Source organism: Pristiophorus japonicus, chromosome 9, assembly GCF_044704955.1.
Source record: "Pristiophorus japonicus isolate sPriJap1 chromosome 9, sPriJap1.hap1, whole genome shotgun sequence".
Classification (NCBI taxonomy): Eukaryota; Metazoa; Chordata; class Chondrichthyes; family Pristiophoridae; genus Pristiophorus; species Pristiophorus japonicus.
Window position 1 is genome coordinate 90153982 of NC_091985.1, and position 60948 is coordinate 90214929.

Consider the following 60948-nt stretch of genomic DNA (forward strand, 5'->3'; position numbering starts at 1 on the left):
ATCCATGACCTCATCTCTCTTATCTAGAAGGAGGAGAGCATGCCTGCGGATCCCAGAGACGCCGTAATCATGATCATCTTCAAAAAAGGTGACAAGTCCGACTGCGGTAATTACAGAGGAGTTTCCCTGCTCTCTACCGCAGGGAAAATTATCACAAGAATCAACCTCAATCGTCTCCTCCCAGTGGCTGAAGAGTTCCTCCCAGAGTCACAATGCGGATTCCGCCCATTAAGGGGCACAACGGACATGATCTTCACCGCACAACAAATCCAAGACAAATGTAGGGAGCAGCACCAACCTCTGTACATGGCTTTCTTTGACCTCACAAAGGCCTTCGACTCTGTAAACCGCGAAGGGTTATGGAGTGTCCTTCTTAAATTCAGCTGTCCTCAAAAATTCGTCACCATCCTTGCATGATGACATGCAAGTCGTGATTCTAACCAACAGATCCACCACAGACCCAATACAAGTGCAGACTGTGGTCAAACAAGGCTGTGTCATCGCACCAATGCTCTTCTCAATCTCACTCTTAACAACCTCCCCGCTGGAGTGGAGTTAATCTACAAGACAAGCGGGAAATTGTTCAACCTCTGATGCCTCCAGTCTAGATCCAAGGTTGCTCCAACCTCTGTCATTGAATTACAATATGCAGATATCGCTTGCGTTTGTGCACACTCGGAGTCCGAACTCCAAACCATCATTGACACCTTCACTGAAGTGTACGAGAGAATGGGCCTCACATTAAACATCAGTAAGACAAAGGTCCTCTATGAACCAGCCCCCACCACACAGTGCTGCTCCCCGGTTATCAACATCCACGATGAGAACTTGGACAATGTGGATCACTTCCTATGCCTTGGGAACCTACTATCGATGACGAAGTCCAATACCGCCTTCAGTGTGCCAGTGCAGCCTTCGGCCAACTGAGGAAAAGAGTGTTCAAAGACCAGGATCTCAAACCCGGCACCAAGCTCATGGTCTACAAAGCAGTAACATAGAAACATAGAAAATAGGTGCAGGAGTAGGCCATTCGGCCCTTCGAGCCTGCACCGCCATTCAATGAGTTCATGGCTGAACATGCAACTTCAGTACCCCATTCCTGCTTTCTCGCCATACCCCTTGATCCCCCTAGTAGTAAGGACTACATCTAGTGATACCCGCCCTCCTATATGCTTCAGAGACATGGACTATGGTACAGTAGGCACCTCAAAGCATTTGGAGAAGTACCACCAACGTTGCCTCCGCAAAATCCTGCAAATTCATTGGTAGGATAGGAGCACCAACATCAGCGTTCTCTCTCAGGCCAACATCCCCAGCATCGAGACATTGACCATGCTCGACCAGCTCCGTTGGGTGGGCTACATTGTCTGCATGCCCGATGGTAGACTCCCAAAATAAGCACTCTACTCCGAGCTACATCACGGTAGGCGAGACCCAGGAGGACAGAGAAAAAGCTTCAAGGTCACCCTCAAAGCCTCCTTGAAAAAATCCCCACCAACTCTTGGAAATCCCCAAGACCGCTCAAAGTGGTAGAGGAGCATACAGAAGGCACCAAACACTTAGAGTCTCTTTGTTGGGAGCACGCGGAAACCAAGTACAAACAGCGGAAGGAGCATACGACAAATCAAGCATCCCATCCAGCCCTCCCTCCAACCACCATCTGCATCACCTGTGACAGAGACTGTAGATCCTGCATTGGTCCCATCAGTCACCTCAGAATTCATTTTAGTGTGGAAGCAAGTCATTGTCGACTCCTGGGGACTGCCTAAGAAGAAGAAGAAGTACAGTTGTAGCAGGACTTCCCTACTTTTATACTCCATCCCCTTGCAATAAAGGCCAACATTCCATTTGCCTTCCTAATCACTTGCTGTACCTGCTTGCTAACTTTTTGTGTTTCATGTACAAGGACCTGCAGATCCCTCTGTACTGCAACATTTTGTAATCTCTCACCATTTAAATAATAATTAGCTTTTTTATTTTTCCTACCAAAGTTGATAACCTCACATTTTCCATCTGCCAAATCTTTGCCTACTCACTTAGCCTGTCTGTATCCCTTTGCAGATTCTTTGCATCCTCCGCACAACTTGCTTTCCCACCTGTCTTTGTATTATCAGCAAATTTGGCTACATTACACTCAGTTCCTTCATCCAAGTCATTAATATAGATTGTAAATGGTTGAAGCCCCAGTACTGATCCCTGTGGCATCCCACTAGTTACAGTTTGCCAATGTGAACACGACCGATTTATCCCGACTCTCTGATTTATGAGGCACCTTATTGAATGCCTTCTGGAAATCCAAATACACGACATCTACTGGTTCCTCTTTATCCACCCTACTCGTTACATCCTCAAAGAACTCCAGCAAATTTGTCAAACATGATTTCCCTTTCATAAACCACACTGACTCTGCTTGACTGTATTATGATTTTTTAAATGTCCTGCGACTACTTCCTTAATAATGGACTCCAGCATTTTCCAAATCACAGATGTTAGGCTAACTGGTCTATAGTTTCCTGCTATCTGTCTCCCTACTTTGTTAAATAGAGGCGTTACATTTGTGGTTTTCCAATCTGCTGGGACCTCCCCAGAATCCAGCGAATTTTGGTAGATTACAAGCTATGCATCCACTATCTTTGCAGTCACTTCTTTTAAGACACTAGGATGCAGGCCATCAAGCTAAGTGTGCAAGATATCTGAGGCTTACTGACTTTCAAATCAGCAGATAGCCTTAAAGTCAATCACACACTCCTTTTTACTTGAACTGTTGATAATTACCAGCTTTATTAACTGAGCAAGGTGGTTATTAAGATTCAGCTAATGGCCGAGTGTACAAAAGCTTGAATCTGTATTTGGTGATTTAATTGGGCCCAAACTTGGTGGCCTTCCCGCCCAGTGCTGCTGGCTGCCACCGAGTTTTTTGGGTGGTCTTCCCTCGGTGCCATTTTCCAGTAGGCCTTGTTATGTTCAGAATAAATCCACAGGACTGTATTGCAGGCTCAAACTGTTGTGACCTTGGTCTCTTTATTCAGACTTCAGAGTGGAGAAGCAGCATGGTGAATCACCTTTTATACCTGCTTGCCCCAGGGTGCACAGGTGACCCTTAGGTCTCTCACAGGTGTGTCCCCTAGTGGCAAGTCTTACAGTTTGGTGAGGTTTACATACATACATAACATCACTCCCCCCGCAAAGACTTATGTGCAAGTTATTTGCAAGTTGAGGCGATCTGGCGCCCCACGTACCCGGGTCGATCGCCTGGGTTGAAGTCCTGACATGGTGAAATCATCTTCATGGTTGACGGCGAGGTCGATCGTGTTGGTGGGCCGCTGGGGACCAGGTCCTTTCACAGTGATTCCTGGTTATCTGTAGTTCGCAGTTTAGTCTAGTCCAAATGCTTTACGCGTCAGCCCAGTACATGGTTTCACAATCAAACGCTCCATTTTCATCACATACACTCCATTCCCCCCCTTGGCTAATGCAGTGCTAGCGGGCCAATTGGGGCCCCGAACATGGTCTACATCACTTATTCTGATGTCACGTGGAGGGACCGTGCGATCATGGTGCATTCTCTGCTGATGGCATACGGAAGGCTCGGTGCTGAGTGATTCTGTCTGGTGACTGCGTAGCATCCAGGATAGCCGGGTCTGTAAGGAGTCTACCGTGACATGAGTGGTGCCAAGTTTAGTGATTTAGGCTGCCTGCTCCGGACTATTGTCACTGATCCTGAGGTCTAGCAAGCCCAGAATGGCTGCGATGGCCTTGAGACTTTTGGTAGTGGCGGGAGGCCTAGTGGTCCCCGTGGATCCTGGGCCGTAGTATGGGGACCCGGACCACGGACTGTGTGTAGCCGCCCTGCCTTACTTTGCAACGTTGGGATGTGCCTTTTGTCTTTGCGACAGATGCCACATCCCATCTAGCAGTTCGCCTTTGGCAACCGGAAACGTGGGATCCTGGCTGGTTCAGGTCCTAAGCTGGGGGGCCGTTACGGTTGACCCCTCCCTTTCTAGCACTTCCATGACCACGAGTGGGTCTGCAGGCTGCGCCGTTTCCACCCCGGTGGTGGGCAACGGTAGTCAATTGAGGGCATTGGTACCGTTCTCAGTACCTTGCGCGTGGCGGATCATGTTACAGTGCACAGACCATGTTAGACATTCTCAAAACAATACATCGATAATGGTATCTCTGCTCTCCCAAACTTGTGGGATGAGCAGCTTGTCTGACTCGAGCACATATTGGGACACTCTTTGGTATGTCTCTTTAGTTAACAGGCTGCTGCCTGGTTAACTTATTGGATACATGTTCAATCATTTGGGGCTCACCCGCTACTTTTGCTTGCAGCACAAAACTCCTGACCCCGTGTGGTAGTACATCACTTGCTACGAATACTTTGTTAGATACATATACAACTGGTTGGGATTCGCCCGCTACTTTGGCTTGCTGTACAACACACCCGACTCCGTGTGATAACACATCACTTGTTACAAGTACTTTGTCAGATACATATACGACCGGTTGGTGTTCGCCCGCTAATTTGGCTTGTTGTAAGGTCCCCTCGACCCCATATAATGGCTGCGAAAGACCACTCACATGGTTTACATAGTGCAAACAATTTATTAGAACGTGGTGGGTTTCTGGCCTTCTCAGCAGCCGCCCCTTTACCTTTGCCCAAACCCAGTCATCTTCCTTGCTGGGCAAAACATTCCTCTGTTCCGTTGCAGCGACCTCCCATGGTCTGGACGCTCTCTCGTCCCGTGGTCTGGATGCACCTTCATCCTGTGATCTAGACGCACCTTCGTCCCGTGGTCTGGATGCGCTCTCATCCCGTGGTCTGGACGCCCTCTCGTCCGTGTCCGTGTCCGTGATGCCGACTGCCGCGATCTTCCGAGGGATTTTGCCTCTGGCGTCGGGGAGACGCACTTGGATCATTTTGGCTGGAGTCCCACTCTGCATGGTCGACCTGGAGCCTCTTCCATCGTCGCAAAGAGGTCGTTGACTTTGGGTGGTGGGTACCGTACCTGTACCGCTGCTCGGTTGATCTTCACCTCCTCGTGGTCGTGATGAGCGGCCTGTGCCTCGGGAATCTGCAAATGGATCTGCGCTTCAATGCCTGGTTCAGCTGAAGGTGGGGGTTTGCTTAGCCTTTGAGAAGGGGAGACGTCGTTCGCCGAAGAAGTTACACAGAGGTCTTCCCAGTTCCATCGAATCTTCCCCATCCACCTGATGCCAAGCAGCGTTGGCCCATCACCTGAAACAATCCACAGTGGTAAATCATGCACTGCTCCCTCATGGGATACTCTTATGTCTGCACTACCAATAACTGGTATCAGTTCCTTGGTGCAGGTGCGCAGCTTTGCCTGAATCGGGATCAGCTTGGATCGCTGTGCTTCATCGCCCGACAGCCTCTCGAATGCCTTCTGGCTCATAACTGATTGACTCGCCCCTGTGTCCAGTTCCATGGAGACTGGAGTGCCGTTAAGTTCAACTTTTAACATTATTGGAGGGCTTTTGGTGGTGAAGGTGTGTATCCCATATACTTCCTCTTCATCCTCAGGTTGAGTTGCCTCTTCGGCTCGTTCATCATGCTCCTCCTGAGTCTGCCACATGGTGAGTCAGAGATTGTTTGCACATTCGCTGGAAGTACCCATTGTTCCACAGCCCTTGCACACATAGGGCTTGAATCGACATTGATGAACTCTATGGCTGCCCCCGCAGCGCCAACATGGTGCTAATGGGTACGCATTCCCGCCCCACAGCGGACTCTGAGTCACTCTAGGCCTAGGTCTGGCCTCAGCAGTCGTCTGGACCCTGCCCTGTACCGTTCTGCCTGCTGAAAACATTATTTTATGCACAGTACTTCCCGGTGAGCTTGTGAAAGTATTTGTTTCGTGTTGTCGCTCGTGGATATGAAGGCTTGGGCTATCGTGATGGCCTTGCTCAGATCTAGGGATTCGGCAAACAGCAGTTTACGAAGAATGACCTCGTGGCCAATTCCAAGCACGAAAAAGTCCCGCAACATTTCCCCCAAGGATCCTGCAAATTCACACTGTCCTGCAAGGCGTCTTAGGTCGGCGACAAAGCTCGCCACGTTCTGGCCCTCGAAGTGGTGGTGCGTGTAAAAGCAATACCTGGTCACCAAGATGCTCTCCTTTGGCTTGAGGTGTTCCCTAACCAGCGTACACAGCTTTGTGTAAGACTTGTCCATTGGTTTGACTGGTGCCAGCAAATTTTTGATGAGGCCATATATCGAAGACCCACATACAGTGAGGAGAATCGCCCTGCACTTGATTGCCGCCTTAGCCTTGTCCAATTCGTTGGCCATGAAGTACTGGTCAAGGCGCTCAACGTAGGTTTCCCAATCATCACCCTCAACAAATCTCTCAAGAATACCAACGGCAGCCATTACCACGTGGAAGTTCGTGATCCGTTACTCATTGCCAATTTGTTATGTTCAGAATAACTCCACAAGACTGTATTGCAAGCTCAAACTGTTGCAACCTTGGTCTCTTTAATGTGACTCCAGAGTGGAGAAGCAGCATGGTGAATCACCTTTTATACCTGCTTGCCCCAGGGTGCACAGGTTTAGGGTCTCCCACAGGTGTGCCCCCTAGTGGCAAGTCTTACATTTTGGTGAGGTTTCTATATATACGTAACAGGCCTCCCGCCGGCGGGAGGGAAGGACCTCTGGGAACCGCCCGCTGACGGCCGCTAGCGTTCAAGGCATGTAAGTGTCGTCCTGCCTGCCGAGCTGCCAGTTTGGTGTGGACGGGAGTCGGCGGCAGCAAGGGGAAGGACCGCTGCGTGAAGCCAGGTCTAACCGCAATGGTAAGTAAGACGACCTGCAAAAAAAGGTTAGTGAATTTCTTTTATTTATTTATGAATTGTGAATTTTGGGTGGCTGAGGGAGTGCTGCATAGATGCATGAAAAGTGAGAACTGTATGTTTTCAAGATCACCTGAGTGCAAATCCAATACATCAATGACGCAAGAGCGTGCAACAAGGACGAAGAACTTCTTGCATGAGGAGGTGGAGAAACTAGTCACTGTCATTGAGGACAGATGGCAGGAGCTGGATATCAATAAGAATGGTCCCACAAAAGTTCCACCCAAAGAAATGAGGAGACGCTGGAACCTAGTTGCAGAAGAATTTTCCACAGGGGTGAAGACCGCAAGAACTGGAAGCCAGTGTAAAAAGAAATGGCAGGACATTGGTCAAGTAGTGAGTGTAAGTATTATCTTGAGTTTTAAATGGAATTGCAATTGTTACTGTGATCATCTGTATTTGTCCCATCCATCAGAAGCTCACCATGTGGCAAAAATTATATTTTCATCTTTGTAGAGGAAATTGGCCGACAACAAAAGGGAGAGAACTAGAACAGGAGGAGGAGAGCTGCCAAATCGGCACCAACTATCACCACTGGAACAGAGGGTCGCTGCCTTGCTAAGTCACACCTGCAGAAAAAGAATCAGCTCTGCACAAGCTGGGCCCACAGGCGAGGATGAGGGTCAATCATGAAAATGCATCGTCGTCCTTCAAATCAACCTGCTGACTGGCCTGCTACGCGTGCGACCACTCATTCCACCCATCCTGCCCCCTCCTTTCCTGCTAACCATTTGACTGATCTGTTGTATTTTGCAGAACAAGAAGATAATCCTGAACATCAACAAGAAGATCCAGATGCATCCGCTCCAGACCAAGGCGGATGGGGGAAGAGGGATCAATGGATCTGTGTTCACGGGAGAATGCTGATTATGATATGGATCAGTCCATGGTACAGGGCATCACATTGCCAGACACCTCCATGAACTCTGCCACGACATTCCTTGGGTTCACACCTTCTGAGGTTGCGGGTCCCAGTGGTGGTGGTGGAATGCAGGTTGGAACACCCAAGGTCCCACCGTCCCAGCCTGTGCCTTGCACTGGAGGGATGCCGCTATGCAGACCCACGGCGAGGGGAAGGAGAAGCCGACCAGTCTCTCCTGAGATGCAGCCTTCATCAGATGTACATCAGATTATGTCATTGGGTGAGGAGACCAATGCCCTTACGTGAGCACTCGTGGCCGCCGTCAGTGGGGTGCGTGATGAGGTTGCGACAATGTCGGGAGAAATATCAGCACTGAGACGGGAACTGAGGGCAGGCATGTCAGAGGGAGTGCAAATGATGGCAGAGGCCATGAGGGAGCTAGCTGCTGCAATAAGGGCACACAAGCCTGACAATCAAATGCCACTCCCACTGCAAACCCCACACCAGCCTCTGTTGAGACCCAAGCCGGGCCCCCAATCCCCACCCCCGCCACCAACCACCATCACCGCCCCTATAAGGAAGTGCACATTCCCCGATATGTGAGTGAGAGATGGGTGCAGCCTTTCTTTGCTGTTGTTGTTGTTGTTGGAGTGCATTGTAAACTTTCCAATAAAAGATTTTTTGCATTAAAACTGAATCATGTTCCATTAACACCACACAACATTTAGGAACAACTGTAAAAAACCATCCTTCACCCCTACAGTCATGCGTGCCTGCCACCCCTAGCCCTGTCTGAAAGGCTAGCCACTGCGTTCTGCAGTCGGCAAGGCAAGACTTATCTATTTTCAGTAGCTAATTTATCTTTCATTTATTTTTGATGATGGCGTAAAGATGTTGTGCTGAAGTTGTTTGATGTTGTGCTGATGCTGTGAAGGTGTTTAGTGCTTTAGAATCCTCTAACTCACCTTCCCCGCCAACCCCCGCCACCCCACCTCCCCCTCCGCACCCGCATCTATGGCTACCTGCACTGATTTCTTAAGTGTAGGTAAGGTTTTTCTGTGCCTACAAAAGTGGCCACATACACTGGCCTAAGTTAGTTTGGAGTAACTTTTAGCTGGCCAAATTTGCTTCCATGGTCAAAACAGGCGTAAGTGACTGGCCACGCCCCCTATTGGAGAAAAAAAACTAAACTCAAAAAAAACCTAACTAACTTACTTACATTGGAGTAAGTTAAATGGGGAAATTTGCAATTTTTAAGTTACTCCAAAAAAAGCTACTTGCTCCAAAAAAAGCAGGGTAACTCCTGGGGAAATTTGAGCCCATTACATCTACAAGGACAGATGATATCTCAACAGCCTGAGAAAAAAAATCGCTCAAGAAACCAAGATGTCAGTCTCCACACCTAAAGTTATAATTGTGAATCTGAGACATTGCTGAAATACAGCTGAACCATTTCAAAAGGATATAAAATACACCTTTTCCACTTGCAATGGGTGAGGTTCCCCAAAGGGTGATCAGGCTTTCAGAATCCATCTGTGTCTAGACTGGTGTCTGGATCTTAAACTAAACATCTGTAAGACAAAGGTCCTCCACCAACCTGACCCCGCCACATAGCACTGCTCCCCGGTCATCAAAATCCACGGTGTGGCTTTGGACAATGTGGACCATTTTCCACATGTTGAGAGCCTACTATCAGAAAGGGCAGACATCGACGATGAAGTCCAACACCGCCTCCAGTGTGCCAGCGCAGCCTTCGGTCGCCTGAGGAAGAGAGTGTTTGAAGACCAGGATCTCAAATCTGGCACCAAGCTTATGGTCTACAGAACTGTAGTGATACCCACCCTCCTATATGGCTCAGAGACATGGACTATATACTGCAGACACCTCTAAGTGCTGGAGAAATACCACCAGCGCTGTCTCTATAAGATCCTGCAAATCCACTGGGAGGATGGACGCACCAACGTCTGTGTTCTCGATCAGGCCAGCATCGAAACACTGACCACACTCGACCAGCTCTGTTGGGCGGGCCACACTGTTTGCATTCCCTACACGAGATTCCAAAGCAAGCGCTTTATTCAGAACTCCTACACAGTAAGCGAGCTCCAGGTGCTGTAACAGTGACCATTTCCATCATCATCATAGGCAGTCCCTCAAAATCAAGGAAGACTTGCTTCCACTCTAAAAGTGAGTTCTCAGATGACTGTACAGTCCAATACGGGAATTACAGTCTCTGTCACAGGTGGCACAGACAGTCGTTGAAAGAGTGGGTGGGGTGTCTGGTTTGCCGCTCGCTCCTTCCACTGTCTGCGCTTGTTTTCTGCATGCTCTTGGCGACGAGACTCGAGGTGCTCACTGCCCTCCCGGATGCTCTTCCTCCACTTAGGGTGGTCTTGGGCCAGGGATTCCCAGGTGTCGGTGGGGATGTTTATCAAGGAGGCTTTCAGGGTGTCCTTGAAACATTCCTCTGCCCACCATGTAGGAGTTCCGAATAGAGTGCTTGCTTTGGGAGTCTCGTGTCGGGCATGCGAACCATGTGGCCCGACCAATGGAGCTGGTCGAGTGTGGTCACTGCTTCGATGCTGGGGATGTTGGCCTGATGTTGCTGCGTCTATCCTTCCAGTGGATTTGCAGGATCTTGTGGAGGCAGCGTTGCTGGTATTTCTCCTGAGATGGCTACTGTATATGGTCCACATCGCTAAGGCATATAGGAGGGTGGGTATCACAGTGGACCATAAGCTTGGTGCTAGATATGAGGTCCTGGTCTTTGAACACTCTCTTCCTCAGGTGACCGAAGGCTGCGCTGGCACACTGAAGGCGGCATTGGACCTCATCCGTCAGCTCAAGAACGACGACATCAGGAGCAGATGGAATCCCCGCTGAGGCACTAAAGTATGGCGGAACAGCACTATTGGCACGAATGCATCTCTCTTATCTGGAAGGAGGAGAACATGCCAGGAGATCACAGAGATGCCATAATTGGAACCATCTTTAAAAAAGGGAATAAGTCCGACTGCGGCAACTACAGAGGAATCTCCCTGTTTTCGGTCACTGGGAAAGTCATCGCTAGAATCCTCCTTAATCATCTTCTCCCTGTGGCTGAAGAGCTCCTCCCAGAGTCACAATGTGGATTCCATCTACTAAGGGGTACAACGGACATGATCTTTACGGCGCGACCACTATGAGAAATGCAGGGAACAGCATCCTCCTCCGTTTCGGCTGCCCCAAAAAGTTTGTCATCATCCTCCGCCTGCTCCACGATGACATGCAAGCTGTCATCCTGACCAACGGATCCATTACAGATCCAATCCACTTCCGGATCGGGTCAAGCAGGGCTGCATCATTGCGCCAACGTTATTCTCGATCTTCCTCGCTGCAATGCTCTATTTCACTCTCAACAAGCTCGCCGCTGGAGTGGAACTAAACTATAGAATCAACGGGAACCTGTTCAACCTTCGTCGCCTCCAGGCTAGATCCAAGATTGTCCCATCCTCTGTCGTCGAACTACAGTGCGCAGACGACGCTTGCGTTTGCGCACGTTCAGAGGCTGAACTCCAAGCCATCATCAATATCTTCACCGAGGCGTACGAAAGCATGGGCCTTACACTAAACATCCGTAAGACGAAGGTCCTCCACCAACCTGACCCCGCCACACAGCACTGCCCCCCGATCATCAAAATCCACAGCGCAGCCTTGGACAACGTGGACCATTTTCTATACCTCGGAAGCTTACTATCAGCAAGGGCAGATGTCGATGATGCTGAACAGTCCAGCATCAATACACATAAGAGCGTATAAATTGATGCCACTGTTCAAAGCCTATTGATATTATCTGAGCATAGAATCCAATCCTCTGCGTGCAAACATAGAAAATGAAAAGTTTTGATATGCTTTCAGAATTTCTGAAAGGTATTTAGAGGCTAAAAAAATTAACGTGACTGTAGGTAAAATAAAAAGAAATGCCAACAACGAGGGGCTGGGGGTTAACGCATAGAGGCCTCATGAGAATGCTTGTAATGTTCTGGTTTTACTTATGGGAAAGAAAGTATATGGACTATCCAACCTGACAAGCAATAGCGTAATATAAACTCATATTACAATATGGTCTACCAATACTTCTATCATGTTCGTGGCTGATCTTTTAACAATATATGCATCTTAGAGCAACCCTCACTATTTCAATAACAGTAATTATTGGTAAGAAATGTTATGAAGTAAGGCAATATTTTTCAAAGGCCAAAATTTTGGCAAGTCAGAACAGATGCATGGTAGGTTTTAAAAATTTGCCCGATCTGCCATTTTAACCTGAGGCCTGAGCGGTTGTGAGCTAAAGCTGCCAGGAACAGCAGCCAGGACCAGAAGGTGCTCTGCGAGGTATCTTTTTACTTTTTTTTTAGTTTCCTTGTGGGTCAGGAGGAGCAGGTGAGCTTCTCTGGGCCTCTGAAGGAAACCTTGAGCCACTCCAACCCGGGGCTTCCCCCCCGCTCCCTTCTCCACCGCCCCCCCCCCCCCCCCCCACAACAAGTATTCTCCTTGCAGAGCCCTCTGATGGAGTTACTTTGTGCGAGGGACCATTTCGGTAGGCCTCCTGCGGCAATCTCCTGCCACCCGAATCAATGCCCCTGATTGCTGGCTAGGCAGTGATTCCTGCCAGGTTTGGGCAGGAGTGCGCTCTTGCCAATGTAACTGAGACCCAGGAGTTATAGGGGGAGAAATTCAGAGCGTTTTCACAAACGACTTTTCACCCGGGCATGGCGCCGCTACCAACTCCAGCGAAATTCTGCAGGAGTTTAGCGGCAGCAGTAACTGGTAGCGCCCCGCTACAATCAGTAGTGCCCCGCTCCACCGGCGATGACATCATCACCATGTGCAGCGACCAGTTTTTGCCCCGGAGCAAAAATTTGGTAACGTCCCCTTGAAGCTGCCGCGGGCTGTAGGCTGCTCACCGGACAAAACTTAAAGAGGAGGTGCCAAGTTTAAAATTAATTTTAAAAAGACTAACTTGCCAGTCGTGGCCTTCTTCCTCTTTGATCGCGGGGTCCGTACTGTGAACTTGCAGCCCGGCACTCCGCCTGTGTGCCGGGCTGCAAGTTCATGGCACCCTGCTCCCTGGTGGTCCAGGAATGGCCCCGTTTCCATACGCAAAGTCGGCAGCTTGGTCCTCCTCTTTAATGAAGGGGAGGGCCCTGTCTATGCGGCAGCGCTACGTGTCCCACCATGTAATGCTGCGCCATTCGCGGAGACCTTCCATCCCGCTTGTGCCCCACTGAGCAAAGAACTCCCGCCTCGTGAATGTTACAGGGCGGTGTGCAATTTCGGCCCCATAGTCTCTCCAGGCCTCAGCATATGAGCTCATCGCTCACCCTACCCACCCCACGCCTCCCCCCGCCCCACTCCCCATGCATCAAGCTTGTCCTGAGTTAAAATCAAGACCAGATTTTGTTACATTTAAGAAAAGTTGACATACACTATGTTACAACTAAATTGGGAAAGTTCTGTTATTTGGACAGGAAACAAAACTGTCAGTTAATCTTTGTTAAAAGTAAGCAATATGTTTGCCAACTTTCTCATCTGGTGAGGAATAGAAACCAGTGGTTATAAGAGGAAGAGGGAAATAAAGTAAAATCTGGAAAAACAAATGAAAGAGAATCCATTCTTTGCCAGTTTTAGTTGGATTGACCAGCTTATGAAATAAGAAGATTAAGGTGTAGCAGTCGAATAAACAATTGTCTTTTCACCTCTGGAACTGAAATGTGAATTCACTCAGACTAGTGGGATTAAAGTCTCTTCTCCAATGGCTAAAGGGTTAGGCTGAAACTTAACAAGTTTGAATCCAGATCTGTTGGGCAAAAGTCCAGAATGCAATGCTGTGAATAATTTGACACTACGGTAGCAAACTCTTTGGCATTCTCTTATATTCAGATTTCTATGCAGCATTTACATTTACTGAGGTGAAAGGTGGGTAATGAAAATCCTCTGACCATGTTGAGACTCACATAAAGTGGAGACAATGAACTAAGACTGAAATAAAAACAGAAAAAGCTGGAAACACTCTTTAGGTCAGGCAGCATCTGTAGAGAGAGGACGGTAGGTTTAACGTTTCAGGTCAGTTGCCATTTTGCCATGCTCTGTTGTCTTGATAGATCTGGAGAGGCGCTGCAATATGCTCCATAGACGTAGTTTGCTACACTCTGTACAACTGTTTTATCCAGAAAGACCTGGGCATGGAGATGCCTCTGGAAGTGCCAAAGCTGTTTTGGAGGTAAAAGAACATGGAGTATGAGGAGGACCATTCCTCAGATATCTCCTCAGTGAAGGCAGAAGCACAAATCCAAACTCAACTTATCAATAAAGTGTTTGCAACTGTTTAACAATCTTCCTTTGTCATCATTTAACCCCACCTTCACAAAAATTACAAGTCCTTTAATCCAGTACCCATCCTATATCATCACATCACATCGGAATTCTTTGGCCCTACATGGTCATCCAAACCTACATAACATGAATGAATAACCAAGCATGACATAAGTCCACAGTTTTCTGTATGACTATAATTTCCATTAATAACTAAAGACAAAATAAGTCAACATTCTCCTTTATTACAAGCAACTTAAAAGTGACCATAAACCATCCCATTCTTTCCTTACTCTATGCTTACTCTGGATATCTAAATGTGCCTTTCTTTCTCCTATTCTACTGCTTCTCCTAGATGCAACTTGAGGACGAGTATCATGACCATGCTACAAAAGGCTCATGGGACTTGGATAGCCCCATTTTAATGGCAGCTTGACTGTACCGCTTGTCTGGAGCTTGATCTGGGCCATCCTGGCACGTGCTGATGTCCTGAGAAATGGTAGCCTTAAGCAGGGGCACAATAGAAATTGCCACTCCACTGGTCCTTGGATCTGTGTGTCCACTGATCAGCTAACTTGCTGGTTTACTGGTAGCTATCAGATCCTAAAAGCCTTAAGAAACAACTGCTTGCATCCTGAGAGATGGCTGTTTGCACCACCAGGGACTGAAAGTCACTACGGAGGTTTTTGTTTGATCTATCCTCTACTGCCGCAAGGGTAGCAGTCTGTACTTCCCTAGTGTCAGAGTCACTGACAGAACCAAGGCCGCTTTTGAGATGAGGAATGCTGCAGGTTCAAATTAAGCTGCCATATGCTCCATTGATGCCTGTAACTTTGCATTTCTGGCTCCAGAGTGGAAAAACCTTCGGTGTGGTAATGATCCAAACATCAGAAAACTGGCTAGAGTCAGTGCCGCAACTTAGGGTGGGCAGAAGTGCCCACCCACTTCACTTTCCCTGGGACGATAGCCAAGCACAAAACCCATGCCAGAATCTAACTCAGAATAGAGAACATTTTGCAACCGTTTATCGGTTCTTTCAATGTCAAAAACGCTACCTTAATATGCAAGGCAACAGTCATGCCTTGCACAAATTCAACTTCACAAGATGAATTGAAGAATGTAATTAGTAATCAGGAACTGCAAATACACCAAGTAATTTAGTTGAATGATAGGCCATTTTCTTAAGATTCCTAAAACCTAAAAAAAATAATAACTGTAATGGATGCTCATAGTATGAAAAGGATTTTTCCTATTTCCTCCTGGACATGCCACTTCAATGACAAAAAAAATTCCACTTGGCAACAACATAAATGGTTTGATTGCAGAATTTTTTCTGAAAAAACAGAACAGCATTATTTTTAGAAGCCAGAGTGATAATTACACACACTGGCTGAACAAAACATACAACAGATCAATAGAGCTGCTGCTTTAACCAGTTATTATTCAACCCTTTACAATCAACATGGTGACATCACAAAGCATGTGAAGGAACAAAACATATCTCTCTCTCTGTTGGTCAGGTTGCAATCAGCAGTAGCTTTTCATCAATAACTATAGAAAAGTACTGTCAGATTAAAGTGCAGTTTTGAATCTATGCCACAGAACAGTTTGGATGAGTAAGACATTCAGAGCTTCAGGGAAGGCGGGAGGGGGGAATCAGCAGAGCACTAGTTTAGTACTCAGCATTCTAAAACCCCTGCAAAGATGTAATGTTTTGTATTATCACAAACATTAAAGGAAAATGTACAAAAAGAACACACATCACAAGTGTGGGTTCATTAACAGAGCAACAAATAAAGAAACCCATCTCAGGGTTATTCGAAAGCAAAAAGTTAATGTTGCCTTCGTGGGAAGAGATGGTTTTCGGAAATGTTGACAGGCAGAGGGGAAAAAAATAAAATAAAAACAGAAACAGGATCAGACAAAGACAGAGAGTCTGTAAATGGTGACATGGGATAGTCGATTTGATAGCATAAAGAATGCACTGAAAAAAAACAGTAAAAGGGAATATTATTTGAAAGGGGAGAAATTACAACATGCTGCGGTGCAAAGGGACCTGGGAGTCCTTGTGCATGAATCCCAAAAAGTTAGTTTGCAGGTAAGCAGGTAATCAGGAAGGTGAATGGAATGTTGGCCTTCATTGCAAGAGGGATGGAGTACAAAAGCAGGGAGGTCCTGATGCAACTGTACAGGGTATTGGTGAGGCCGCACCTGGAGTACTGCAGGCAGTTTTGGTCACCTTACTTAAGGAAGGATATACTAGCTTTGGAGGGGGTACAGAGACGATTCACTAGGCTGATTCCAAAGATGAGGGGGTTACCTTATGATGATAGATTGAGTAGACTGGGTCTTTACTTGTTGGAGTTCAGAAGGATGAGGGGTGATCTTATAGAAACATTTAAAATAATGAAAGGGATAGACAAGATAGAGGCAGAGAGGTTGTTTCACTAGTTGGGGAGACTAGAACTAGGGGGCACAGCCTCAAAATACGGGGGAGCCAATTTAAAACCGAGTTGAAAAGGAATTTTTTCTCCCAGAGGGTTGTGAATCTGTGGAATTCTCTGCCCAGGGAAGCAGTTGAGGCTAGCTCATTGAATGTATTCAAATCACAGATAGATACATTTTTAACCAATAAGGGAATTAAGGGGTATGGGGAGCGGACGGGTGAGTGGAGCTGAGTCCACGGCCAGATCAGCCATGATATTTTTGAATAGCTCGAGGGGCTAGATGGCCTACTCCTGTTCCTAATTCTTATGTTATGTTCTTATGTAAACTTGGTATGATACGTGGTTGGGCAGTAGAGAACAAGGATTTTAAAGGAGAGGCGAGAGGGTTGAAACAAGGTGAGATGCTCAAAGGAAGAGAAGGTGCCAAAGGAATAGAGGGACAGACCAAGGTTTGATTTGGTGATAAGGGCCACACCGTCACTGCAGTGGTCTGGATGGGGAAAGCAGTGGAAGGTATAGGCAAACGGGGAGGTTTCATTAATAGAGAAGATGTCATCACTCGTCAGCCAAATTTCTGTCAAATCCATGATGTCGATGCAATCTTCCACAATAAACTCATGGATGGCAAGAGCCTTGTTCACTAGATATTCTGGAGGGAAATGCGCAGAGGGACGGTGATAGTTTATCCGCTGACAGAGTCAATAAGGTCAGCGCTGGGAGGAGTGAGTGGGGCGGAAAGGAGATTGGCAAGATAAGCCCTCAGCGGGCACGCTGGCCAGGAAGGTCGGTAAGGGAGAAGGATGGGACAGTCGGGGTTGCTTCTCGTAAGGAGGCAGCAACGAATGCCTCGATGGGACTTTCAGAAAATATCAAGAGAGGCACAAAGGGAAGCTGTCGGCTTATCTAAAAAGGAGTCAAGCCTGGGATGGCAGCAGGGGAGTCGGAAGGTCGAGAGGTGCTGAAAGGTTGGGGTAGAGATTTGGGAGATAGAGCACCCAAGAGGAGAAAAATTAAAGGAGGCATGATGACAGGAGAGAGTGGCCTTGGAAGGGTAAAAAGAAAAGAAGAAAAACGGGGAAGCAGAAGTGATGGGCTCGGGTGGCAGCAAAAATGCTCAAGCGAATGGACACAGGGAAACCCAAGTTACATAGGCGTGGTTACATACAACAACAACAACAACTTGTATTTATATAGAGCCTTTAACATAGTAAAATGTCCCAAGACGCTTCACAGGAGTGTTATAAGACAAAACAAATAAATTTGACATAGCAAGTTAAGGACAGATGTATCCTGGTAATAAACGGGGAATAGCGAGGAGACCCTAGGAGGGAGTCCAAAGTTAAAGTCAGAGGTCCCATGGTGGGATAAAGTTGATGTAGATAGAGTGGAGTCAGCTTCGAGCATCGATGAACTGATGTCCAGGTTCAGAGACAGGTGTGGAGGGCGTGTGAGTCCAGAAGCTATTTGAAGGGTAAAGTATCAAGGGATGCACTGCGAGAAGTATTTTTGTGGGAATGAAGAGCCAGGAGGTGTGCAGGGCAGAAAAACAGTGTCAATGTTGGAGGTCACTGTAAGATCCAGAAGCAGCGGAGCAATGGACTTCAGCCCAGGAGAGTGAATTTCTGGCCAGGAAACACACTGTAGCAAAATAAAGCTGAAAAACCAATAGGACCAGTAGGACAGTCATAAGCTCAGCAGGTAAAAGCAGCGTTGGAGGATGGGCTGTAGGTTAGACAAAGTTACCTTATAACTTAAGCAACTGAATAGAAGAATCACAGCAGCTGAGTCTTACAGCGAAGTCCAGTATGGTCTGGCGGAGTAGTGTAGTTTTGATGGCAGAGAAGTCCAGGAATTTGGAAGGCAAATTTGAGCAAAGATCCAGTGCTCACTGCTGAAAACAAAGAGCAGGAATGTGATGGGGATGGGCAGTAGGCCCAGGTGACTTTTAAACTTGCAGCTTGAACTTATAGTTAGGGCTAAAATGCAACCACTGTAGGAGCCAGCGGAACTTAAATAGTGGAAGAGAGGAGATTGGGAGAGAAAGGGCAGAGGATCGCAATGGTTGGCCAAGGATAGTGTTACACAGCAAAGAACAAACTGTATACTTTTATTATGTATGGTTACTGGACATAGCCAAGGTATTTCAGTTTTGGAATTCCTCATTGCAGTCAAAGTGCTATCCATAAGAGTAACATTAGTTAAAAGCAGAGTCTTATTTACATCATATAACAATGACTCAAATGATTGAAACCATCAAGGTGCTCTTCCTGGCTTCAGCACTAGTCAGAATGTTAGTGCATAGGTATATTGTATTGAAGCTGATCTTACTCATTGCTGAAAGCAGAAATTCTTGGGGAAATTGCATTCAGTACCAATGGATAACAGATTTCCTATAACGTAACAGTGCGTGCTCGAGGTCAGGAAGCCCAGTTGAGCAAGTAATAGAGAGGATGGTTGTTTCGAGAAATGGAAAAATACACATCAATGCAACAAGTATTCTGTTGAGGTTAAGGTGCATTATTAAGGTAAAATCATGGGAACTATACATTTAATTCATGTTAGACCCACTAAAGGAATGATTGGTGCTGAATCTTAAATATTTAACATATTATAGGGCTAGAAATTCAGGAAATAGCGCTATGACCGGTTTTTGGGTGGTAATCGATAAGTTAGATTTTTTTCACTGCCAAAATACTGTTATGGCTGAAGGCTGCAAAATTCGCCAAACGGTGACCGGCGGTAGTGGTAAAATCCGACCTTGCACGATGCAATTTGTGCGCCAGAGCCGAATTCAGTGATCGGGAAAAAAACAGACCTTCTGCACAAGCACAATTTTTTTTTCTTCGCCGTTTTTTTTTCTGTTTTTTTCCCCCCCCACGATTCTGGTTAGGTTTCAGGGTGCGCCCTTGCATGCACAGTACACCCAGCTCTCAATCTGCCATTTTCCAGAGACTGAAGAAGATGCAGCAGATTGAGCATAGCAGGCAGAGGGCCAGGAAATTTAGCTGTAATGCGAATGAGGCACTTATAACAGCAATTGAGAGTAGATGGGTGGAGTTTAATAGGAGGGGTCAAAGTAACCGCGCCCCCCATCCCACCCGTTGTAAGGAGATTTTGGACCTCTTGCTGAGGAGGTCTCCTCAGTAGATTACATTCTCAGGGACCACCAGCAATGCAGGAAAAGGTGGGATGACCGTTGCAGGGTCGTGAGAGAAAGTCATATTTTTATTCATGCACTCCTTGATTACTTAAATTTTAAATCTGACACATGTTGCTGTAGGTGGGCTCAGTGTTGCACCTCATTTGCCATGAATAATCGTTACACATTATTAAGACTGCTTTTTGACATCTGTTTCTGCACGTCTTCCTCATCAACCACGTGCAACTACCAGGGCCATTAAACAGAGGTCTGTATTAAATGCACACAGTCCCCCATGTCCAGGTCTTTCAGCAGACCGGCTTTGCCGACTCAACCTCCGAAGAAACAGCATACAGGGTTCAACCCTGGGGGTGCGTTCCTGCACAAGACTTGGACCCGCTGCTTCGCATGGGACAAAGCTTTGATGGCTATCTGTGTATGCCACAAGAGCAGAAGGGCACTCTGGTAACCATTCCTTTGTCATTTTTCCAGAAGTTGTCACACAATCGCCGCAAGCAGCGACAGACAGGCGGTGGTCCGTCCAATACGCATCCCTTAAGTGACCTGGAGGAGCGCGTGGCTGGCTTAATTGGTGCCTCTGGGAGGTCAACTACTCATGCGGGTGCTGAGCCCATGGTCGGAACTGAGATTAAGTCCTGCAAAATCCGGGCTGGGTTGGGGTCATGTGATGCAGTGTCTGTGGACTCGGGTTCGGGTAATGTGATGCAGTGTCTCTCGATGACACATAATGCAGTAGAGGTGGTCCTTCAAATAAGTCTGCGCTATGTGACCTTACTCATGTCACCCTGCCCCCTCCCCTGCTGTTAACCACTCGTCTGTTGTTTTCTATTTAGCAGATGAGGATTCTGAAGCGCCACATTGTCCTATGCAAGCCTCCACCTCAGCCCATCATGTGTGGTTCGAAGAGGAAGATAAGGGCCACGCTGAGGATTCTGCACAGGAGGAACAACAGCGTGATGCTGTTGTGGGGGATGAAGGAGGTGGTGGGAGTGGAGGAGGTGGAAGTGTTGGTGAGGCAGAGGGGATGGAGGAGATGGTGGGGATGGAGGGGGTGATGGGGGTATTGAAGGTGGTGGGGGCAAGACGGTGGAGGGGGTGGAGGAGATGGTGGGGGTGAAGGAGCTGGTAGGGTGTGTTGGGGGTGGAGAGGGTGTTGGGGGTGCTGGGGGCGAGGGAGTGGAGGGGGTGGAGGAGATGTGGGGGTGGAGGGGGCGATGCAGTCAGCATGTCTTTTAGCTGCGGCCACAAGTTCCTCGGAGGAAGCCACATTTACAGGCTTTGTCCCATCCGAGGCAGCCGGTCCAAGTCGAGTGCAGCAACACACCCCCAGGGTGGAACCCCGTAGGCTGTCTATGCGGAGGTTGAGTCGGCAAAGCCGGTCTGCTGAAAGATAGGTAGACCCACACCTGGACTGTCAAGAGAGAGCGTTGAACTCGGTCAAGAGCTCCTCCAGGCCCTGGGTGGTATTTCTTGTAACATCGCGGCACAATCTGCGATACTATCTGCACACATGTCACAGATTGCTGCTGCGATCCGGGACAACACCGAGGCTCTTAATGTCCTGTGGCAATTGATGGTCTCGACTTTTGGCACTGCAGTCCCCAGTGTCATACCACCCAGACCGGCAGCACCTGTGAGTGGGGAGGCTGAACAAGAGCATTCCGACTCAGAAGCCGGGCCTTCCATACCCCGAGCTTCTCCAGGGGGTCCAATCGCGTCTCTATTGTCTCTCCCCCAACAACAGCAGCGCCCTGCGCGCCTTGCTGCACACTGTCTTGGTCACAACACGGGTAGGGGTAGGGGCAAGAAGCGAGGGCGGGGGGAGTTAAGATCGGGGGGGAAAGGTGGCCACAGTTAAAAGACGATCGGTGCAGGGGTTGTTGCTGTTTTGTTGTAGTTTTCCTGTTTTCATTATTTTATAAAAGTTTTAAAAGTTTTACAAATTGTGTTCAAGTTAAAAATGTATTTAAGTTTCAAAATTAAAGTTTACAAAGTTTCAACAATGTACAAATGTTTCATAAATTTACAAATGTTTTATAAATTCTTTTTTCACTTTACCCATTCTTGGGCAGTGTCTCATTTGTCGAATAAGAGGGGGAATAAGCAACATGGTGGGATAGAGTGGGCAGGCAATGGTGAAATGTGCCTTTCACTGTTCAAGCAAAGCGTGATTTATGAGCTGCTAACGCAAGACTTTTGCAGTGGCGAAAACTCCACGACGCCTCCTCTGTTGTGATGGTGGGTTTGGTGGCATGGGTTCATCGCCAGGCTCCTCATTCTCCTCCTCCGTCTCCTCCCTTCTCTCCTGAGGTGGTCCTGCAGTCCCCAATGGCAAATCCTGTCCCCTCATGATGGCTAAGTTGTGTAGCATGCAGCACACCACAATGAACTCAGCGACCTGCTGAGGGGAGTATTGCAGGCTGCCTCCAGAGTGGTCCAGGCATCGGAAGCACTGCTTGAGCACTCCAATTGTCTTTTTGATGATGTTGCATGTGGCTATATGGTTGTCATTATAGCAATGCTCGGCTTGTGTCTGAGGATTCGGGAGTGGGGTCATGAGCCAGGTGGCGAGGCCGTGACCTTTGTCCCCCAGCATCCAGCTCTGGCCTTGTGGCTGGCGCTCAAACAAGTCTGAGACATTGCTCTCACACAAGATGAAAGCATCATGGATGCTCCCTGGAAATTGGACATTAACTGCCATGATGTGCTGAGTATGGTTGCAGACGATCTGTACGCTCAGCGAGTGGAATCCCTTTCGGTTTTGGTAAACCTCTGGCTCCTCTAAAGGCGCTCGCAGGGCGATGTGCATATCGTCAATGGTACCCTGAACCTTGGGGAAGCCAGCAATTCGTGCAAAACCTATAGCCCTCTCATTCTGTGCCCCCCTGGTCATTGGGAACTTTATAAAAGTCTATCCTGCGTGTGTACAGTGTAGTAGTCACCTGTTGAATACAGCTATGTGTAGCGAACTACGAGGTGCAGCACATGTCCCCCGCTGATGCCTGAAAGGAGCCGGAGACATAGAAGGCAAGTGCCGCAGTCACCTTCACCTTGACGGGCAGTGCAGTCCTGTTCCCGCTGGTAGGCTGTAGGTCTGCCTTTATCAGCTGGCATATCTCTGTGACCAGCTCTTTTCAGAAGCGCAGCCTTCTAACGCACTGTGCCTCAGATAGCTGCAGGTATGAGCGCTGTTCCCTGTAAACACGTGGGGGGTAAGGTTTCCTCCCCATATGTCTGCAAGCTCTTTGATTGCATTCAAAATACTCTTGAATATGCTTTCTTCCAGCTCGATGCTACATAGAAATAGCAGCCAGCAATAATGGCAGAGATATTATAGCTCCCATTCTTTTAAATGTCCTCAAATAGCCTCAAATAGCCTTAAAAACAAACTATAAACTCACAAATACCTCACTGTGTAAAACACAGCCTTCCCTCCAACTTCTTTCATGCACTGAACTTCTGCTCTATTTTTCAAGATGGCGTCGTTAGTGCCGGGTGTATCGTGGGTCTGAGCAGGTAAGACTTGAGTTTTCCCGGTGGGTTTTTGGGCAGTCGGTAAAAATGGTGGAATCTCCCGTCCGCAGCAATAGTGGGGCGTTGCACGCTGATTGACATCATAAAAACAGTGGAAAAACGGGCGGACGGTATTTTATACCGCCAGTGCAAAACCACTGGCGAATTTTCCGCCTGGGCGCTAAATTGCACGCATTGCATTTACCACCCCCCCCTAAAAAATCACTTTTTTGGCCCCACCACGGCGGTAAAACGGCGGTAAATGGGCGCAAACCTGCCGAATTTCTCGCCCTGAATGTGCTGTTTATTTCTGGATGATATTATTCATTTATTTTGTATGTGAACTATAATTCATGTCTTTGTCTTTCGGTTGTGGAAAATAGGCAGAATTTGTGGTTCAACCAGAATCATTGAACTAATAATGCATATATGCCCATTTTTTTTTAAAGAGTATCTGTTTTCTTCTGTGCAAAATTTTACTTTAACTTCTAATACTATGTTTCCTTGCTATTTAGTGCATTCTCTATGTGAAATGTAAATATTAATTGGGCTTGTGATAACATGAAAAAATATCAAAGTTTCAGTTCCATGCCACTGTAAAAATATGTTTTCTGCATATGGAAGGAGTTAGGGAAGTTGAACAGTTATAAGATGTTTGTTCTAACCCCCTGGGTTATGAAGATATTAAAGTTTTCAGAGTGGAGATTAATTTCAGCAACATGAAGCCTGTGTCTGCACTGCTGACCTCCACTCTTCACTGCAGGTTCTTGCTGGTTACAAAGGCAGAAATTAAGGGCAAAAAGCAGAGGCCACCTGTATTAATTGAATCACCACAAACTCTTGAAATTGTCCCAGAAACCTAACAATCTTCATAGCAGACAAGAACAGGGAAAAAATATTTTAACGGGCAGAATTCCTTAGCACTTACATATACATCAGTAAGGGAAAATGCTGATTACAGGGAGCTGCAACTTTAACAGAGGGTTGTTAAATTCAAGACATTTTATTTTCTGACACATGGAACAGTATGTTTACACAGCTAATTTTATCACGGCTGCTCTAGAACACTTTGATACAATGACAAATCAACAAACTTTGCCATTCAGCAATACTGCATTCAGCCATAGGCTTAACTATGTTAAATACCAGAGTTTAGTTCTATTCATTTGTTTTTAATCACTCAGAGTTTTGAGCGTGCTTCACTTGCTGTAGTCATCATTCCATTCTGTATGTGTCAGCAAAACAAAGTCACTGCATAGCTTTACTGAATGCATAATAACTCCACATAGAGCACTCATTAATTAGAGTTACACGATCCAAATATTAAGTTATGAATAAATGTCCGATTGCAATACATCACTTACACTTTGATGCATATTATTTAAAGATTGTAGTTTCAGCAAAAGGAATATTTAATATACTTCAACACAGATGTGAGCTGTAGAAATAAATGTGATATTTTTAGTACATCATGATTTGTCAGTGAGGAAAACGTACCTTTCATTTGCAACTGCTGTTTTCACTTTAAGCATTGCTTTGAAAAACATACTCAGATTGCAAAGCTCTTGAGTGGTGATTTGGTTTTTTTTCCTTTTTGGACTCATGAAATTCAATAAAGTGAAGGCTGCCAACAATCCAACATTTTTTCTCTTTGCACCTGGAAATAGTATCAAGCACTCCCAAATCAGGAATGACAATGGCCAGCTGCATTCAGGACTCCCGATTGCTCAAACAATGCATTTCAGTGAGTCTCAGAAAAGGCACAGTACTGTATTTTTTGGATACATGGTACCTAAGAGCAAAAGCTGCTGAAATCATCTGTTTTTATCACAATTTGGCCAGAGTCATGCTGTGGACTCGTGGGACTGGGTTGAGATTTCAATAACCCATTTCTCTTGCCCGCTGTCTGAAGGAGGAGACCTTCATCCCATCTGTTTGGGCTGTATTCAAAACTAGTTCCAGGAATTTGACAGACTATAGTGCAGAGCAGTGAGGTAATGCACTCTGCCAGCCAGTCTCTGAGCACTAAATGTATTCTACGCAAACAAGCATCTTGAAGCAGTTCATGAACTTAATGAAAATTATACTTACAAACAATTATCCTAAATGAAACAAAGTGTTACAACATTCAAAAACAAATGTTTTGTTAAATTTGTTAATCAAATTTTGGGGTGAAATTAGTGGGCTGGCGTTTCGGCTAATGATTTTTTTGGCCGTGAAACGAGGCACACAAGATTTTGTGCCCGGGCGGAATTTTCACCAATGGTTTTGCGGTGGTGCTAAAACTTACTGCCTTGCTGCTGTTTGACCGTTTGGATGACGTAAATCGTCGTGTATCGCTGCACTAGTGCCCCGGGCGGAACTTTCATGCATTTCACCCGATTTAGCGTCCGCCCGAGAACCCACCCAGAAAAACCAGATGGACCCAGGACGCACCAGGCACTAACAGCGCCCTGTTGAAATCGGAGGAGACAGTCGCAGTTGTGAGTGATTAAAAGTATTGGGAGAAGAACGCTGCGTTTCTGCATACTTTTGATTGTGAAGTTTATGTGAGTTTCTAGTTTGTTTTATAAAGGACATTTAAGGACATTTTAAAAGATGGTGGCCATGCTAATTCGGGAGCCAGTAATTCTGGCTGCTATATTCATATGGCTTCCAGCTGGGAAAAGGCTTATTGTTGATCATTTGCAACGTACTCGATGAGGTCGCAGACGTATGGGGAGAAGCCTTAGCCCCAACAAGTTTCCAGGTTACATCACTCATACCTCCAGTTCTCTGAGGCACAGTACGTTAGAAGGCTACGCTTCCGAAAAGAGGTGAGAGATGGTCACAGAGATATGTCAGCTTCCTACAGGCAGACCTACAGCCTACCAGTGGCAACAGGACTGCACTGCCTGTCGAGGTGAAGGTGACTGCGGCACTTGGCTTCTATGCCTCTGGCTCCTTTCAGCATCAGCGGGGGACATATGCTCCATGTTACACATTGCTACATTTGCCAGGTGACTAATGCACTGTACGCATGCAGAATGGACTTCATAAACTTCTCAATGACCAGTGAAACCCAAAATGAGACAGCTGTAAGTTTTGGATGATTTTCTGGCTTCCCCAAGGTTCAGGGTGCCCGTGACTGTACGCACATCGCCCTGTGAGCACCTTTACAGAATCCAGAGGTTTTCCGAAATCGAAAGGGAATTCACTCCATGAACGTACAGATCGTCTGTGTTCATACTCAGAGCATCATGGCTGTCAATGCCCAATATCCATGGAGCATCCATGGTGCTTTCATCTTGTATGAGAGCAGTGTCTCAGGCATGTTCCAGCGTCAACCACAAGGCCAGAGCTGGATGCTCGGGGACAAAGGTTATGGCCTCGCCACCTGCCTCATGACCCCCCCCCCCCGCCCCACCGCCAGAACCCTCAGACAGAAACCGAGCATTGCTATAATGAGAGCCACATGCAACATCATCGAACAGACAATTGGAGTGCTCAAGCAGTGCTTCCGATATCTGGATCACTCTGAAGGCAGCCTGCAATACTCCCCTCAGCAGGTCGCTGAGTTCACTGTGATGTGCTGCATGCTATACAACTTAGCCATCATGAGGGGACAGGAATTGCCAATGGGGATTGCAGGACCACCTCCGGATAGCGGGGGGAAGGAGGAGGAGGAAGACGAGGAAGAGGAGCCTGGTGAGGAACCCATGCCACCACCACGACCACCCCCACCACAACCACAAGGGAGGCATGGTGGAGATTTTGCCACTGCAAAAGCCTTACGTTGGCAGCTCATAATTGAACGCTTTGCCAGGCGAGTTTGACCGTTGCCTGGCCACACTATCCCACCGTGTTGACTATTCCCCCTCTTATTCTACAAATGAGACACAACACAGGAATGGTTATGGAGAACAAAAAAATGTATTGAACATTATAACATTGTAAACTTTGTAACCTTAATTGTGAAATTTTAATAAAAATAAAATAAATAGCTGCATCCAGCAGTGTGATCATTCAACAACATTATCAGAACATCTGTAACATAATATCACTGCAACATAAAACATAGGATGCATCCAGCATCCACAACATAATGCAGCAACATAATATCCTGCCCCATTATTATTTCCCACCTGCTTTTGACCCCCTTCCCCTTATCACCCTCCCTTGCCTGCTGGTCCTACCCAAAGTGGCACCAAGATGGCGTGCAGCAAGGTTGCCAGACCGCTGCTGTGTTGGGGGGAGAGACCACGGAGACGCCGCCTAGGGGCATACCAGACCAGCTCATGGCATGGAAGGCCCAGCTTCTGACTGCCGAGCCTCTTCATTGGCGTCGCCAGTCACAGGTGGTTTGGGTTTGGGTGTGACAGTGGGGAATGCAGAGAGTATGGAGGCAGGCAACGTCTACATCACTTGCCCAAGCTGAAGCAGAGCTGTGCCTGTGATGCACCATATTCCGCAAGGGTTCACGCCACACCCTCCGGGACTCCATTGTCATTGCTGGAGGCCACCAGCCTCGTGTGGGCATTGATGGTCTCGCCGGTATCACGGCTCGCATTGACAATCTGCGACCCTACCTCCGTAATGGTCGCTTTCAAATTGTCAATGCTCGCGGGAATCCTGCACAAGACATCGAGGAGCTGATAGCTGACCTGGATGCTCTCCCTGGACCGTCCCACCATGTCCAGTTCCACGTCTGCCTGTCTGTCAGCAGACCGACTTTGTCGACTCATCCTTCGGAGAGATGGCATACAGGATTTAATCTCAGACTATGTTGCTGCACGCCACTGGTCCCAGGAGCTGCGGAGTCATCAAACCCCGAGAAAGTCACGTCATCGTCCTCAGAGGAGCTGAGTGTCGGTCGTGGAACAGGGGTGGATTGATGCTGCAGCGGATGCTGCCCCAGAGTCAGCTCATCGGTATCCTCCTCTTCCTCCTCCAGACGATGGCCTGACGTGGAGTGGTCCCTTGAGGGATGCTGCGCTTGTGACTGGTCATCTGGAAGTAGAAAGCAACAGACGAGTGGTTAGCAGCAGGGGAGGGGGCAGAGTGACATGAGGACGGTTGCATAGCACAGGCTCATTTGAAGGGCTGCCGCCACTCCATTATATCTAGTCCAGAGACATTGCAGGACATTGGCCCAACCCAGCCCAGGGAATGTGCAGGACTTACCCTCAGTATCTGAGCGGGGGTCAGCGCCCCGACTGGCAGCTGCCCGACCAGTGATGCCGATGAGGCCTGCCACTCACTCCTCAATGTCGGTGAGTGGCAGGACCTGTCCGCACCTGCTCGCGGCGATTATGAGACTTCTTGGCCTGCAATGATGAAAATGGGAATGGTTACAAGTGAGTCCATCTGCTCTTGTGGCACAGATAGCCACTAAAGCACTTATGCCATACAATCTTAATGTAATACAGTCCTCTGGTTAATGACCTTGGAAGTTGCACATGGTTCATCAGGAGGATGTTTGAGGTGGGGAGTCTTCTTATGAAATCTCAGAAAGCAATCTTAATAATATGTAATGATCATTCATGGCAAATAGGATGCTGAACTAAGCCTACCTATGTGTCATGCATTTTAGGAGGCAACCCACAGAGTGCTGAGTGTCAACAACAGCATGATAACAAATAGTGTGTCAGATTTATAATTGAAGTAATGAAGGAGTGCATAAATTAAAATTGTACTCACTCTAACGACCATTGTCAGATCATTAAACTTCTTTTGGCCGAAAGAAGTTTAATGATCTGACAATGGTTATTAGAGTCCTGACTACAGTGTCTGAGGCAGAGACCTCTTCAGCGATTTCCCTTCAAATCCACTTAACAATTGATGGCAGTGGTCTAGATCCACCCCTACGATGCAACTCCTGCCATCTTCTTTCCACAGCCCCCACTAGAGCTTCATTAGCCTCATGGCTGAATCGCCTGGCACGCTGTCTAAAATGGTCATCCACATCATCAAAATCCAAATGTAAAATGGCTCATTCAGCCCCGGTTGTACTGTGCATGCGCGCGGCCACGCGCTGCATTAGCGTTTGCGACCGGAAAGCAGACCAGAAGCGCGGGAAGAAAAAAAGTAAATAAATTTGCGGAACTTTCGGCTCCGGCACACAAATTGTGTGGTGCAATGCCGGGGTTAATGCTATCGCTCCTCGTGAACTTTTAGTTGGTGAAAGTTGCTCGCTCTGGCGCTAATGTTAACCCGGCGCTAAAATTTTGAATCCACCGCGAAGTGCGCCCAAAAACGGGCGAAAATGCAAAAAGTCGAAAATCCAGCCCAAAAACTGCAACAAAATCTATAAAGTTCATAATCTCATCCAATCTGTTTGACAAAAGTCACATAGTTTTATTTTATTTATTCACGGCATGTGGGTATCACTGGCAAGACCAGCATTTATTGCCCATCCTTAATTGCCCTTGAGAAGGTACTCTCACAGTGCTGTTAGGGAGCGAGTTACAGGATTTTGACCCAAATACGATGAAGAAATAGTGATACATTTCCAAGTCAGGAAGCTGTGTGACTTGGAGGGGAACATGTACATGTTGGTGTTCACATGCGCCTGCTTCCCTTGTCCTTCTAGGTGGTAGTGGTTGCGGGCTTGGGAGGTGTAGTGGCAGAAGCCTTGACGAATTGCTGCAGTCCATCTTGAAGATAGTACACACTGCAGCCACGGTGTTCCGATGGTAGAGGGAGTAAATGTTTAAGGTGGTGGATGGGGTGCCAATCAAGTGGGCTGCTTTATCCTGGATGGTGTCGAGATTCTTGAGTGTGGTTGAAGCAGCACTAATCCAGGCAAGTGGAGAGCATTCCATCACCCTCCTGACTTGTGCGTATGTTATGTATTGTGCAAAATGATTCAAAGCTGCTATCATCATTGCAGTGCAATAATGGCAGGAAAAAATGAGACAGGATTTAAAGAACCAGCAACTCTTCCTTTTCCCACTGAATTGAGAAATACTTTGAAAAGTTATTCAAGCAGTATATGTATCATGCAGGATTCCTCTGGCATGAGGGTAAGGGTATTTGAACAGTAGACATCAGCCTTTAAAAAGTGATGAAATACTGGTGTAGCTTCTCAGTATCCCACAACCGAGGTGATGATATCAATGTCATTTGGCCAAGGAACTAAATAGTAGAGTAGATATTGTGATTGGTTCCGCTTGATAATTGGGCATAAAGTGGGCGTAACTAATTGGAGAAAGGGTTGCAGAGCCGTTATACTGGATAGGTACCCATTTAAATCACTTCCAATTTTGCAATCCAATTTTTTAGCGCACCAAGAAATGAAAACCAGCATAGCGATGTATGAGGCCCCATTGATGCCAGGTAGGAGACATACCGCTGATTTTAAAACATACCGTTGATTAAAATTAAACTGCTGGTGAGGGCAGAAACTTTCTTTCTAGCTGATTCTTTATGTTTCTGTTTCCCTGGATCTCTCTCTCTGTGTCAGTAAGTGAACAAAGGAAAAATGTTTTGCATCAAAACTTACCTTAGGAAAGTTCCACAGTTCTTGCTTTGTCTTGTTTGTAACATTCTATGGAAAATAAGCTCACAACGGGTCTTCCATGATGCTGCAACTTGAACTTTACACTTCCTGCAGAGACTAATGCTGGGAATTATCCACTTTAACTTTGGAGGAAGAGCTACGGAAACACCGGAAAACAGTGTAAATACTGTTTACACTTATGTTTTGGGGGTTCCGCAGCTCTTCCTCTGCACATACAGAGTGAATCCCATGGAAATTCACCGCCTATGTCATTTCTACTGCCAATGATACGTGCAGGAAGGATATCAACTCAAACTTTCGGTGACTCCTATAAGCAAAGAAATTCAGCAACAGATTCAAATATGAAAAATAGAAGTATACAGTCGAATTTAATAATAGTGTGGTGAAATAGGCAATTTGTTATATGTTTATTATGTTAGACAGTGTGAGCCCCAACAGAGAAAATGGTACTAATTGCAGCATTAAAAAATATATACTAGTGGGTCAACCTTGGCATTATTCATGGTGAATCAGATATTTCACTGTGTTCCTTTATGGTAATAAAATTCTGGTTAAGTAAACAGAATCTCAAGTCAATCAAAGTTTAATCGGAGTGCAACAGCACAGAGTGGGAAACTTGAGAGTTTGAACAGCAGCGTACCTGAGCAGGAGCAGACCGAGGCCTGAGAGTGGGGATAAAAGCTGCAGCAGACTTCCAACTTCAAGGAATCAAAGATGGCCAGTGTGATCTCCTGGACTAGTTTCAATCACCTCTTTGGGTCGGAGAGGAATTTCCCAGACTTTTTTCCTCAATTGACCTGGGTTTTTATCTGTTTTTTGCCTCTCCCAGGAGATCAGATGGCTCCGGGTGGGGAGAACTCTGCTGTGTGACATCACAGGTAAGGTAGGTAAGTGATTGGTAATGACTGTGGGCTGTTTTTCTCATGTTAACATATAGCATATAACTACATTCTAAAAACTAACCTTTATTTATTTAGCTAATTTAATAAACTATATAAGGTAAATACTTTGAATAACACTAAACTAATTAATTAAATAAAGTAATGGGAAAACAGGAAATGTGTTGCTGCTGCAATATGTGGGAGCTTCTGGACATTTTGGTCCACGGCGACGACATCTGCGGTAAGTGTCTGCGGCTTGACAAACTTCGGCTCCAAGTTGAGGAGCTGGAGTCCGAGCTGCAGACATTGTGAGACATCAGGAAGGGAGAAAGTTACCAGAACCTTTTGCTCCAGGAGGCAGCCACACCCTCTAGATTAAATTCTTTAGAATTGACACGTGGTCAGGGACAGGAGGGTGTGACTACGAGTGAGGCAGGTAGGGGGTTCCAGGAAGTAGTATTGCAGGAGCCTCAGTCCCTGCACTTGTCCAATAGATTTGAAGTTCTTGCAACCCTTGTGGACAAGTGTGCAGACTGTGGGGTGGATGAGCAGACTGACAGTGGTGCAGAAAGTATTCAAGTGGGGGGAGTAAAGAGGAAGGTGGCTGTAGTAGGGGACAGTATAGTTAGGGGGATAGATAAGGTTCTCTGCAGCCGAGAGCGTGGATCCCGAAAGCTGTGCTGCCTACCCGGTGTCAGGGTAAAGGACAGCTCCTCCGGGCTGGAGAAGAACTTGGAGTGGGAGGGGGGGGGAATCCAGTTGTCATGGTACACGTAGGTACCAATGACATAGGTAGGACTAAGAAAGAGATTTTGCTGAGAGTTTGAGCAGCTAGGGACTAAATTGAAAAGCAGAAGCACAAAGGTAATAATGTCTGGATTATTACCTGAGCCATGAGAAAATTGGCATAGGTCAATAGAATCAGGGAAATGAATGCATGGCTCAGAGGTTGGTGTGGGAGAAGTGGATTTTGATTCATGGGACACTGCACCAATACTCAGGAAAGAGAGAGCTGTTCTGTGGGAACGGACTACACCTGAACTGTGCTGGGACCAGAGTTCTAGCGAATCGAATAACTAGGGAGGTAGATCGGGCTTTAAACTAAATAAGTGGGGGGGGGGGGGGGCTAGTGGGGAGGGGGGGATGAGGGTCCAAGTAGAGAGATTTCTACAATACTAAAGAAAAAGAAAAGGAAGCAATGCAGGAAAGCAATTTTGGTAAGGATAACCAGATTACGTCAGGAAGGAACGGAGCATACAATCAAAAGAGTGCACTAACAAATAGGGTCCAGATAAGAAAAAATAGCGATAAGACAAATAGGGCTATAGTACAAAAAAATTTTAAGATGTCTAATAATGTTAAAAAGACAAATCTAACAACACTGTATCTGAATGCACAAAGCATTTGTAATAAGGTAGATGAATTAACAGTGCAAATAGATGTAAACGGATACGATATAGTTGCAATTACATAGACATGGTTGCAGGATGACCAGGGTTGGGGACTGAATATCCAAGGATATTCAATATTTAGAAAGGACAGGCAAAAAGGAAAATGGGGTAGTGTGCGTTATGTATGTAAACATTATAACTGTGTAAGATTTGCCACCAGAGGGCGCACCTGGTGGAGGCCCAAGGATCACATGCAAGCGAGTATAAAAGGTTGTCTGCCTCATGCAAGTGAGTATAAAAGGTTGTCTGCCATGCTGCTCTGGCACTCTGAAGTTTTATTAAAGAGACTAAGGTCACATCAGTTTAAGCGTACAGTACTCAGTCTTGTGGAGTTATTCTAAACATTACAATTGGCGACGAGTAACAGATCACGAACTTTCACGCGGTTATGGTTGCCGTTGGTATTCTTGAGCGATTTATAGAGGGTGATGATTGGGAAGCCTTCGTTGAACGTCTCGACCAGTATTTCGTGGCCAACGAGCTGGATGTGGACGATAAAGCGATCAAGCGCAGGGCGATTCTCCTCATTGTTTATGGGTCTACAACATATGGCCTCATCAAACATCTGCTAGCACTGACAAAACCAACGGAAAAGACATATGCAGAGTTGTGTACACTGGTTCGGGAACACCTCAAGCCGAAGGAGAGCATCTTAATGGCCGGGTATCGCTTCTACACGCACCATCGCTCCAAGGGCCAGGACGAGGCGAGTTATGTCGCAGACCTAAGACGCCTTGCGGGACCTTGCGATTTTGCTAGATATTTGGGGGAAATACTGCGGGACATTTTCGTGCTTGGAATCGGCCACGAGGTCATTCTTCACAAGCTGCTGTCTGAACAAGGCCATCACGTTCGCCCAGGGTTTCATCTCCACGAATGATAATACTAAACTGATAATCGAAGCTCACCGGCAAATACTGTGCATAAAATAACGCTGTTAGCAGGCAGAACTGTACATGGCAGGCCTACATGTCTGCAGCTGCAAGACCTAGGATGACTCAGAGTCCGCCATGGGGCATGAATGCGAATCCATTAACACCATGTCGGCGCTGCAGGGGTAATCATAGAGCCCATCAATGTCGATTCAAGCACTACGTGTGCAAAGGCTGCAAAACAATTGGGCACCTCCAGCGAATGTGCAAACGTGCTGTGACTCACCACGTGGCAGAGGCAGCAGGAGATGGTCGATCCGAAGCGGATCATGCAGAACGAGTAAGAGAGGCAACTCAACCCGAGGCCGAGGAAGAAGTGTATGGCGTACACACCTTCACCACCAAGAGCCCTCCTATAATGCTGAAAGTCAAGTTAAAGGGCATTACAGTTTCCATGGAGTGGGATACAGGGGCAAGTCAGTCAATTATGAACCAGAATGCTTTTGAGAAACTGTGGGGCAACAAGGCACAAAGGTCCAAACTGAGCCAGATTTATACAAAGCTGTGCACTTACACCAAAGAGCTCATACCAGTCATTCACAGTGCGGCAGTGAAGGTATCGTATGATGGAGCTGTGCATGATTTATCACTGTGGATTGTACCAGGCGATGACCCAACGCTGTTCTTCAGAAGCTGGCTAGGAAAGATTCGATGGAACTGGGATGACATCAAAGCACTATCTTCGGTGGATGATGCCTCGTGCGCTCAAGTGCTGAGCAAATTTCCGTCGCTATTTGAACCATGCATCGGCAACTTCACAGGTGCCAAGGTGCAGATCCATCTAGTCCCTGATGCACAGCCTGTTCATCACAAGGCTCGAGTGGTTACATATATGATGAGGGAGAAAGTCGCGATTGAACTGGACAGACTTCAACGAGAGGGAATCATATCGCCAGTTGAGTTCAACGAGTGGGCCAGTCCAATTGTTCCGGTGTTGAAAAGCAATGGCACGGTCAGAATCTGCAGAGACTACAAGGTAACGATCAACCGAGTCTCGTTACAAGACCAGTATCCACTACCCAAGGCGGATGACCTGTTCGCAACGTTAGCAGGGGGGAAGTCATTCACCAAATTGGATCTAACCTCCGCTTACATGACACAGGAACTGGCTGAATCTTCGAAAAGATTGACGTGCATCAACATGCACAAAGACTGTTTATATACCACAGGTGCCCTTTTGGGATAGGCCTGGCTGCTGCCATTTTCCAGAGGAACATGGAGAGTCTGCTGAAGTCAGTTCCGCACACCGTTGTGTTTCAAGATGACATCCTGATTGCCGGTCGTGACACCATCGAACACCTGCACAACCTGGAAGTTGACTAGACAGAGTGGGACTCAGGCTGAAATGCTCCAAGTGTGTTTTCCTGGCACCAGCAGTTGAATTTTTGTGGAGAAAGATTGTGGCAGACGGCATCAGACCCACGGACTCAAAGACGGAGGCCATCAAGAATGCACCCAGGCCACAGAATGCGACGGAGCTGCGTTCGTTCCTGGGACTCCTCAACTATTTTGGTAACTTTCTACCTGGGTTGAGCACCTTGCTGGTACCATTGCACATGTTGCTACGTAAGGGTGACGACTGGGTTTGGGGTAAATCTCAAGAGACAGCCTTTGAGAAGGCCAGAAACCTGCTATGTTCTAACAAGTTACTTGTATTGTATGACCCAGGTAAACGTTTAGTGCTAGCTTGTGCTGCATCTTCATATGGGGTCAGTTGTGTGTTACAGCAAACCAATGTATCAGGCAAACTGCAACTGGTTGTGTTAAGTATGGAAGAACTCCACAAAACTGAGTACTGTGAGCTAAAACTGATGTGACCTTAGTCTCTTTAATACAACTCCAGAGTGCCGAAGCAACATGGCAGATCTTTTATACTCCCTTGCACGAGGTGTGCAGGTGACCTTTGGGCCTCCAACAGTTGCGCCCTCTGGTGGCAAGTCTTACACAGTTACAATGTTTACATACATAACATCACTCCCCCACAAAGTCTTTCATACAAATTATTTACAAGTTGAGACGATCTGGGGCCCTATGCTCCCTGGTTGATCGTCTGAGTTCAAACTCTGGCATGGGTGAGTTGGTCGGACCATTGCTGCACTGCGACACAGCTGGTCTGACAGGACTGTTGGGAATGGTGGATCCATTCTCTTGATTGACAGTGAGGTCGATTTCTGGTTGGGTGTGTGTTGGTGGATCGATGATGGTGATGTCCTTTTCAGGTTGTCCCTGGTTGTCGGTGAACCAGTTTGGTCTGATCCAAATGCTTTCTGCACGTTTGTCCATTCAATAGTTTGACTATAAACACTCTATTCCCCTCCTTGGCCAAGACAGTGCCAGCAACCCATTTAGGACCATGACCATAATTCAGGACAAACACAGGATCGTTAACATCAATGTCATGCGATACAGCTGCGCGATCGTGGTACATGTTTTGCTGGTGATGCTGGGTTTCCTCATGATCATTTAGATCCGGGTGGAGTAGGGAGAGCCTAGTTTTGAGTGCTCTCTTCATTAACGATTCTGCAGGGGGAGCCCCAGTGAGTGAGTGGGGTCGCGTCCAGTAGCTGAGCAGAACACGAGATAAACGGGTCTGCAGGGAGCCATCCGTCACGCGTTTCAAGCTCTGCTTGATAGTTTGGACTGCCCGTTCCAATTGACAGTTGGATGAGGGCTTAAACGGGGCAGACCTGACATGCTTGATGCCATTGCGGGTCATAAACCTGTTGAACTCCGAGCTGGTGAAACACAGTCCATTGTCCGGAGTGGAAATGGCGCAGCCCGCAGACTTGCTTCTGGTCATGGATGCTTTTGAGAGCGAGGGGTCACCCATCACTGCTCGCCAGATCAGGACCTGGACTAGCCATGTCGTCTTGAAGCACAACGGTGCATGGAACCGATTTCAGCAGACTCTCCATGTTCCTTTGGAAGATGGTAGCAGCCGAGAGAATCCCAAAAGGGCACCTGTGGTATATAAACAGTCCTTTGTGTGTGTTGATGCACGTCAATCTTTTCGAAGATTCAGCCAGCTCTTGTGTCATGCCAAGCACAAAAAAGTCCCGCAGCATTCCCCCCAAAAATCCAGCAAATTCGCAAGCTCTCGCAAGGCATCTCAGGTCGGTGACATAACTCGCCATGACCTGGCCCTCGGAGCAGTGGTATGTGAAGAAGCGATACCTGGCCATTAAGACGCTCTCCTTCGGCTTGAGGTGTTCCCGAACCAGCGTACACAACTCTGTATATGTCTTCTCCGCGGGTTTCTCCGGTGCTAGTAGATTCTTGATGAGGCCGTATATTGTGGACCCACACACGGTGAGGAGAATCGCCCTGCGCTTGATCGCTGTATCATCCCCATCCAGCACGATGGCCACGAAGTACTGGTTGAGATGCTCAACAAAGGCTTCCCAATCATCACCCTCTACAAATCTCTCTAGAATACCAACGGCAGCCATGACCGCGTGAAAGTTCATAATCTTTTACTCGTCGCCAATTGTTAAGTATGGAAGAACTCCACAAGACTGAGTACTGTGAGCTAAAACTGATGTGACAGTCTCTTCAATACAACTCCAGAGTGTCTGAGCAGCATGGCAGGCAACCTTTTATATTCCCTTGCACGAGGTGTGCAGGTGACCCTTGGGCCTCCAACAGTTGCGCCCTCTGGTGGCAAGTCTTACACAGTTACAATGTTTACATACATAACAGGTTGCATATGCATCTAGAAGTCTATCTAAGGCTGAAAGAGCCGACAGTATAGTCGAGAAAGAGGTGTTAGCATGCGTATACGGGGTTAAGAAAATGCACCAATACCTATTTGGACTCCAGTTTGAGCTTGAAACTGACCACAACCCACTTATTTCATTGCTTTCAGAAAGCAAAGGTATAACCAGCAATGCTTCATCCCGCATCCAAAGATGGGCACTAACATTGTCCGTTTATGACGAAATTATTCGCCACAGATCAGGCACAGAGAACTGCGCTGACGCCCTCAGTCGGCTGCCATTGCCCACCACCGGGGTGGAAATGGCACAACCCGCAGACTTGCTTCTGGTCATGGATGTTTTTGAGAGCGAGGGATCACCCGTCATGGCTCACCAGTTCAGGACCTGGACTAGCCTGGACCCTGTGCTATCACTAGTAAAAAGTTGCATCCTCAATGGGAGCTGGTTGGCTCCTGGGGGAATGCAAGATGAAATTAAGCCATTTCACTGACGTAAAGATGAAATGTCCATCCATTTAGATTGTCTCCTATGGGAGAATCATGTGATTTTGCCAAAAAAAGGCAGGGAAACGTTTATATGCGACCTACACAGTACCCACTCAGGCATGATGAAGGCTATCGCCAAGTTGCACATTTGGTGGCTCGGCATTGACTCGGATTTGGAGTCATGCATACACCAATGTAACACTTGCTCACAGTTGAGCAATGCACCAAGAGAGGCTCCACTGAGTCTGTGGTCATGGCCCTCCAAACCGTGGTCGAGGATCGTCGTAGATTTCGCTGGCCCCCTTCCAGGAAAGATGTTCTTATTAGTAGTGGACGCTAACTCTAAATGGACTGAATGTGTAATCATGTCATTCTGCACGTCCACTGCCACTATTGAAAGCCTCAGGGCCATGTTCGCCACCCATGGCTTGCTCGACGTCCTTGTCAGTGACAATGGACCGTGTTTCACCAGCTCGGAATTCAATGAGTTTATGACCCGCAATGGCATGAAGCATGTCAGATCTGCCCCGTTTAAGCCTGCATCCAACGGTCAAATGGAATGGGCAGTCCAAACTATCAAGCAGAGCTTGAAATGCGTGACAGTTTGCTCCCTGCAGACCCGTTTATCTCGGGTTCTGCTCAGCTACCGGACGCGAGCCCACTCGCGTACCGGGGCTCCCCCGGTGGAATTGTTAATGAAGAGAGCACTCAAAACCAAGCTCTCCTTAGTGCACCCAGATCTTAATGATCATGTGGAAACCCAGCGTCACCGGCAACCACGATCGCACGCCTGTATCATGTGACATTGATGTAAACGACCCTGTGTTTGTCTTTACTTACAGTCATGGTCCCAAATGGGTTGTCGGCATTGTCTTGGCTAAGGGGAATAGAGTGTTTATTGTCAAACGATGTAATAGACAAACGTGCAGAAAGCATTTGGATCGGACCAAACTGCGATTCACTGACAACCAGGAACAACCTGAAGAGGACATCACCATCATCGATCCACCAACACACACCCAACCAGCAATCGACCTTGCCGTCAATCAAGAGGATGAGCCCACCATGCCCAACAGTCAAGTCAGACCAGCCGCTCTGCAATGGCCCGACCAACTCACCCATGCCAGGGTTCGAACTCAGGCATTCATCCAGGGAGCGAAGGGCCTCGGACCGTCTCAACTTGTAAATAACCTGTATCAAAGACTGTGGGGGAGGAGTGATGTTATGTATGTAAACATTATAACTGTGTAAGACTTGCCACCAGAGGGCACACCTGGTGGAGGCCCAAGGGTCACCTGCACACCTCATGCAAGCAAGTATAAAAGGTTGTCTGCCCTGCTGCTTTGGCACTCTGGAGTTTTATTAAAGAGACTAAGGTCACATCAGTTTAAGCTTACAGTACTCAGTCTTGTGAAGTTATTCTAAACATAACAGTGTGGCGTTGTTAGTAAAAGATGAAATCAGAGCAAGGATATTGGCTCAGAAAATCAAGATGTAGAATCAGTCTGGGTGGAGCTAAGGAGCACCAAGGGGCAGAAAACATTGGTGGGAGTTGACTATAGGCCTCCAAACAGTAGTGGTAATGCAGGGGATGGCATTAAACAGGAAATTAGAGATGCATGTAACAAGGGTACTACAGTAATCGTAGGTGACTTTAATCTACATATAGACTGGCCAAACCAAATTAGTAATAATACTGTGGAAGATGAATTCCTGGAGTGTGTACGAGATGGATTTTAGACCAGTATGTTGAGGAGCCTGCTAGGGAACAGGCTATCCTAGATTGGGTATTGTGCAATGAGAAGGGGTTAATTAATAGTCTTGTTGTGTGGGGTCCCTTTAGGGAAGAGTGACCATAACATGATTTGATTCTTTATTAAAATGGAAAGTGAAGTAGTCCAATCCGAAACTAGGGTCCTAAATCTAAACAAAGGAAACTACAATGGTATGAGGAATGAATTGGCTATGATAGATTGGGAAGATTCATTAAAAGGCATGACGGTGGATAGGCAATGGCGAACATTTAAGGAACGAATGCATGAATTGCAACAGTTATACATTCCTTTCTGGCCCAAAAATACAAAAGGAAAAGTGGCCAAACCATGGCTAACAAAATAAATTAAGGATAGTATTAGATCCAAAGAGGAGTCATACAAAGTTGCCAGAAAAAGTAGCAAACCTGAGGATTAGGAGCAGTTTGGAATTCAGCAAAAATGGATCAAGAGATTGATTAAAAGAGGAAAAATAGAGTATGAAAGTAAACTTGTAAGGAACATAAAAATAGACTGCAAAAGTTAATACAAGTATGTAAAAAGAAAAAGAATAGTGAAGACAAATGTAGGTCTTTTACTGTCAGAAACGGGAGAATTTGTAATGGGGAACAAGGAAATGGCAGAACAAATAAATAAATACTTCGGTTCTGTCTTCACAGAAAAGGACACAAATAATGTCCCAGAAATGCTAGGGAACCAAGGGTCTAGTGAGCAAGAGGAATTAAAGGAAATGATTATTAGTAAAAAAATAGTGCTGGAGAAACTAATAGGACTGAAAGCCGCTAAATCCCCAGGGCCTGATGATCTGCATCCCAGAGTACTAAAAGAGGTAGCCTTGGAAATTGTGGATGCATTGGTTGTCATCTTGCAAAATTCCATAGATTATGGAACAGTTCCTACAGATTGGAGGGTGGCAAATGTAACCCCACTATTTAAAAAAGGAGGGAGAGAGAAAACAGAACTGCAGACTGGCTAGCCGAACATCAGTAGTAGGGAAAATGCTACAGTCTATTATAAGGGATGTGATACAGAACACTTAGAAAATATCAACAGGATTAGATAAAATCAACATGGATTTATGAAACCTACTGGAGTTTTATGAAGATGTAACTGCTAGTCAGGGTAGGAATCGCAGGATAGCTCAGATGAATACATGGCTTGAGGAGGGAGGGATTCAAATTCCTGGGACATTGAAACCGGTTCTGGGGGAGGTGGGACCAGTACAAACCAGACGGTCTGCACCTGTGCAGGACTGGAACCAATGTCCTAGGAGGAGTGTTTGCTAATGCTGTTGGGAAGGGGTTAAACAATATGGTAGGGGGATGGGAACCTATGCAGGGAGACAGAGCGAAGTAGAATGGGGGCAGAAGCAAAAGATAGAAATAAGAAAAGTAAAAGTGGAGGGCAGAGAAACCCAAGGCAAAAAGCAAAAAGGGCCACATTACAGCAAAATCCTAAAGGGGCAAAGGGTGTTAAAAAGACAAGCCTGAAGGCTCTGTGCCTCAATGCGAGGAGTATTCGGAATAAGGTGGACGAATTAACTGCAGGTAGCAGTTAACGGATATGATGTAATTGGCATCATGGAGACATAGCTCCAGGGTGACCAATGCTGGGAACTCAACATCCAGGGGTATTCAACATTTAGGAAGGATAGACAGAAAGGAAAAGGAGGTGGGGTGGCGTTGCTGGTTAAAGAGGAAATTAGTGCAATAGTAAGGAAGGACATTAGCTTGGATGATGTGGAATCTGTATGGGTGGAGCTACGGAATACCAAAGGGCAGAAAACGCTAGTGGGAGTTGTGTACAGACCACTAAACAATACTTATGAGGATCGAGGCAGCATCAAACAAGAAATTAGGGATGCGTGCAATAAAGGTACAGCAGTTATCATGGGCGACTTCAATCTACCTATTGACTGGGCTAATCAAACTGGTAGCAATGCGGTGGAGGAGGATTTCCTGGAGTGTATTAGGGATGGTTTTCGAGACCAATATATCGAGGAACCAACTAGAGGGCTGACCATCCTAGACTGGGTGATGTATAATGAGAAAGGACTAATTAACAATCTTGTTGTGCGAGGCCTCTTGGGGAAGAGTGACCATAATATGGTAGAATTCTTTATTAAGATGGAGAGTGACACAGTTAATTCAGAGACTAGGGTCCTGAACTTGGGGAAAGGTAACTTCGATGGTATGAGATGTGAATTGTCTAGAATAGACTGGCGAGTGATACTTAAAGGGTTGACGGTGGATAGGCAATGGCAAACATTTAATGATCACATGGATGAACTTCAATAATTATACATCCCTGTCTGGAGTAAAAATAAAACGGGGAAGGTGGCTCAACCGTGGCTAACAAGGGAAATTAAGGATAATGTTAAATCCAAGGAAGAGTCATATAAATTGGCCAGAAAAAGCAGCAAACCTGAGGACTGGGAGAAATTTGTAATACAGCAGAGGAGGACAAAGGGTTTAATTAGGAGAGGGGAAATAGAGTATGAGAGGATGCTTGCTGGTACATAAAAAGTGACTGCAAAAGCTTCTATAGATATGTGAAGATCAAAAGATTAGTGAAAACAAACGTCGGTCCCTTGCAGTCAGATTCAGGTGAATTTATAACGGGGAACAAAGAAATGGCGGACCAGTTAAACTAATACTTTGGTTTTGTTTTCACGAAGGAAGACACAAATAACCTTCCGGAAATACTAGGGGACCGAGGGTCTAGTGAGAAGGAGGAACTGAAGGATATCCTTATTAGGCTGGAAATTGTGTTAGGAAAATTGATGGGATTGAAGGCCGATAAATCCCCGGGGCCTGATAGTCTGCATCCCAGAGTACATAAGGAAGTGGCCCTAGAAACAGCGGATGCATTGGTGATCATTTTCCAACAGTCTATCGACTCTGGATCAGTTCGTATGGACTGGAGGGTAGCTAATGTAACACCACTTGTTTAAAAAAGGAGGGAGAGAGAAAGCGGGTAATTATAGACCGGTTAGCCTGACATTAGTAGTGGGGAAAATGTTGGAATCAATTATTAAAGATGAAATAACAGCGCATTTGGAAAGCAGTGGCAGGATCGGTCCAAGTCAGCATGGATTTATGAAAGGGAAATCATGCTTGACAAATCTTCTGGAATTTTTTGTGGATGTAACTAGTAGAGTGGACAAGGGAGAACCTGTGGATGTGGTGTTTTTGGACTTTCAAAAGGCTTTTGACAAGGTCCCACACAAGAGATTGGTGTGCAAAATCAAAGCACATGGTATTGGGGGTAATGTACTGACGTGGATAGAGAACTTGTTGGCAGACAGGAAGCAGAGAGTCAGGATTTCAGAATGGCAGGCAGTGACTAGTGGGGTGCCGCAGGGCTCAGTGCTGGGACCCCAGCTCTTTACAATATACATGAATGATTTAGATGAAGGAATTGAGTGTAATATCTCCAAGTTTGTAGATGACACTAAACTGGTTGGCGGTGTGAGCTGCGAGAAGGATGCTAAAAGGCTACAGGGTGACTTGGACAGGTTAGGTGAATGGGCCAATGCATGGCAGATGCAGTATAATGTGGATAAATGTGAGGTTACTTTGGGGGCAAAAACATGAAGGCAGAATATTATCTGAATGGCGGCAGATTAGGAAAGGGTGAGGTGCAATGAGACCTGGGTGTCATGGTTCATCAGTCATTGAAAGTTGGCAGGCGGTGAAGAAGGCAAGTGGCATGTTGGCCTTCATAGCGAGAGGATTTGAGTATAGGAGCAGGGAGCTCTTACTGCAGTTGTACTGGGCCTTGATGAGGCCTCACCTGGAATATTGTGTTCAGTTTTGGTCTCCTAATCTGAGGAAGGACGTTCTTGCTATTGAGGGAGTGCAACGAAGGTTCACCAGACTGATTCCCGGGATGGCTGGACTGACATATGAGGAGAGACTGGATCAACTGGGCCTTTATACACTGGAGTTTAGAAGGATGAGAGGGAATCTCATAGAAACTTATAAGATTCTGACGGGACTGGACAGATTAGATGCGGGAAGAATGTTCCCGATGTTGGGGAAGTCCAGAACCAGGGGACACAGTCTTAAGCTAAGGGGTAGGCCATTTAGGACTGAGATGAGGAGAAACTTCTTCACTCAGAGAGTTGTTAACCTGTGGAATTCCCATACCGCAGAGAGTTGTTGATGCCAGTTCATTGGATATATTGAAGAGGGAGTTAGATATGGCCCTTATGGCAAAAGGGATCAAGGGGTGTGGAGAGAAAGCAGGAAAGGGGTACTGAGGTGAATGATCAGCCATGATCTTATTGAATGGTGGTGCAGGCTCGAAGGACCGAATGGCCTACTCCTGCACCTATTTTCTATGTTTCTAGAATTCTATGATAGAATAGATATGGGAGAACCAGTGGATGTAGTGTATTTGGATTTTCAGAAGGCCTTTGATAAAGTCCTACAGAAGAGGTTAGTGTGCAAAATTAAAGCACATAGGATTGGGGATACTATACTGGGTATGGATTGAAAATTGGTTAACTGACAGGAAACAGAGAGTTGGAATAAACGGGTTCTTTTTCATGGTGGCGGTTAATGACTAGTGGGGTACCATAGTGATCAGTGCTTGGGCCCACCTATTCACAATATATAGAAATGATTTGGATGAGGGAACCAAATGTAATATTTCCAAGTTTGCTGACGACACAAAACTAGGTGGGATTGTGAGTTGTGAGGAGGATGCAAAGACGCTGCAAGGCGATTTAGATAGGTTGAGTGAGTGGGCAAACACATGGCAGGTGCTGTATAACATGGATAAATATGAAGTTATCCACTTTGGTAGGAAAAACATAAAGACAAAGTATTATTTAAATGGTGATAGCTTGGGAAATGTCGATGTACAAAGGGACCTGGGTGTCCTTCTCACCAGTCATTGATAGTAAACATGCAAGTGCAGCAAGCAGTTAGGAAGGCAAATGGTATGTTGGCCTTCATTGCAAGAGGATTTGAGTACAGGAGCAAGGATGTCTTATTCCAGTTATACCGAGCCTTGGTGAGAACACACCTGGAGTGTTGTGTGCAGTTTTGGTCTCCTTACCTAAGAAAGGTTATACTTGCCATAGAGGGAATGCAGCAAAGGTTCACCAGACTGATTCCTGGGATGGCAAGACTATTGTATGAAGAGAGATTGGGTCGACTAGGCCTGTATTCACTAGAGTTTAGAAGAATGAAAAGGGATCTCATTGAAACGTTTAAAATTTTGACAGGGCTGGACACACTGGAGGATGATTCCCCTGGCTGGAAAGTCTAGAACAAGGGGTCACCGTCTCAGGATACATGGTATGAAATTTAGGACTGAGATGAGGAGAAATTTCTTAGTCAGAGGGCAGTGAACCTGTGGAATTCTCTACCACAGAAGGCTGTGGAGGCCAAGTCACTGAAAATATTTAAGAAGAGATAGATAGATTTCTAGACATAAAAGGCATCAAGGGGTATGGGGAGAAAACGGGAATGCTATGTTGAGATAGAGGATCAGCAATGATCATATTGAATGACGGTGCAGCCTCGAAGGGCCGAATGGCCTACTACTGCTCCTATTTTCTATGTTTCTATGTGAGGGAACTGTGCAGGTTAATTAGAGTAAAATTACTCTTCATATTGCAAGTCAGAACCTGGAATGAAATGTCTGGCTTTCTTTCTGTTCTTTTTAACTGTGATAGCTAAGGTTAGTTGCTTAATTTATAGGTTACAGAATTTCTGCTAATTACTTCCCGTTTTCAGGGCACTACACAGCAAGAATGGAGATCTGATATGTTGGATTGTCATTCACTTTTTCTGCTCCACCCCCGCCCCCCCATTTTTCCATTGTCATTTTCTGAGCTTGTTGGTTTTGGCAATGTATTTATCCTGCACACTCAGCACTATACCTTTCTGCTGAAGTGTCGCTGAACACTCTCGCCCGATTTATTTGTTTTAGCTGTTCCCTCACTTCATTGCATTTAGCACATTTAAGATGACATACCTGGTTGCTCACCTTAGGTAGTTCTGTCTCCCTGATTCTTGTCTCCCATGGGTGCTATTTCCTGTACATCACCTTATGTACATCGTGGGACTCGATTTGCAGATAACAAATAGCCTCCCGACACCAGAATGGCAACAGCTGGAGCAGCAGCCTAAACGCGATATGTGGCCCAAGCAAAGAAATTTGAAATCGGCTCTGAGGAGTCAAGACCAGGACACAATTCAAATCAAGCAGTGTTAATGGGCAGGAGGATAATTGAACTAGGGTAGGAAAGGGAGAGGGAGGGGAGGAGGTAGGAGAGGGAGGGTAGAGGCTCCTGCTTTAGTGGGGAGAGGGGTTCCAGGACCTGAGTAGCCCTCAGTGGGGATGGTAAGGTTGGTCCAACATGCTGCTCATTGGGGAGGAGTAGATGTGGGCCAAGATGTCTCTCAGAGTGGGGGAATGGAGGCTGATTTTCAGTGTTGACATCCAGACAGCTGGTCAGCTGGGGATGGTCCAAACATTGTGTGGGAGGCCAGAGAGCAAGATTTCCTTTTAGAAGGGGTGATTGCAAGCTGAGCCATTTACAGTACCGGCATTCTAAGGAAATCATGCTATTTAAGAAAAATTTCAAGCCATTGCCACCAGGGCCGTTTAATGCCAGTGCCACTGTGAATGATTCTTCCCACTTCCCCATTCCTCTGGATAAATTACCTATGGGGACAATTTGGGGGAGAAATTCAGCTGCTTTGTGCCTCCCATTAGCACCTGTGGTAGGCAGTAATGGGGTGCTAAGGGGTTACCAACCGGGCGCGGCGAATTCACCGACACCTGCGAACTGCCCTGGCGGTTTTGCACTGGCACCAACACTTACCACTTCACTCTGTAATGGAAGTCACGCAGGTCCCGTGGCCCCACAGAAATAATAATAAGAATGTTGCAACCCATCATTGACCCTTCCCTTTAAGCGAGGGAAGGAGCCTGTGATGCCGGCAGCACTGCACTGAACATTATTCAGTGCTCTGCCGCTACCGCCCCTCTCACATGCTTTAGCACTCTAAGACAAGTGGTAGTGCTCGATTTAGCAGTCCACTTCTCTCTTGGAGCGCTAAAGCTGAAGTTCCCGGGATGAAAAAAGGATTATCGCCTGGCGATAATTTTTTCACTTTTCAAAAGTTATCGCCCCATACAGAATGCAATGGAATTTCTGGCATGTAAGTTTTCTGTCCCTTTAATATCAACTCAAATTAAAGAACAGTATCAGAAATTATAAAATATGTGCCAATTTTGAATGAATTTAAACTTTCCACGCACTGCCATTGGAGCCATGTAATGTTAGTGTTACTGTTGACCTACTTCCCATCGACTTCTCCTTTTTATCTGATAAATTGCTAATGGGGATAAGTGGTATTTGAGTTTTCAGTCAGTTTTAGACAAAATAAGATAAGGAAACTACATCAGAAGTTATCAATAGGAAATTCATTGAGGATTTTCTACTTGAAGAAGAGTAGGAAGTTCACTGCATGTCTTCATCAAGAATAATCCCTCAACCAACAACCAAGACATTACAGGACATTCAACTTATTTGTTTTTTGTAGCACCTTGTGCGTAAATTGGTTGCCACGTTTGCCTACAAAACAACAATGATTGCACTTTAAATATAATTAGTTGACACTGAAGCACTTTGGCTAGTTGTAAATATAAGTGCAAATTCCTTTTTTCTTCCCTGAATTAGAGCACTGGCCGAGATCACAGAGGAGAACATGAGGGCAGTGGTTCTTAACCCATGCTGTGTTGTAAAGAGGCGCTGAAAATGGGAGGACAGTCCACCATGTCACAATGCTATACACCAGCTACTATACGGCTAAATAGTGACACTGGCAGCAGTCTGGACTGAGCACGAGAAACAGATGCATTAGTCTGCATCTTAATGTGACATTTCATGTTTTGGGTTTCTAGATCATTGAATATACTCTGTTTAATTCACCATTAAAGGGAGTGTCTCATTATTCAACTGCATCATATGCTATTTTGTAGGTTCAGCTCCATTTAAAATTGTTATCAATAGTGCAATCTGGGTGTGTTATGAACATTATTATTGACCTACCCAGGATGTCTTTAAAATTTATTGAATAAAACCACCAGTTTCCACCCACACGGACATCTGAAAGAAAAATCAACTGAGAGTTACCATCATTATGTTTAGTTATGATTTCCCACCATTGTTATAGGCCCCAAGTTGAAATATCAATCTCTGCAGCAATTTCCATTGTTGCAGTCTGTTTTGTAAAAAGTTTCCAACAACTACAAACTATATAGATTTTGGCAGGAGGTTTAAATGCAGCCTGTTAAAACTAATAACAAGATGCAGTCTGTTGTCAGCAGTAGAGAGTATTTGTGTTGTGTGATAACAGAATAAGTTTGGGTTATATTGTTTCAGTACATTCTGGTTATATTAGTTTGTGACAAAAGAAATATACAGGAAACTTAAGGAGCGATAATGAATTTGTGATTTTTTTTTAGTCAGGGAGAACTATGTGATGACACTCCTCCACTGTTGTGACTTGGGTGAGTCTGCGACTGACTGCTGCTGATGAAATACCCAAGAAGTTGATAACAGGTTAAAAAAAATGAAGGATAAGTTTGCATCTATATACAGTTTGTGATCGTAGGCGTGCATGCACGGGTAGAAAGCAGGCACTTCCCCACTGAGAGGGAAGGATATGGAAGGGAGAGTCAACCTATCTGCTCTTGCATATCTCCCAGAATCTAGTTTCAGGCATTGGCTGATGCCTAAAGCAGATTTTGTGATTGACTATGGGTAGTGTGTCATGGGGAGACCAAGGAAGCAGACAAAGATACCTCAAGACTACATTTCATCCTCAAACAAAAACACATTTCCTGTCAGGAGCTTGCAAAGTGCCCTTTGATTCGTAATTCACCCTTTGTTTGGTTTAAATTTTAATCTAATTCATAGCAAGAAGTCACATTTCATATGGAGGGCTGCTTAAAAAACCTGTATTCAAATGATTTTCTTATCTTTTACTTTGTAACATTTCTGCCCCAATATTTAATTCAAGTGTGTAAGTAAAAAGTGAGTGTTTATAGATACCAAAATACATTCATCTTGATGGGCCTGTTTGCCCTCAGCATTTGAAAGAATGCAGTGTAATTCATCGTAAGTACAATCATTTAAAAGTGAACTATTGAAAGCTTAGTTTTTTATTGAAACATTGTATATTAATGTATATTTTAACATCCATAGTGCAACAATATTGCCCCCCTCCCCTCAACTTCCCCAACAGTAGATAATGTTGCATCTGTAGCTAAGTCAAAATTATAATAAGACCATAAAATTACTTACTCTGGAATATCCATTTGAAAAATACAACCCTGCATGTAACTTTTTTAAATTGCAAGTTAAATTTAAACCAACCAGAAGTTGGAGGCCTCCAGTTCAGGGCCACCATCTTCATTTGATTGCTAAGGCCTGTGACTGAAACATTAGAGCACAATTTTTTTTCTCTCAGGCAAAAACCCAAACAGGAAAATAGCAGAGCACAATTCCTGCCTGCCAGCCAAAAATTAGATTGATGTTGCTCGAGTTTGAGGTCAGCCTAGTTGACATAATGACCATCAGCTCCCTGCATCAAGGATGCCACTCATTGGGACTGCACTGTTTGGAAACTTGCATTGATGCAGGATCTAAAGGTTTGCAGCAATACAACAAAACCTGGATTTTTACCAGCTCTGAAAGCTTTCCAGTCAAATATGTCCGTCAAGTTTGCAGGAAGCATGAGAGTTTCCCGGTTCAATGATAAGGCTGTGAAAGTGTCCCTTAATTAAGTTAGACAGAGGAAGGAGGCATTGCCTGGAACCCTATTACATTGTCCCACAATGAGAGAAGCAATGGCAGGAGGTAGCCAGGACAGTGAGTGCAAAATTGACTCCCAAACACATGGCAATTCAGTGCCAAAAGGTTTAGTGACCGAACTAGATCTGGCAATGTGAGAGGAGATTGTCACATCTTCCCACAATGCACTGAACTAAGCAAGTCTGCAACTTACCATCACCTCCCTCTCACTGTATTAAAGTTGTTAAATAGCTCACCATCAATGCCTATGAAATATTGTCGGGCCTTTTACCTGTGAGCATTCCTTCACTCACTAGCTTACAAGCTTTCTTCCACTAAGACCCTCACATGGTATGTAATTTTGCTTTCATTCACCTATCATAATCCCAAACATTCGGATATCTACGTTTTACTGCATCTCATGGCAACCAGAGATGATTCTCACTTTTTGAATTCATTTTACAACAAAACACAATGCATAACAGTAGAGAGAGATTGGTGACAGGTGAGGATCCCCAAACATCAAGCCTCTATCCCACTGCAAGGAGGAAGCATTGAAGCTACTTGGGAGGAAGGCCATAGAGTTGGAGAAGTCGAGAGTAGGAGGGCAAGTATCAGCTGCAGGTTTCTCATGACATTCTGCTTCTCTTCCATTTCATCCAATTATACTCTGCATGACCTGTCAGCAAAATGAGATTATCCAACACTCATGCTACTCCTTCTACAGAAAATGATATGTGAGGTCAACTCCTCAGCAACTCTTTCTAACTTCTTCCTCTTTTGCTCCTCTAGATGTGCCCAAGAAAGAGCATAGAAAATAGGTGCAGGAGTAGGCCATTCGGCCCTTCGAGCTTGCAGAGGAAGGAGAAGCAAACCCTTCCAGGTTGGCTCCTCCCAGCACTTCAAAGCGTACGCATCACTCACGTTTTCCAAGCAAGAGTCCAGAGACCGAAGGTGAGGCAGAGGGGAATTCATTGGATGAAGCAGAGAGCATAAGCAAGCAGGGGAAGTTGGGGAGTAGAAAACGAGGATGAAGACGTTCTTTACTAGATGGTTAGGAAATGTGTACAGTTTTGGTCTCCTTACTGAAGGAATGATATACTTGCCTTAGAGGAGATGCAACGAAGATTCACGAGATTGATTCCTGGGATGAGAGGGCTGCCTATGAGGAGAGAGTGAGTAGAATGGGCTTATATTTTCTGGGTTTAGAAGAATGAGAGGTGATCTCATTGAAATTGTAGTGTATGGAGAAAGAGTCAGATTGAACACTGTAATTAAATACCTGTGCTCCCAAGGGATTATGGGATCCCTTCGGACTCCAGGGGATGAGCCCTCTGGTGGCTGTACAGAATGAATACAAGTTTACATTTTTAACAACACTCCCCCCCGCAAAGTCAATAGTGTAACTATTTACAATGTGAGTCGATCTGGGGCCCTTCTTGCCCTGGTTGATCGTCTCGGTGTGAAAGCTGGTGTTGTTGAATCATTTGTTAGGCCCTCATTGGGCAGCTGTGCAGCTGGCCTTGTTGGGCTGCCTGATGTGTTGGGCCCTACAGGGCTGCTGTGGATGATGAGTTCTGCTTCGTGGTCAACCGTGGTGCTGGTTGCCACTGGTGTGTATGTTGGGGGATCAAAAAAGGTAGGGTCCAAGGTGGGTTGCTCAGGATAGTCTGTGAATCTGAGTGTGATTTGGTCCAAGTGTTTCCGGTGAATGAGTCCATTTGAAAGTTTGACCCGAATCACCCTGTTCCCCTCTTTGGCCATGACAGTGCCGACAAGCCACTTGGGACCTTGCCCATGATTTAATACAAATACAGGATAATTGATTTAAATCTCGTGTGACACATTTGCGCTATCATGGTATGCACTATGTTGAAGCCGCCTGCTCTCTAACTGTTCATGTAGATCAGGGTGAACTAATGAGAGCCTTGTCTTAAGTGCTCTTTTCATGAGCAGTTCAGCAGGTGGTATCCCAGTGAGTGAGTAGGGTCTCATGCGGTAGCTAAGCAGGACTCGGGATAGGTGAGCCTTCAGTTACCCTCTTCAAGCCTTACTTGATGGTTTGCATTGCTCTCTCTGCCTGACCATTGGACGCTGGTTTAAACGGGGCAGATGTGACATGTTTGATCCCGTTACGGGTCATGAATTCTTTGAACTCAGCACTGGTAAAACATGGCCCGTTGTCGCTCACCAGGACATCGGGTAGGCCCTGTGTGGCATACATGACCCACAGGCTTTCAGTAGTGGCAGCGGACGTGCTAGCGGCATTATCTCACATTCAATCCACTTGGAGTATGCGTCTACAACCACAAGGAACATTGTACCCAAGAACCGGCCAAGACCATAAACTTAGCGGTGCCTCCCTGCGTGCACTGCTGAACTGTGAGCGTGTATTACATCTGTGAACGCAGGACTCGAATAAGTCCACATCAATACTGGGCCACCACACGTGGGATCTGGCTATCGCTTTCATCATTACGATGCCTGGGTGGGTACTGTGGAGGTCATTGATGAAGATGTCTCTGCCTTTCTTGGGGAGTACTACTCGATTGCCCCATAGAAGGCAGTCTGCCTGTATAGACATTTCAACTTTGCGCTGCTGGAACGGCTTTATCTCTTCCTGCATTTCCACTGGGACACTGGACCAGCTCCCATGAAGCACACAGCTTTTGACTAGAGATAATAAGGGGTCTTGGCTTGTCCAGGTTTTGATCTGTCAGGCAGTGATGGGTGATTACTCACTCTCAAATGCTTCCATAACCATGGCTAGATCTGCGCGCTGCGCCATTTCCACCCCCGTGGTGGGCAATGGCAGCCAACTGAGAGCATTGGCACTGTTGTCTGTGCCTGGCCTGTGGCGGATGGCGTAGTTGTATGCGGACAACGTGAGCACCCATTTCTGCACGCGGGCCGATGCGTTGGTATTTATCCCTTTATTCTTGGTGAACAGGGATATAAGTGGCTTATGGTCAGTTTCCAATTTGAATTTTAGCCCAAACAGGTATTGATACATTTTCTTTACCCCATAGACACACGCCAATGCTTCTTTCTCAATCATGCGTATGCTCACTCAGCCTTAGACACACGCCTGGATGCAGTTTCCCGAAATCATTAGCTTGTTGCAATACACACCCGACGCCTTATGACAACGCATCACATGCTTGTATCAAACGCTTACATGGATCATACAACACAAGCAATTTGTTTGAGCATAACAATTTTCTCGCTTTTACAAAGGTATTTTCTTGGCTTTTGCCCCAAACCCATTCGTCCCCTTTTTGTAGTAAGACATGCAGAGGTCCTAACAGTGTGCTGAAACCCGATAAGAAGTTACCAAAGTAGTTCAGGAGTCCCAGAAACGACCGCAGCTCCGTCACGTTCTGTGGCCTCATTGTGTTCTCAATTGCCTCCGTCTTCGTGTTGGTGGGCCTGATACTGTCTGCCACAATCCTCCTTCCCAAGAACTCCACTTCAGGTGCCAAGAAAATGCACTTCGAGTGTTTTAACCTGAGTCCCACGCGGTTGAGTCGACTAAGAACCTCCTCCAGGTTCTGCAGATGCTCGACTATGTTCCGACCTGTTGACCAAGATGTCGTCCTGGAAGACCACGGTGTGCGGGACCGACTTCAGTAAGCTTTCCATGTTTCTCTGGAATATCGCCGTGTCGATCGGATTTCAAACAGGTATTTGTTATAAACAAAAAGACCTTTGTGTGTGTTGATGCAGGTGAGGGCCTTTGATGATTCCTCCAGTTCCTGCGTCATGTAGGCTGAAGTCAGATCCAGCTTCGTGAATGTCTTTCCTCCCACCAGCGTTGCAAAGAGGTTGTCGGCCTTTGGTAGTGGGTATTGGTCCTGCAGGGAGAAACGATTGATAGTTACTTTGTAATCGCCACAGATTCTGATGGTGCCATCTCCCTTGAGGACTGGGACAATAGGACTGGCCCACTTAGTGAACTCGATTGGGGAAATGATGCCCTCTCTTTGCAGCCGGTCTAGCTCGATCTCTACCCTTTTTCTCATCATGTACAGTACTGCTCTTGTCTTGTGATGGATGGGTCGCGCCCCTGGAATTAGGTGGATCTGCACTTTTGTTCCTTGGAATTTCCCCATGCCTGGTTCCAACAGCGAAGGAAATTTGTTTAAGACCTGGGCACACGAAGTGTTGTCAGTAGGCGATAGCACTCGGACATCGTCCCAGTTTCAGCGTATTTTTCCCAGCCAGCCCCTGCTGAGCAGCATGGGACCATCGCCTGGTACCAGCCAGAGTGGAAGCTTGTGCACCGCTCCATCGTAGGAGACCTTTACGGTAGCACGGAGGATTACAGGAATCAGTTATTTCATGTAAGTTCTTAGTTTCATGCGAACTGGAGTTAAGACTGGCCTTGAGGCCTTGTTGCACCACAACCTTTCGAAAGTCTTTTTGCCCATGATGAACTGGCTTGCACCCGTGTCCAGCTCCATTGACACCGTGAGTCCATTTAATTCAACATTCAGCATTATCGGGGGACAATTCGTGGTGAATGTGTGCACCCCATGTATCTCTGCCTCCTCGAGCTGAGGGTCTGGTTCGTTGTAATCCTCCATGGATCTGTTCTCCTCTGCAACATGGTGGTTTGCAGGTTTAACAGGCTTTGCAGCTCGCCTGCACACTCGTTGGAGGTGTCCCATTGTTCCACAGTCCTTGCAAACGTACTCTTTGAATCAGCATGAATGGAAACAATGATCATCCCCGCAGCGCCAACAAGGTGTTAATGGCCTTGCATTCATCACCCTTGATGGTGGACTCTGAGGCATCTGCGGACATGTAGCTGCAAGTATGTGTGACCTGCCCTGTACGTTACGATTTGAAAACAACATCACTTTGTTCACAGTACTTGGAGCAGCACTTGTGTGCTGAGAGATTTGCTTTGTATTGTCACTGGTGGCAATGAATGCCTGGGCTATCGCTATGGCCTTACTCAGGTCGGGGTCTCCACAGTCAAAAGTTTGCGAAGTATGGTTTCGTGGCCAATGTCAAGTATGAAAAAGTCTCTGAGCATGTTCTCCAAATTCGCAATGTCCTGCAAGGCGTCTTAGCTCTGTGACATAACTCACCACTTCCTGGCCTTCAGACTTTTTGTAGGTGTAGAACCGGTACCTCGCCATCAGAACGCTTTCCTTCGGGTTCAAATGCTCTCGGACCAGTGTGCACAAATCGTCGTATGATTTCTCTGTGGGTTTCGCTGGATTGAGCAGATTCTTCATGCGGCCATACATTGGTGCCCCACAGAAGGCGAGGAGGATCGCCCTTCGTTTGGCAGCACTCTCTTCCCCATCTAGCTCGTTGGCCACGAAGTATTGGTCGAGTCGCTCCACAAAGATTTCACAATCATCTCCCTCCGAGAATTTCTCCAGTATGCCCACTGTTCTCTGCATCTTTGGGTTCGTTATCTGTATCTCATCGCCAGTTGTTGTATATGGAGAAAGAGTCAGACTAAACACCGTGAGCTCAAAATAAAGTGTGACCATAATCTTTTATTGCAGGTCTTCAGAGTGCCTCTCCAACCTGTGAAGCCTCCTTAAATACCTGTGCTCCCAAGGGATTATGGGATCCCTTGGAACTCCAGGGGATGAGCCCTCTGGTGGTTGTACAGAGTAAATACAAGTTTACATATATAACAGAAATGTATAAAATTATTAGAAGGCTTGACAGGGTAAATGCTGAGAGAGAGCAGTCCGAGAGGCGGGAGTGCGGGCGTTGGTGAGGCCTATAAAGGCCCAGTGGCAAAAGAAAGGCGGCGGCAGTCCGAGAGGCGGGGTTGCGTGGCGTTGGTGAGGCCTATAAAGGCCCAGCGGCAGCAAGAGGCGGCGGCAGTCCGAGAGGCGGGAGTGCGTGGTGTTGGAGCGGCCTATAAAGGCCCAGCCGGTGCAGCTGCAGCGGGGAGAGAAGGCAAAAAAGTATAAAGAAATCAAAAGGTGACGTCACAGCCAAGGGAGTAAGTGATTGGCTGGTGATTGGTGAGAAGCTTTTCTTTTTCTTTTTTATATCAGTAAGTAACCTGTTAACAGTGTTGTTGCCAATTTAAGGGTATCTAAGGGTTAAGTCATGGCAGGAGAGCTCGGTCACGTGATATGCTCCTCCTGTACCATGTGGGAACTCAGGGACACTTCCGGTGTCCCTGACGACTACGTGTGCGGGAAGTGTATCCGCCTCCAGCTCCTGACGGACCGCGTTGCGGAATTGGAGCTGAGGGTGGATTCATTCTGGAGCATCCACGATGCTGAGAATGACATTAGTAGCACGTGTAGCGAGTTGGTCTTACCGCAGGTGAAGGGTCCACAGCCAGCTAGGGAATGGAAGACCAGCAGGAAGAGCAGTGCAAGGAAGGTAGTGCAGGGGTCCCCTGCGGTCATCCCCCTGCAAAACAGATACACTGCTTTGAGCAATGTTGAGGGGGATGACTCATCAGGGGAGGGGAGCAGCAGCCAAGTTCATGGCACCGTGGCTGTCTCTGTTGCACAGGAGGGCAGGAAAAAGAGTGGGAGAGTGATAGTGATAGGGGATTCAATTGTAAGGGGAATAGACAGGCGTTTCTGCGGCCGCAACCGAGACTCCAGGATGGTATGTTGCCTCCCTGGTGCAAGGGTCAAGGATGTCTCGGAGCGGTGCAGGACATTCTAAAAAGGGAGGGAGAACAGCCAATTGTCGTGGTGCACATTGGTACCAACGACATAGGTAAAAAAAAAGGGATGAGGTCCTACGAGACGAATTTAAGGACCGAGGAGCTAAATTAAAAAGTAGGACCTCAAAAGTAGTAATCTCGGGATTGCTGCCAGTGCCACGTGCTAGTCAGAGTAGGAATTGCAGGATAGCGCAGATGAATACGTGGCTTGAGCAGTGGTGCAGCAGGGAGGGATTCAAATTCCTGGGGCATTGGAACAGGTTCTGGGGGAGGTGGGACCAGTACAAACCGGACGGTCTGCACCTCGGCAGGACCGGAACCAATGTCCTAGGGGGAGTGTTTGTTAGTGCTGTTGGGGAGGAATTAAACTAATATGGCAGGGGGATGGCAACTAATACAGGGAGATAGAGGGAAACAAAAAGGAGACAAAAGAAAAAGACAGAAAGGAGATGAGTAAAAGTGGAGGGCAGAGAAACCCAAGGCAAAAAACAAAAAGGGCCACTGAATATAAAGGGGCTGCAGGAGGGGTAAAAACTAAAAATCATGGTTTAAAAACTAGGATGAAAACACTCTACCTAAATGCACGCAGCATTCGAAATAACGTAAATGAGTTGACGGCACAAACCATTACAAATGGGTATGATTTGGTGGCCATTACAGAAACATGGTTGCAGGGTGGCCAAAACTGGGAATTAAACATACAGGCGTATCTGACGATTCGGAAAGATAGACAAGAAGGGAAAGGAGGTGGGGTAGCTTTGTTAATAAAGGATGATATCAGGGCAGTTGTGAGAGACGATATTGGCTCTAATGAACAAAATGTTAAATCATTGTGGGTGGAGATTAGAGATAGTAAGGGGAAAAAGTCACTGTGGGCGTAGTTTATAGGCCCCCAAATAATAACTTCACGGTGGGGCGGGCAAAAATCAAGGGAGTAATGGAGGCATGTGAAAAAGGAATCGCAGTAGTCATGGGGGATTTTAACCTACATATCAATTGGTCAACTCAAATCGCACGGGGTAGCCTGGAGGAGGAATTCATAGAATGCATACGGGATTGTTTCTTAGAGCAGTATGCTACAGAACCTACAAGGGAGCAAGCTATCTTAGATCTGGTCCTGTGCAATGAGACAGGAAAAATAAACAATCTCCTCGTAAAAGATCCTCTCGGAATGAGTGATCACAGTATGGTTGAATTTGTAATACAGATTGAGGGTGAGGAAGTTGTGTCAGAAACAAGCGTACTATGCTTAAACAAAGGGGACTACAGTGGGATGAGGGCAGAGTTGGCTAAAGTAGACTGGGAACACAAACTAAACGGTGGCACAATTGAGGAGCAGTGGAGGACTTTTAAGGAGCTCTTTCATAGTGCCCAACAAAAATATATTCCAGTGAAAAAGAAGGGCGGTAAGAGAATGGATAACCAGCCGTGGATAACCAAGGAAAAAAAGGAGAGTATCAAATCAAAGACTAATGCATATAAGGTGGCCAAGGTTAGTGGGAAACTAGAGGATTGGGAAAATTTTAAACAACAGCAAAGAATGACTAAAAAAGCAACAAAGAAAGGAAAGATAGATTACGAAGGTAAACTTGCGCAAAACATAAAAACAGATAGTAAAAGCTTTTACAGATGGAAAATGGAAAAGGGTGACTAAAGTAAATGTTGGTCCCTTAGAAGATGAGAAGGGGGATTTAATAATGGGAAATGTGGAAATGGCTGAGACCTTAAACAATTATTTTGCTTCGGTCTTCACAGTGGAAGATACAAAAACCATGCCAAAAATTGCTGGTCACAGGAATGTGGGAAGGGAGGACCTTGAGACAATCACTATCACTAGGGGGGTAGTGCTGGACAGGCTAATGGCCGGTTAGTTTAACATCTGTAGTGAGGAAAATGCTTGAAGCTATCATTAAGGAAGAAATAGCGGGACATCTAGATAGGAATAGTGCAATCAAGCAGACGCAGCATGGATTCATGAAGGGGAAATCATGTTTAACTAATTTCCTGGAATTCTTTGAGGATATAACGAGCATGGTGGATAGAGGTGTACCGATGGATGTGGTGTATTTAGATTTCCAAAAGGCATTCGATAAGGTGCCACACAAAAGGTTACTGCAGAAGATAGAGGTATGCAGAGTCAGAGGAAATGTATTAGCATGGATAGAGAATTGGCTGGCGAACAGAAAGTCGGGATAAATGGGTCCTTTTCGGGTTGGAAATCGGTGGTTAGTGGTGTGTCATAGGGATCGGTGCTGGGACCACAACTGTTTACAATATACATAGATGACCTGGAAGAGGGGACAGAGTGTAGTGTAACAAAATTTGCAGATGACACAAAGATTAGTGGGAAAGCGGGTTGTGTAGAGGACACAGAGAGGCTGCAAAGAGATTTGGTTAGGTTAAGTGAATGGGCGAAGGTTTGGCAGATGGAATACAATGTTGGAAAGTGTGAGGTCATCCACCTTGGGAAAAAAAACAGTAAAAGGGAATATTATTTGAATGGGGAGAAATTACAACATGCTGCGGTGCAGAGGGACCTGGGGGTCCTTGTGCATGAATCCCAAAAAGTTAGTTTGCAGGTGCAGCAGGTAATCAGGAAGGTGAATGGAATGTTGGCCTTCATTGCAAGAGGGATGGAGTACAAAAGCAGGGAGGTCCTGCTGCAACTGTATAGGGTATTGGTAAGGCCGCACCTGAAGTACTGCGTGCAGTTTTGGTCACCTTACTTAAGGAAGGATATACTGGCTTTGGAGGGGGTACAGAGACGATTCACTAGTCTGATTCCGGAGATGAGGGGGTTACCTTATGATGATAGATTGAGTAGACTGGGTCTTTACTCGTTGGAGTTCAGAAGGATGAGGGGTGATCTTATAGAAACATTTAAAATCATGAAAGGGATAGACAAGATAGAGGCAGAGAGGTTGTTTCCACTGTAGGGGAGACTAGAACTAGGGGGCACAGCCTCAAAATACGGGGGAGCCAATTTAAAACTGAGTTGAGAAGGAATTTCTTCTCCCAGAGGGTTGTGAATCTGTGGAATTCTCTGCCCAAGGAAGCAGTTGAGGTTAGCTCATTGAATGTATTGAAGTCACAGATAGATAGATTTTTAACCAATAAGGGAATCAAGGGTTACGGGGAGCGGGCGGGTAAGTGGAGCTGAGTCCACGGCCAGATCAGCCATGATCTTATTGAATGGCGGAGCAGGCTCGAGGGGCTAGATGGCCTACTCCTGTTCCTAATTCTTATGTTCTTATGTAGATTGTTTCCCCTAGCTGGAGAGTCCAGAACTAGGATTCATAGTCTCAGGATAAGGGGTCGGCCATTTAGGACTGAGATGAGAAGAAATGTCTTTACTCAGACGGTTAATAATCTTTGTAATTTTCTACCCCAGAAGGCTGTGGATGCTCAGTCATTGAGGTTATTCAAGGCCAAGATTGATAGATTTTTGGGCACTAAGGGAAACAAGGGATATGGGACGAGGGCGGGAAATTGGAGTTGATGTAAAAGTTCAGCCATGATTTTATTGAATGTTAGAGCAGGCTCAAGGGGGTGTAAGGCCTGCTCATGCTCCTATTTCTTATGTTCTTATGAAATGTCACTATCACATTTTAGGGTTTTTGAACATAAGATACTTTCTTGTTTCAGTGTCACCAGTCACTTCCAAAGTGAACCTTGCGTCTTCTATGGGTCAGTGTTGTCCAATAGAGATTTCTGACCCACCACAGGTGTGGTTATGGCAACACCATATTTAGCACATGCACTAATTTTAGTTGAAAACGCTTTAAATACAAATACATAAAAATAATATATCACTTGCTCTCTAAACTTACAGCTTAAACAGGAATTTACTTCCTATTACCTCAATCTCATTTTACCACTTGGCTAGGTCAGCACAACTTAAACATTCAACCTTATAGCCAGTGGCTACAAGATTAAAACATTCATTGAAACTACGAATAGAATTCTACAATGCAGGAATTCGGACCCCAAGTTCCAGCCAATTAATGGCACCATCCACTTCTCCAAAGATCTCAGAGACAGGTGTCAATCAAAGGCATTACCCCAGGCAGGAGCCTATTGTTTGATCTGTGTCCAAGTGGCTTGCGGCCACCCTCCAGATATCCTGAAACAAAAGTAACGGTTGAGTGCACCCTTCATAATTTATTAATTTCATTCGAACAAATAGGCATTCATCATTATTGAATGAGGGCAAATAATAACCCTGAGTTGATCATTCAATTACCACTTCAGATATCCATTGTGTGGGCCATTAAAAACACACACTTTGCAACATAAAACCTTGCAGACAAACTTCTGGCTTCAGCTGAAAAGCATTTACTGAGAAATCCTTTCTGAGACCTTTGTGTTAACCCCTTTCATACTGTTTCTAGCAGGACAAAAAAATAAATGTAAAAGTAGTTTTTTGACACAGTCACCCAGTGGATGAAGATTCTGGAGATTCAATTCCATGAGATCTACTTTTAAATTAAGGAAACTTCCAGATCAAATGTAGA

General features: G+C 46.1%; 1 long non-coding RNA gene across 1 annotated transcript; it reads left to right on the forward strand.

Annotated features, from left to right (window-relative positions):
* Window positions 1-23177: 23177 nt before the first annotated feature.
* On the forward strand, window positions 23178-48456 carry LOC139272643 (uncharacterized). The gene is made up of 4 exons (XR_011594924.1): window positions 23178-23212; window positions 30473-30526; window positions 31540-31593; window positions 48441-48456. It is a non-coding gene; the product is annotated as an uncharacterized lncRNA (long non-coding RNA).
* Window positions 48457-60948: the final 12492 nt, after the last annotated feature.